Source organism: Arachis hypogaea, chromosome 9 (assembly GCF_003086295.3).
Source record: "Arachis hypogaea cultivar Tifrunner chromosome 9, arahy.Tifrunner.gnm2.J5K5, whole genome shotgun sequence".
Lineage (NCBI taxonomy): Eukaryota > Viridiplantae > Streptophyta > Magnoliopsida > Fabales > Fabaceae > Arachis > Arachis hypogaea.
The window spans coordinates 15,754,833-15,826,921 of record NC_092044.1 but is presented as its reverse complement, the minus strand read 5'-3'; the positions used below and the strand labels follow the sequence as shown (position 1 = coordinate 15,826,921).

At 31.5% G+C, this 72,089-nt stretch overlaps 4 protein-coding genes and 2 long non-coding RNA genes across 11 annotated transcripts; 3 read left to right on the top strand and 3 right to left on the bottom strand.

The window, feature by feature from the left end:
- The first annotated feature begins 34,714 nt into the window (after positions 1–34,714).
- Positions 34,715–45,114, top strand: LOC112710510 (phosphoinositide phosphatase SAC2). Of its 6 annotated transcripts, none has more exons than XM_025762757.3 (17): positions 34,752–35,395; positions 36,971–37,175; positions 37,297–37,462; positions 38,178–38,403; positions 38,769–38,845; positions 39,132–39,319; positions 39,414–39,511; positions 39,623–39,756; positions 39,839–39,967; positions 40,177–40,540; positions 41,736–41,857; positions 42,245–42,358; positions 42,625–42,789; positions 43,119–43,262; positions 43,519–43,617; positions 43,927–44,014; positions 44,641–45,114. In XM_025762757.3, exons 1-17 carry the CDS (start codon positions 35,288–35,290, stop codon positions 44,731–44,733), a joined length of 2,520 nt encoding a protein of 839 aa, XP_025618542.1. In that variant the 5' UTR covers positions 34,752–35,287; the 3' UTR covers positions 44,734–45,114. The 6 variants fall into 6 exon arrangements, with proteins under 6 accessions (XP_029144753.1, XP_025618542.1, XP_025618541.1 ...); XM_025762756.3 differs by having other exon boundaries at positions 39,836–39,967; XM_072202631.1 differs by having other exon boundaries at positions 34,842–36,633; positions 39,836–39,967.
- A 662-nt stretch (positions 45,115–45,776) lies between these two features.
- On the bottom strand, positions 45,777–52,260 carry LOC112710512 (uncharacterized). The gene is made up of 3 exons (XR_003811647.2): positions 51,588–52,260; positions 51,244–51,398; positions 45,777–46,308 (listed from the first exon to the last, which is right to left on the bottom strand). It is a non-coding gene; the product is annotated as an uncharacterized lncRNA (long non-coding RNA).
- LOC140175285 (uncharacterized) lies at positions 50,883–52,568 on the top strand. The gene is made up of 2 exons (XR_011865433.1): positions 50,883–51,065; positions 51,183–52,568. It is a non-coding gene; the product is annotated as an uncharacterized lncRNA (long non-coding RNA).
- A 3,785-nt stretch (positions 52,569–56,353) lies between these two features.
- LOC140175069 (protein MAIN-LIKE 1-like) lies at positions 56,354–56,929 on the top strand. Its single transcript, XM_072201978.1, has one exon. It carries the CDS (start codon positions 56,354–56,356, stop codon positions 56,927–56,929), a length of 576 nt encoding a protein of 191 aa, XP_072058079.1.
- A 1,703-nt stretch (positions 56,930–58,632) lies between these two features.
- On the bottom strand, positions 58,633–59,049 carry LOC114924429 (uncharacterized). The gene has a single exon (XM_029288983.1). It carries the CDS (start codon positions 59,047–59,049, stop codon positions 58,633–58,635), a length of 417 nt encoding a protein of 138 aa, XP_029144816.1.
- Positions 59,050–69,099: 10,050 nt separating this feature from the next.
- On the bottom strand, positions 69,100–69,860 carry LOC112708935 (protein ALP1-like). Its single transcript, XM_025760852.1, has 3 exons — positions 69,573–69,860; positions 69,264–69,486; positions 69,100–69,179 (listed from the first exon to the last, which is right to left on the bottom strand). Exons 1-3 carry the CDS (start codon positions 69,858–69,860, stop codon positions 69,100–69,102), a joined length of 591 nt encoding a protein of 196 aa, XP_025616637.1.
- Positions 69,861–72,089: the final 2,229 nt, after the last annotated feature.

Below are 72,089 nucleotides of genomic sequence, written 5' to 3'. Positions count from 1 at the left end.
GAGAATGGGGGTTGAATCTTAGCCCCTTTTTGCTGAATATTAGTTTCTGCTTTTTCAAAAAAATTTTAGAAGATATTTCTACTTTTGTCTCATAACAAGTCAAGAGACATTTTCTTTTTATCTCATAACGGGTTAGGAGATATTTTTCATTTTTGTCTCCAACGCAACAGAAATAGAATAGAAGTAGAAGAGAAAGTGAGAATCACACCCAGATGTATCCTGGTTCAGCAGTTAAGTGCAATACAGCCTACATCCAGTTTCCATCACAATAGTGACGGAATTTCACTATAATTATCAGATTACAAACACCAATTCTTTCTTAGGATCTACCCAATCCTATCTGGGACAAATCTAGATTCTATCCCCAAATTTGAACTTGACTTGGACTCCTACCAAGCTTTCAACCACAAAGTGCTAACCCAACTTGTAAGAGAATCCCCACAGGATCATTAAACACAACATACAGATGTACAAAGAAACTCTGAGACATCTATGACTTTTTCTCTAATATTGATCACTGCCTTTTTTCTCTCACTGGCTTTTTCTTACAAACCTCACCATGTTTGTCTTTTTCACCATGAGACTCAGACAGACAATACTAAGAAAAAGAAAACAAAATGAACATCTTTGAAGGAAAAGAACTCAAGAAGCTTGGGTAGCTATGAGAACTCTGTGCTTTCACTTTCTCTCCTTAATCTCAACCCTTGGTCGTTCACCCTTATTATAGAAGGGGAAGCTTCAAAAGTTGAAACCGGTTCAACCAAGCAACTTCTTCTCCAACCCAAAAATAGCTTCGGTTCGGACAGAGAGAAGAGAGAGGAAAAACCAAAAACCAACATGCATGCACCTCTCTCAACCCTTTTCATCAAGTTCCTTCACTCTGAGCCCTTGATGAATCTCTGACCCAGGAATGCTTCTTTCCTTCTATTTTTGCTTCTTCCTATCCGTAGCTTTAGAGGCTAGCTTCCTTCTCTGATAAACAAAAATGGAAATAAAATTTTACAACTGAGATCTTCCTCTCTAACAGAGGCGGATTGCTTCTATTTTTTGCTTCAAAAATCTTGAAGCCCTTCTTCAAATTTTGCCTTTAATGGCAAAGATCTTGCCATGCCTTGCTTCGGATTTTCCTTCTTCAAATGCTATCATCATCCTAGCATTTTCTTCTTATATAGGTTCTCTGTTTACTTTCTATGATAACTTGTATTTTTTCTTTTTTGATTGAAGTGACCGAATACAAAGAGAGATGAGAGAGAAGAGATAAGGAAGAAAGCTTCTTGTGGAAGCATTAAGTGGAATTAAATCAAATTGAATTCCCACTTCCATTTCCCAAGACATGTGAAGCTTTCAAAGCACATTAAACTCAATTGAATAGCTTTCAGTTACCAAGGCATCAAGTCACATGTCAGACTTTTGGTTACCAAGGAGTAAAGTTAATTGAGTTAAAAACAACCAAGGCATGGAGCAACGAAGCATGCTTTTGAAATCCTTGAGCCACTTTGAGTTTCTTTACCTTTTAGCCACATGAAGTGAACAATTAATATTAGCCTTTGAGAGTCTTGGGCTCCTTTGGTTTCCTTTCTCTTTTAATATTCGGTCACTTGAAGAGAACGACTATTATTGGGCTAAGCATATTTAGTAACCAAACTGGGCTTTCATCACTTGGACCAAGATAACAATTTTATTTTTCTTCCTGCACACTAACAAAAATATCAAACAATCCATTGGAAGCTATTAAATAAGACACTTAATAATAATTTTAATAATTTTCTAATTTATATTTTAATAATGTTTGATCATCATTTAATTAAATATAAGTTTTTCAAACTCATCAATAACATAAGAAACTCAAAAAATAACAAATAATTATAACAAATATGAGAAAAAATATGAATAACAAATAATTATAATAAATAATCCAAAACACTTAAAATAAGAATTTTAAGGAGGAACCAATTCATGTCACAATTAACACAAATATCTATCAATCCTAAACGTAATTCTAAAACTTTCGAAAACATAATTTGATTTTTCAATTTCAATCAAAATCTTACTCCCTTAAAATTTGATTTTTCTACCCTTTAAAGATTCTATCCAAACCAAATATCAATCCAAACCAACATACAAGGATTGAATAAAACCCTAAACCCTAACTTATTCAAACTAACCCACCAAACAAACCAATTATTCAAACCAATGAAATGTATGTCAAAAATTAAATAAAAAAATTTCTCATATCCCATAATTTTTCAATCTAACAAAAACAAGCAAAAACAAAATACAAATAATAATAATCAAACAAGTACAAATAAATCCTAAATTATTATATAATAACCAAGACATAAATTCTAAATTAACTTAACCCTAAATTAACATGACTAAAAATTAACATGACCCTAAATCATAAATTATAATCAAGGTTCTGAAAATCGAACTGGTCATCGAACCGCTTTAGTTACTAATTTACTGGTTTATAGGTTCAACCGGTTAAATCGTAGTTGAACCGTAAAAACCGTTTTATAATAAAATATAAATAAACAAAGTGATACTACATAGTGGTACTACATTTGTATCGGCCTTCTTGATAGTAAGACATACATGAACTTCAAATCTCTCTACATAGTGGTACTACATAGTTTTACATAATCATTTTGACTCTCATACAATGAAATTCTGGAATAGGATGAGTTATTAATGAAGGTAAAATTGGCACAAAAAAGTGTGTTGTACCTTTGATTTCTTTGATCTGCTTTGTTTTTATTTTCTTAATCGAATGATTGTCTTAAACCAATGGCTTGAACCCATGCTTGATGTGAAGTAAGTAACTTCTTTCAAATGGATATAACCCTGGTAGTAATTTTAGTTGAAAATATGATCACCATACAGAACAACAAAAAAAGCAATAACAAAACTGCTGACCAAAAATAAAAATACATATTAAGAACTTATTAATGAAAATATGAAACCAAATACATGTTGATCCAATAATTCTCAGAATTGAATTTAATTGATAATACCTGCTTTTTATCTATTTCTTTGATTTTTTATTTTTGATTCCTGAGAAGCAAGAAATTAGGGTTAGTTTCAAAATCCAACATTAAAACTAAAGGAAATAACATTAACTGGCAATCGATTTACCAGGACATGGACAGTAACTCGCACAGACTTGAAAGGTCTGTTTTTTATATCTGCTTCCTATTGAAACTACCGAGATTTACAATGGAACAAATATTATTAAACAGCAAGTTTATTTCTAACTTGTTGAATTACCCAAAAAAATCACACAGTACAGAAATTTTCATTCAAAAATAGTACACAAACACAGCAGAACATCTGGCGCTAATCAAGAATCAAATAATCATTCAACAAAAACACAAAACATTCAATAATCATTCAATAATTTCTGAATAAAGCATAAAAAACCAAATTTAGGGGAGGATTTGGTGCAGAAAAAGCTTTTTTCCCTCAATTTTTCGAAGTACTTTTTTTAACCCGGCAACAAGTAACCACAACAAAGTTCAGTTCAATAAATAAAGCAAAATCTGTTCAGTAATAAGTAAACAAGTAGGGACTACAATTTCAGAGTTCATCATGTCACACTTCAGTTCACAGTTTCACACTACACAGTTCAAAGAAAAATAAAATAGGGAGACAGAGTTCACATTTTCAAAGTTCACAGTTTCAGAGTTCATCATGTCACACTTCAGTGACTTCAATTCACAGAGCTTCACAAAATCAAACAACTACTCAATCAAGCTCATCGGAGAGACAAAGACATGCAAATGTTATTCAATCAAACAATCACATCTAAAAAAATTACCTGAAACTCTGGAGGCTCGACGGTGCCTTCAACAGAACATGCAATAGGGAGAGTGGGAGACAGCGACGCCAAGTGACCAAGCAGTGGTGGAGCACCTTCGAAGGAACGACGGCTACTACGCGATGAAGGAGGTTGTTCGAAGGAACGACTGCTACTGCACGACAGAGGTAACTGGTCGAAGGAACGACGGCTGCTGTGCGATTAGGTGGCTGTTCGAAGGAACGACGGCGGTGGCACGACGCGGTGGCTGGACGGAGGTGAGGGACGACCGGACGATGAGAACCCCTGGCCCCTGTCGTGTGAGAGTCAGAGAGGCATTCTTCTCACTTCTGAAGCTCGATGAGAAGGGGACTCAGGGATCAAGATCGAATTAGGGATTTAGGGCTCCAGAGGCTGAAACGGCAACGTTTTGCTGCCCAGCCAAAAAACTGACCGAGTCACGGTTCGGTTCGACCGATCGATTACCGGCCGGTTCACCGGTTCAATTTCGATTTTTAAATTCTACGATTTTGCTGTTTAACTGAATCGTTTTCCTGTGCGGTTCACAGTTCAACTGGTTCGACTGATCGGTCCGAACCGGTTTTCAAAACCTTGATTATAATTAAGTACTGTATGTTCTGATATTCTAATATAACAATTAACACACACAAATATACAAACTAAGCATGATTCTTGAACCAACATTCTCGGACATCATAATTCCTAAAAAAATGTATGACACTCTGATGAGCGGATAATTTGTATACTTTTTGGCATTGTTTTTAGTGTGTTTTTAGTATGATCTAGTTAGTTTTTAGTATATTTTTATTAGTTTTTAGTTAAAATTCACTTTTCTGGACTTTACTATGAGTTTGTGTGTTTTTCTGTGATTTCAGGTATTTTCTGGCTGAAATTGAGGGACCTGAGCAAAAATCTGATTCAGAGACTAAAAAGGACTGCAGATGCTGTTGGACTCTGACCTCCCTGCACTCGAAGTGGATTTTCTGGAGCTACAGAAGCCCAATTGGCGCGCTCTCAACGGCATTGGAAAGTAGACATCCTGGGCTTTCCAGCAATATATGATAGTCCATACTTTGTTCAAGATTTGATGGCCCAAACCGGCGTTCAAAGTCACCCTCAGAAATCCCAGCGTTAAACGCTGGAACTGGCACCAAAATGGGAGTTAAACGCCCAAACTGGCATAAAAGCTGGCGTTTAACTCCAAGAAGAGTCTCTACACGAAAATGCTTCATTGCTCAGCCCAAGCACACACCAAGTGGGTCCGGAAGTGGATTTTTATGTCATTTACTCATTTCTGTAAACCTTAGGCTACTAGTTTTCTATAAGTAGGACCTTTTACTATTGTATTGAGATATCGGGGTAGCTATCTTCATTTTTATGCTATCTTAGATCACTGGGAGGCTGGCCATTCGGCCATGCCTAGACCTTGTTCTTATGTATTTTCAACGGTGGAGTTTCTACACACCATAGATTAAGGTGTGGAGCTCTGCTGTACCTCGAGTATTAATGCAATTACTATTGTTCTTCCATTCAATTCCGCTTGTTCTTGTTCTAAGATATCACTTGTTCTTCAACTTGATGAATGTGATGATCCGTGACACTCATCATCATTCTCACCTATGAACGTGTGACTGACAACCACCTCCGTTCTACCTTCGATTGGGTGAATATCTCTTGGATTCCTGATTGCACGATGCATGGTTGATCGCCTGACAACCGAGTGCTCGTCTGACAAACGAGCCAACCATTCCGTGAGATCAGAGTCTTCGTGGTATAGGCTAGAACTGATGGCGGCATTCAAGAGAATCCGGAAGGTCTAACCTTGTCTGTGGTATTCTGAGTAGGACTCAATGATTGAATGACTGTGACGTGCTTCAAACTCCTAGCAGGTGGGGCGTTAGTGACAGACGCAAAAGAATCGATGGATTCTATTCCGGCCTGACCGAGAACCGACAGATGATTACCCATGCTGTGACAGAGCATAGGCAGCGTTTTCACTGAGAGGATGGGAGGTAGCCATTGACAACGGTGAAACCCTACATAAGCTTGCCATGGAAAGGAGTAAGAAGGATTGGATGAAGACAGTAGGAAAGCAGAGAGACGGAAGGGAAGGCATCTTCATGCGCTTATCTGAAGTTCCTACCAATGAATTACATAAGTACCTCTATCTTTATCTTTATGTTTTTATGCGTTCATCACCATATCCATTTGAGTTTGCCTGACTAAGATTTACAAGATGACCATAGCTTGCTTCATACTAACAATCTCTGTGGGATCGACCCTTACTCGCGTAAGGTTTATTACTTGGACGACCCAGTACACTTGCTGGTTAGTTGTGCGAAGTTGTGTTTATGCCATGGTATTGAACACCAAGTTTTTGGATTCATTACCGGGGATTATTTGAGTTGTGAAAAGTACTGATCACAATTTCGCGCACCACACTCCAACACTCCAACTAACTCAGAATCATTCAACAACCACAATCCTTACTAATCAAATTCCTAACACTAATAGAATAACAAACTAACAGGTAATACACTAACAATTAAAGAAATTATGTTTCTAATTTTGAAATAGATGTCATGGAAATGGAGAGTAATGAAGATGTACCTGAATATGGAGTGGCGACGAAGGGGCTAGGTAAAGAGAGAAACGGAGAAGCGGTAGCGAAGAGGGCTGGACTGAATAGAGAGAGAAACAGAAAAGAAGGTTTGAGAGAGAGAGGGGGTTTGTGCTTTTAATTTTAGACCTGATTACCGTGAGATTCATCCGGCAGAAACCCACTGTATGTCACCAAAGCGCAATGTTTAACTAAAACATGTTACCGTCGGAATAATCCGATGGCAAATCCAACGAAAAAGTTCTCATCTATTTCATACCTTTTTCCTCCAAATATTAGCTATAAATTTACCGTCAGATAAGTGAATTCGCCGATAGCAATTTGACGTAACGAATTTTACAACAAAACTCTTTATAAATCTGTCAACAAAACCGATGATAATTCGAGACGATAAATTTAACAGTATTTAACATTTTTCTTGTAATAGATATGATCAATTTGTTAAACGAGTCAATTTTCGGATATTTTTTATATCAACATATTAAAATTCTTTTCGGTTATAACGCATCCCAAATACATATATATTTATCTTGTATCTACTATATTCGAGATGTACTTCAAAATTTAAATTGATAAATATTTTAGAAAGTATGCATATTAGTAAATAAAAAAAAGTATTTATTTATAAAAAAAAACTCAAACATTAAGTCTTTTTTTTCATCCATAGTCACAAGAAGTATTATGAATTTTTGAAAGAAGTAATGGGAAGAGTTTTGTATTGGGTAAAGATGCATGGTAGGAGATCAAGTGGATCAAAGTAGGTGTCGTTACTCGTTAGCTAGATTCAAGGGATTTAGTTTGAATTGTTTAGGTCTATATATAGACTTGGTTGCTCTTCTGATCCTTGGTCGGAGGAGGCTTGGATTTTGCGGAACACTTATCTTTGATAACTTTGATCTCTCCATTTTGTGGATCAAAATGTAACTAAAATTTTTTAAAACTAAGAGACTGAAAATGAATATTTTGTATCCAACTACTCTCATACAGTCATAGTCATATACCACTTCAATTGACCAGCAAGTGCCAAATCTCACCTTATATGAATTGTTGAATTCAGGAATATTTTTATTAGCGAGATCTTTTCATGAATTATTTTTTCTATTGTGACGGTTGACGAAATTATGAACTTTTGAACTTAGTTAAAATTTTTTTACACAAGAAAGACTTGATTGAAAGCGTTTTAAGTTATATTTAATAAAACTTTAATAAAATTATAAGAAACTACAGAATAATTAAATTTAATCTAAATATATCTTTACTAATTTTTACTATAAACATGGAATATAAAACAAGCACCTTCATTAAAATTTAAAAAGTAAAACAAATGTAATTACTTTATAGAAAACAAAAGTAGGTATGGTTTCTATTGCTTCTAAATAATTTCCTTTTCTCAAAATTATCTTGGTTTTCAATTTTTTTAAAAAAATATTTTGATTAAACTTTTCGATCTTAAATTTTGTTGTTATGATTCTGACACTAACTTATCTCTTTTGTAGTAGAAGATTAAGAATTTAAAATTCTGATATCACTGTTAGGTACTAGAGTTAATAAAGATAAAATAATGCAACTAAAATTTATGAACGAAAAATAAATGGAACTGAACAAGAATTTAGATAATAGTAAAAATAATATAACAAAATAGTGAAATTACAATCTCTCATAATACATAAAGAAGTCTATAGTACTTTCTTACATATTATGGAAATTCATTCAAAGAGTTACACATATGAGAGATCTTATTACTTTTTTCTCTAAGTTTTACTTTCTAATTCTATGCAAAACATGGCATACATTAACAAATACCCTAACCACCTAAATATAGTATTTTGTGGAGATGTATTTAGTTTACAAGATGATCAAGTTGTGCACAAATTGCACAAATATGTATACTAGAGTCTTTTTTCACTTTCATCTTTATCAAGTTGCAATCTTTTAACTAGAATTTTTGACTATGCAAGTTGAACAACTTGTCAAGTAGTTTCATGAGTCTTCCAACTTGATAAGAACATACTTGATTCTAGACCAAGCTTAAGTTCTATAATGTTCTTTAATTTTCTTGAAATTTTATTATGCTCCACTTGTATCACTTGTAACCTCTAGCCATTTTTGTTGACTTCAAACTAAAAAAAATAATTTTGCTTCTTCTTTTTCCAATTTTTCACTCAAAATTATTATTTTAAAATATTCATACTGCTCATATTTTTAATAGGCCAGGAGAAGATCTGCACTAATCAAATTTATCTGTATTAATTGGTTTTGTCTTGATATATGTAAGATTGTCGTTGGTGTGGATTTTTTGCACATCCACTTTTCTTTCCTCCACTACTTCACAAACAAAATAATATTGAACGCCTATGTGCTTCATTTTTTAGTGAAAGGCTGAATTCTTTGCAATACACTCTAACTGTCACAAAATATTAGAATCATATCCTAATTATGTCCGAGTTCCTCCATTAACCTTTGCAACCAAATTGCTTCATTATAAGATTGTGTAACTGTCATATATTCAGCTTTTGTAGTTAATAGTGCTACAACTGTTTGTAATTTTGATAATCAGCTTACTGCACTTTCTGCAAGTATAAACACAGTCTTTAGTGGACTTTTTTTTGTCAAGATCTTCTGCAAAATCAAAGCCAACATAATCTTTGATAGTAAATTCAAATTCTCCAAAATATAAAGCAACATTAGAGATTCTTTTGATATTTCTCAAGATCCTCTTTACGGTACTCCAGTGCTCTTTTCTTAAATTTGCCATAAATCTGCTGACGATCCTAGCATATTGAACGATATCTGGTCTGGTGCAAATCATGGCGTACATAAGGCTTCCTACTGCAGATGCATATGGTACTCAAAACATTTTTTTCTTCTCTGTATCACTACTAGAACACATCTCAGAAGATAATTTAAAATTGATAAGAAGTGGGGTAAATATTGGCTTACACTCTTGCATTTTTGAAGCGCCACAAGACCTTCCTTAAGTAATTTTCTTGGGATAGTCAAATTTTTCTATCTTTTCTGACTCGAAAAATCTGCATCCCAAATTCTTATTTGTTGGTCCCAAATCCTTCATATCAAACTTCCTAGCCAACTGAGCCTTTAATTCCTAGACACGATCTTTGTTGGGGTCTATCACCAACATGTCATCCACATACAATAGCAGAATGATAAAATCACTAATACTAGACCTCTTGTAATAAGTACAATGGTCTGATTGAAGTCTGTTGTAATCAAGGCTAATAATAAAGGAATCAAAGCTCTTGTACCAATATCCTAGCGCCTGCTTTAAGCCATACAGAGATTTGGTTAACCTGCAAACTAAGTTTTTTTTTTGTTCTTCAAACCCTTCTGGTTGGAGCATATATATTTCTTCTTCAAATTCACTATGAAGAAAAACAGTCTTTACATCTAGTTGGTCTAGATATAAATCATACACAGCACATATAGTAAGAACTAATCTTATGGTAGAAATTCTAACTACTGGAAAAAATATTTTATTGAAATCAATACCTTCTTTCTAAGAAAATCCCTTTACCACCAATCTTGCATGATAATGTTCTATCTGGTCTTGATTGTCACGCTTGATTTTGTAAACTCATTTGTTACCAATGGCTTTCCTTCTGTCCGGGAGTGGGACAAACTCCCACGTCTTGTTTCTGCGTAGTACATTCATTTCTTTTTGCATAGCTATCATCCATAAAGAAGAACCTAAACTTTCAACAGCCCTTGAAAGGTTGATAGTTCTCCATTTTCAGTAACAAAATAATATGCATCATGGTAAGTCAAGACATACTCGGCATGCCATGATGGTCTTCTTAGTTCACCTGTTGTTCTCCGAGCTTCAGCTAGTCCTTATACGACTTGCTCAGATTTTGCATTAGAAGAGTCTTTTTTTCATATTTATCATCCATGTATATTGTAGTAGTTTTTTTCAGTGCTGTTATTCTTTTCTTACTTTCTTTGCAACTTATTGTCAGCAAATATAACATCTCTACTAATAATAATTTTGTGAAAAGTGGAATCCCACAAACGATACCTCTTTACATTGTCAACATAGCCCAAGAAGATACATTTTTTAATTTAGGATCAAGCTTTATTCTTTCTTGAGTACTAAACATCATATAAACAAGACATCCAAATATATGTAGACAAGAATAATCGGGGTGGCTTACCTTACCACATCTTCATTGGTTTTTTCAACCTAATTACTATTGATGGCGATCTATTAATCACGTAGCAAACTGTTTTTACTGCTTCTGCCTAGAAAGATTTGGCTAATCCTACAGTTCATATCATAGCTCAAGTTCTTTCTAAAAAAGTTTTATTCATCTGCTTTGTAACACCATTTTACTAAGGTGTATATGCAACTGTGAATTGTCTCTAAATACCCTCGTTCTTGCAAAATGAAATGAAATCACCATCAGCGTATTCTCTTCCATTGTCTGTCCTCAAAAACTTTATTTTTTTCCATTTTCAAGCTCTATTCGTGGTTTAAACTCTTTGAAAACTGAAAACACATCTGACTTCTTCTTGATAAAAAATACTCACACTTTTCGTGAGTAATCATATAAGAAGGAGACAAAATATTTTGCTCCTCCTAGTGATAATTGTCGTGATTCCCAACATCAAAATGAATCAAATTTAGTACATGCTTGCTTCTAGCAGTTGATATTTCAAACTTCAATTTATGCTGCTTGCTTGTCACACAGTGCTCATAAAAAGGTAGATTCATCATTTTGAACCCTAGAAAGAGATTACGTTTTGCAAGAACTTTTAGACCACGTTCTAATATGTGGCCTAATTTACGAAGTCACAATATCGTTGTGTCTTCTTGGTTTGGAGATGCAACTATCTGCGACTCAAACTGTATCTCCAGAAAGCAAGTATAGATTGGTTGTTAACTGTTTTGACTTCATGATCATACGAACACCATTAGTCACCTTTAACGATCCACTTTTAATATTAATCTTGTACCCTTGAGAATCCAACAACCCAACGGATAACAAATTTTTTTCTCAGGCCTCACATGTCTTACACCTTGAACTGTATGGATGAAACCATCAAACATCTTAATTTTGATGATACCGATTTTCACAGTTTATAAGGTATGATAATCTCCCATGAGTACAGATCCTTTTGAAACAAGTTCATAAGTACTAAACCACTCATGATGTGGAGTCATGTGATATGTTGTTGCACAATCTAATAGCCAGATATCAGCTAGTGGTTTATTGTCTTCATGACCAATTGCAACTTCAATGCACAAGACATCTTCATTATCAGAGGTATTTGCAACACAATCATGTGAGGTAGTTGCATCAACAGTTTTTCCTGTGCTCTTATTGTTGAACAATTAATCTTTCTTCAAGTACCATTTCTTACCACAATTATAACAAGTAAGGTTCTTCTTCCGAGACTTTGATCTACTACGACTTTGACTTCCACTAGAATTACGTTCTATTGATCTACCTCTCATCACCGACAAAGCTTTTATTTGCTTTGAACTCTCCGTTCGATCATCTTTTTTGCACTTGCTTTCTTCTTCAAGAATAGCAGTAGCAACATCATCAAATCAGAGTTGATCAACAATATTTTTATTTGTGATGTCGATGATGAGTTGATCATACGAGTCTGATAAATTTTGGAAAAAAAAATTAACACATTCATTTTCTACAATCTGGCATTCCATGGCTATCAGTTGTGAAAATATAGTATGAAGATTGTTGATGTGATCCATCACCGATGTGGATTCACTCATACGAAGAGTATAGAGCCTCCTTTTCATGAAGATTCTGTTGTGAAGCAACTTTGCCTCGTACAACTTAGTGAGTGCCTCTCAAATCTCCTTTGCTATCTATTTCTCCAAGATGCTTGATAATACGAAATCTACTATAGCCAAGTGTAAATTGGCAATGATATTTTCGTCCATCTCTTTTCACTTGTCATCAAGAATACCGGTAGACCTACCTTCTATTGCTTTTGAATAATTCTCCTTTCTCAAAATTGCCTTGATCGTCAGTTTTCAAAGAAAAAAGTTAATTTTATTGAATTTTTCGATCTTAAATTTTGTTGCCATATGGTTCTGATACCAACTTGTCTCTTTTATAGAGGCAGATTAATAACCTAAAATTCTGATACCACTATTACATACTAGAGTTAATAGGGACAAAATAATACAACTAAAATTTGCGAACGAGAAATAGATGAAACTGAACAAGAATTTAAATAACAATAGAAATAATATGATAAAGTGGTGAAGTTATAATCTCTCGCAATATATAGAGAAGTCTATAATACTCTCTTACATATTATAAAAATTCATATAAAGGAATTACACATACGAGAGACTTTACTACTTATCTCTCTAAGTTTCACTCATTAATTCTATGCAAAACATGACATACATTAGTAAATACACTAACCACCTATATAAGTATTTTGTGGAGGTGCATTTGATTTACAAGTTGATCAAGTTGTGCACAAATTGCACAAGTCTGTGTACTTGAATCCTTTTTTACATTTATCTTTATCAAGTTGCAATATTTGACTAGAACTTTTGACAATGCAAGTTGGACAAGTTGCGAAGTAGTTTCATGAGTCTTCCAACTTGATAACGACATATTTAATTCTAGACCAAATTTAAGTTTTATAATGTTCTTTAATTTTTTTAAAACTTCATTATATACTCCACTTGTATCACTTGTAACTTCTAATCATTTTTGTTGACTTTAAACAAAAAAAAAATTTATTTCTTCTTTTCACAAACTAAACCTAAATACTAGCTCACTACTATGTCTTTCTTCTTCTCTTTCTTTAGTTCAAAATCATATTTCACTATCTCTCTTTCTCTTGTCAATTCTACTTTTATTCTTCATATCACATTATGTCATTTTTTACGATGAATTTTTTTTTTATTCTTATAATTTTTTTTCTATTGATATTTGTTTTTTTATTGAATTCTTCTTGTTCTTAATAAATTTATAGATATTATTTAGAATTTAATTTTAATGTAATGTTAGTATAAAATTATTTTACATGTCCATCTAATTACATAATGTTATATTAACAAAAATAATTACTTTTATTTTTATATGTTCGTTCAATAACATAATGTATATTTTAATAGTTTGATTTTATTGATATGTATTTATTAATAAGTGTTTTTGTGAAAATGTAGATCTTTAATTAGTATGTTTGCTTTTTCAACGTAAAGAAATAAATTTAAAAAGTTATATATATATATATATATATATATATATATATAATTGTCTATTGCCATACAAACTTACATAATATATATAGAAATTAGAATTTTGGTTTTAAACTTTATTCAAATTCGATTTGTATCCAGTTTAAATTTAACTTTATTATTATCCAAAAATAACATAATTTCATCAGATAAAAATCTCCAAAATAAATTCGATCGATGAATATGCCAGACCAAATTTGGATCAAGCAAAAATCTAATTTCACTTGACCCATCTCAAGGGAATTTGGATAAAATATGATTTGAGTATAATTTGACGCCTATAAGCCGTACATGTTGGGTTGTGGGGTAACCTTTGTTGCCCTTACGATGCCTCTAAAATAATACATTAAATACATTATTAATTTGAAGTTTTATATTTTGCACAAAAAAAATATGATAAAAATTTTAATAAATAATTTTAAAATTCTTATTAATAAAAATAATTTATAATATTTTAATTGTAACCTCTTAAAGTAACTATATATTTTTAATAATATTATTTATATACTAAATATTTTTTAAATTTATATAAAAATAGATTTTTACAAATTAATTTTGTATTTAATTTTTTAATTATAAAATAAAATATATATGATTATTTAAAAATATTAATATCAGAACAATATCTACTATAAAAAAAATATATACACACAGCGAAATTGTATATTTTTATATATCTGAATACACCTAAACCAAATTCCCAATATTTTCTTTTGCTTATTTGGTTTATTGACGTAGCGATTTTGTTTTATAAATTTGTTTAATGATGTTTTTTCATTCGGATTTGACAGAGAGAGAAAAAGACACGTGGCGTGAATGGCGGATGAATGCAACATCACGTGGTTGGGATGGGATGTCCACGTCATCATGCCAGCTGTCGAAACCATCAGGTCACGTTTAAAACTTAAAAGGTCACTCTTAACGCCACGAGACTCTTGCGACTTGCCACTCTCTTCTTCAGCCGTTGGATCACCATCTTGCACCCCACCACTGCACCACATCCATCAATTTCGTCTTAACAATTATTTTTGTATTTATTTGATCTCAATAATTAAGTCATCAATAACAACGTTTTACTTCGTTTTGTTTTTTAAATTAAAATAATATATTATTGGCTCTCTTTTTTCTTTTGTGATGATTGGAGGGGAAGACTCTTTCGCTGGACAAATCATGTTATCCTCTTAAATAACTTCATGTGCTTATGTCACCTTGGCTTCACTATTCTCTAATTTTTGACCAGGTCCCTTTATTACTTTTTTATTGTTGGGAGCAGTATTCTTATTACTACTTCCAAGTTCCAAAACTAAATAAAAGTATATGTAATTATTTGGTTAAGTTTGTATGAACAAGATACTAGACAGATAAATGGAGACATAAATTTGTGTTTGACTGCAAAATATAATATGTTTTATACATTGTGACGAAGATTAATCAATCAATAGCATGATAATTTCACATAATTTTTAGCATTTATTTCTCTGAAGTCTTCCTTCTTCCTACATTGTTCATCACTTACTTAATTAATAAGCTTGATGCAGAACTTTTATACATACTTACATGTAAATATGAATCCAAAAATATTATTATAGGGGTTAATAATATATATAATATTAAAATAAATTTATGCAAATAAATTATGTGATGTAAAATATATTATAAAAATATATTAATAGTAATATATATTTTGAAGTACAAAAAATATGTATATATTTTTTATTAATAAAATGGTATATGTTAATTTTTTATATTATAAAATTTATTGATAATAAAATTTGTGTCAAATTTTTTAATAATTTTTTAATATAAATTAAAAAATAATTAGCAAAATTTTATCTTTTATTTTATTTTCGAGTCTATTCTGTACAATATTCATAATTGAAAAAGATCTCTTAGTTGTAGCAGTTAAAACAGAAAACATTAATATCAAGCAAATCAAACGATCAATTAAATGATATGTTAAAGACTTTCTCTTCCTTAACCATTGAAATAACAAATAAATTATGCACAAATTACTTAATTCAACATGATTAAGAATATTAAATTTATAATATTGAACTTGCATTTTAATGTAAAAATTTTTTTGTCACTAAACTCAGTTAAATAAAATCATTCTACTATTTTACTTAATTTTTTAGATATGAAAAATTATTAATATTTGAATTGAACTTTTATTTATACTAGACTAAATACTAAATATATTTTTAAACAAAATATAAAATTATATAATATATAATAATTTTTTATTATTATTATTATTATTATTATTATTATTATTTTAAAAAAATTGGAAACCAAGGACTCCACTCGTCCTCTCTTGCATAAATTGGATTTTTTTCTTAAATAAAATAACAAAATTTAATAATTCTCGAAACAAGATATTTCAACTTTATTTTTAGAAATATAATTTTTCATGCATGTTGGTGTGCAGATCAGAATAGCACCATTTCGTTATTTATTTATTTTTTTTACTGCTGACATTTTCTCTACGATGTCAAGAAATCAATTGTTATCTATTTATTATGATGGTGAAATAGTGTATGATGAAGAAGGTTCAATCGTGTGTAGATCGGGACAACCGATAATTACCTATATGACACCGGAAATCGACAGTTTAACAACTTTGAAAAATTTGATATTGTATTCTATCGGGCAACAAGAGACAAAAAGAGTGAAAAAATTTACTACGGATATTCGACCGAAGTAGATGTCACTTTGTTTTATAAAAGGTATGTTACAGTTGTATTATCTCTGTTGTTATTATATTTATCAAATCACGATTGTGAGAAATATTTTTATTTTCTTTAATTAGGTACCGTTTGCGCGATGACGATGACGTATGGCTTACGGCGTGGGTCAGCATATGGCGGCGGATCAGCATACGGCGTCCATTCTACCTGTTCACAACACGCATATAAACGACGACATTCAAATATCAAATGAAACAGTTATTCAAGTAAAATAAGCTTAAATATGTAAAACTTAAATATTTATCACTTACATTTAGGATCTCAATTCCGTTCAGGGTGCGCCTGTAATGCCTAAGCCTACTCTCGCCTCTGGCATTTGTCCAGCTGGTACTGAACCCACCTACAATGCCAACCACAATATTGATTATTGCTCAATTCAATTAACTAGGTAATAATAATATGAAAGGTATTTATAAGTATTTATAATACCTTTCCATCAAGAAAAATTGACGAGTATCAAAACCGTCGGGCCATAGCAACAGAATATGGTGATAAGCCTAGGACACCAGCAAGTTGACGCACCCACCCAAATTGCACTGATCATGCTCCGTGGCCCGGCACATCTGGCGGTACAGCCATGCTAGGACAGCTGAGTCCCACGATAACTGGCCACACGTATCAAGGTCCTCCAGGAGGGGGAGCCACCTGATGTGCACCCGAGAGTCAGATGCCTCTGGAAATAGGAAATCCCCTATCAACTGCATGATGTACCCTCTCGTGTACCTCATCAGGCGTTCCTGGCATCCTGCTCCAGCTCTCCACAAATCCTGTTGTGGAACCAAGCGAGCTTCACAGTCCACTTCGTCTGTGACTGTCTGTCATCTGGGTCGGGAACAACACCCAGAATCTGCTCACATAACTACTCAATGGTGCGTCCCTGATAGTGCTGCTCCCACCCACCAATGCATCCACTCACAGGATCACCATCGATCCTGAGTCCCAATTGATAAGCCACATCCTGCAGGGTGATTGTCATCTCCCCGCATGGTAGATGAAATGTATGGGACTCAGACCTTCACCTCTCTATCAAAGCCGAGGCAAGCGGCCAATCGTGCTCGAACTCGACTATATAGGCCGCATACTCAAACCCAGCTCGTCTGAGATATGGCCTAATATGCTCCGATGACCGGGTCATCAAATTCTTCCTGGTGCGCAAGATCCGAAGCGCCTACCAAATGGAAACAAAAAATAAAAAAATAAGGGGATAGTGAACACATAAAATATTACAAGTTCCCTACTTATTAATTAGAGTAAAATAAAAACCTAGTTAAAAATGTATACTACTCGATCAAGCCTGCCAGCAATGTGCTCTTCGCGATCCAATCTGTACATCTCACCCTCATAACCCAATAACTGCTCCTCCATCTAAACACAATTAGTAAAATGAAATCACACACACTGAACTCAGTTCCTTCTATGTTAACTAAATTATTTAAAAAATATATGTAAATCCAAAACAGCTTATAAACTTAGTAATTCTACTTCTGCCCCAACTAACTGACGCCACCAACTAACTAATTAATCAATATATCACTAATTAATTATTCCACCAACTACCATTCGATTCACAATTTAAACTAATTATTTTGACTAAACTAACTAACAATTTATTTTGTTATACTACTTAACATGTTATAAACAATAAACAATAACTATACTTAAAAATAATAACACAAAAAATTTAACTAACATAAAAATAGTTAGTCTAAAAAATTTATAACCGGTAAATCTGTAATCTTAACTAATATGCAATCTATAAGTAATAATTTTATCCAACATGTCAATAGTAACTCTAACTAAGCTAAAAAAATAACTCTAAGAAACCTAAAAAAAATTAACACTAACTAACCCATTATTTACTGACTTGGAATTGAGAATGTCGTCCCCAATGAACTTCACGAGGGTCGAAAAAACAAAAAGAAAAGAGGAACAGAATGAATTTGGAAGAGAGACCGAAAAAGAAAGGGACAAAGACATATGGCCCTATTGGTATATATAGTACGCTGAACTCATCATCTTCTCTAGAGTTTGGGGGTGGGTGCAGCGAACTTGCGCTAATTACAAAAAAAAATCGTATTCCTGAAAATAAAATTGAAATATCTTGTTTGGAGAATTATTAATTTTTTTATCTTATTTAAAAAAAATCCTGCATAAATTCGTCCCTACTTACATGAAGAATTGAATCTTAATTGTATCTATTAAACTTATTCTGTTTATATTTATTTTTAGTTTTCAATATTTTCAAGACTGTATTTGATTCTAAAAATAAGATAAAATAAGACATTGAGAACAAGACATAAAAAATAAAAACACAAAAATTAGTGTTTTGTATTTTATTTAGTAATAAACTAGAATAAATTATAAAAGTTCAATTTATTCTCATTTTTTTCATTTAAAAAATTTGAGAAAAGAATATAATAATAAAAGATATGATTATAAAATTAACAATAATAATAAAAAATAAATAAAAAATAAGTTGTGTCTCTTGTTAGTATTTCTGGGTCTTTCCTGTTAGGATGGACACAAAATACATTAGTTTAGTGTCTCTGAATACAATATCTTTGTCGATGTCTCATCTGGCAAACACGATTTTATGTTTGTGTCCCTGTCTCTAGGGATGACAAAAGGCCGAAACCTGCCGGTCCGATCCGTGTAACTCGCCAAAAAAGACGGATTAGACTATAAATTTGAAATCGCCAAATTTAAAAAGTCCGCCTAACCTACACTGCCTAATCCGTGGGATTTGGCAGGCATCGCCAGGGAGGGTAGGCTTCCCTGGCGGGTCAAGCGGTTTTTTTTTTGTCAGGGCCCTTTTTTTATAAATTTTGATAATGTTATTGATCTATAATAGGATGAAGATGATAATTGAAGATGTTTTAAATTATATTTTGGATTATGTTTTATGTTTGATTGATTATAAACTTGAAGATGTTTAATTATATGTTTTGGTCAATATTTGTTTTGCTTTGGACAATGTTAGTTTTATTATTTTATTTCAAAAATTTAGTTTATAATTATATTTATTACATATTTATAATTATAAAGACTTTAATGTTTGTGAATTTAGAAATTATAAATTTATTGAAATGGTTCTGAAATTATATATAGTTTAATATTAATGGTTTATATTAAAAAACCAAAAGAAATTTGGCGGGCGACCAACTCGTCAGTTTGCTGTTAGGCGGTGCAGGGTAGGACAGATTAGCCCGCCAAATGGCGTGCTTTTGACGGTGCAAGGCAGGACGGAACGGATTTTTCTGTTTACCATCCTTATCTGTCTCAGTGTTTCGTACCTATAAATAATGCAAACGCAGCCTAAATATACATTACTACTATAATCATTCGCATTAGCAACATATTTCTTTAACAAAATTTTCTTACTCATAGTTATCGATGAATGTAATCAAATTAGCGACGGAAGAATTGGTGAACAAATTTCTCCAAATCTTTTGAGATGGATATAGTGTTCTATTAAAAAATTTGGCACTATATACTCGCGCAATTCGTCCCTATCAGATTAATATCAAACAATGCATTTTACTAATATTAGCGATGAATTTTCAATTTTTGTCTCTAATAATCTGTTGCTAATTCAAAATAAATTACAACATCCCCATCACTTATCCAAACATTGAGGAAAAAAATTCACCCCCTTCTCCCAAACCCCATCCCTTTTGCTTGTGGGCATCAATTTAATTTAGATATATTGAACTTTATATATTTTTTATGAATTGAAGTTATTAACAATGCTAAATTGTAAATTATATTAAAATTATTGTATAATTAGGTCTTTTATTTGGATTTTATGGAGTTCGTCCAAAAAACAAGAGAAAAATGTTATAAAATTTTAACTATTACTACAAAATTTTAAAATAAAAATATATCGACGGAATAAATCTGTCACGTTCATCTTAAATTTTTTTTATAATTAGAATTAGCAACAAATATTATGTTTGTCGCAAAATTTGATCATTACTTAGGATCAGATATAAAATCTCATTGCTAATTGTTAGCGACGCCATTTTTATCGTCGAATATTATTCGTCATTAATTCCATCAATAACAATATAATAATATCTATTACTAATTCATGAAAACTCATCGAAAATATCCGTCGCAATGCAAAATATCCTAGTAGTGTATATTAGTATATAGCTTAGCTTGCTAGCATTTTCTGTCATCTAAATATATATTATTATAACTAGAAATATTTGATAACAAAAAATAATTAGTTAAAAATAATTAGAATTTAATTTATTTAGTATTTATTAATTATTATAATAATTAATAAATATTAAATAAAATAAATTCTAATTTTTTTTATCTCCCTAATATTACTTAAATATGGTGATAATTTTAGCCCCATTTGCCCGAATATAAGAAAAATTACCTCATGAATTTGTTAAAAATCATTAAGGATACTATAGGTAGCATAAATAGTATACTAGATTGTGATATTACTGGATAAATTATAAGAGTGCATGATATTTGAAAGTAATAACTAGCTAGGTTAAACTAGATTTGATGCCATCAATAGGGAGATCAAGCAATAGTAAGTGCTTTGATAATTTATTTAGATATTTCCAATTTGAACATCCGGAATAAAACATTCTTTTTGAGATGTCAGAGATTACTATTCATTTTATTAACCTTAATATACCTTATTTGAGTCACTACAACAATATAGATTATTTTTTAGAGTTATAATGTGTAAAAAAAAATTAAAATTTGTCAAAAAAACAAATTTTGACACTATTTTAACTATGAAAATATGTTAATAAAAGTTTTGTCAAAAATAGTATTTTTAACATATAAGCGATTGTGAAAAAAATTTAAATCTTATTTTGATAAATATTGGCTGTCAAAAATAATTTGTTAAAAAATTTTGAGAACATATTTTCTGTGATACTTATTAATTGTCAAAAATACTATTTATTTTGACACTTATTGACTATAAAATATTCTCAACAAAAAATTTTAACAAAGAATGAGATGTGATCTTGAAACTAAAGAATAAATTGAGATTTTGAAGATAAAGAATGAGTAGTATAATACTAAACTGAGAGCAGTGTGATGTCAAAATCAACAGAGCCCAAAGAAGAAAAAAATAGTAGAGTAAATTGAAAACAAATGAGTGTCAAAATTGAGGAGTAATTTTCTACGGTCAAATTTTTCGTCAAGAAAATATAGAAAATTTGACATTTATGATATTTGTCAAAAATATATATTAATTTTGACATTTAATTATAGTGTTAAAAAATAAAGTGTCAAAATAACTCTATTTTCTTGTAGCGAGTTAAGTTAATCAGATTGTTAATAATAATAATAATAATAATAATTTTTATTTTGATCAAAATAACTTGCATTGAGGGGAAAAAGGATGTACCTCAGAAGTGAGAACTGCCCAATAAATAAGGCAAGTAAGGGTTATCCGAAATTTCAACACAATTTTCCCCTGAATATTTATATATATAGGTCATGTCGATCGTGAAAATATTTTACTAGTACCATCAAGACAAGAAGCTACAGCTTAAGAGTTTTTTTCTCTTCACATAAAAGGGAAAAAAAAAAAGAAAAGAAAAAGCATAGATTTGAAATGTTAGTTGAATGTTCTAAGAAATAGAGAAATTATGGGACACATTTATTAGTCACGTTTGGCATGCTTATTATTATTATTAGCCTCTTGGTTGAACACACTGACCTCATCAAGTTATATGTATATCAACAATTGTTATTTTCACACTAAATTCAATTACTAAAATTAACTATTATGTGTTATTTAATTTATTTTTAATATATATTTTATATTTTAATGTATATTTTACAATAAAAAATATTAAATAATTAATAAAATTTATTATTTTTTATTAATAATTAATTAATAATATTTAAAATTATATTATTAAACTAAAAATATTAAATTAATAGTTAAAAATATTAATAAAAAAATAAATTCTATTAATTCTTATATTTTTTCTTTTATATGACTAATTTTGATAACTAATTTTATTTTACACGCAACATAGTTTTATATATATTATAAAAATCCTAAAATTAACTATAGTATAGTAGTTGAAGATTGTACATAAAATAATTTTAGAAGTCTAAAACTGATGAGTTCGATTTCATATTATAGCTATTTTAAAATTATTTAAAAATAATAATTAGTTATAATAATATATAAGTATAGATATGAAAAATAATTAATAGTTAAAAAATTGATAGCTACAAAGTTGGATTTGCATTATAATAAATTATATTTTACCCAACCATGCCAATTAATTAACTACGTGTGAAAAATGAGAAATAATTTAGCTTCGTTTATAATAACTTCAATCGTTCACACTTTTCTGACCGGCACAGTAAACATTCCAATGGGACCTTCGGGAAACAAACGAACCAAACCGCTATTATTTTCTTGTCTTTTTTTTTTTCCTATTTTTTTTTTCATGTTTAGTTTCCAAAGACAAAGGAAAATACGTCACTAGCGTGTTTAGACTTTAGACCTCCACATAAAAACCGTGTTAAGTTTCTTAATTTATTTTTTCCCGAAAAGTATTTAAATTATTATTTAGAGATGAGACTTGAAAGGTTTAATTAATTGTTGATGCTATAGCTTTATCAAATTTTTAACTATACAATCTTAATTTAGTGCTAGGGAGTCAATGGCTTAAGTGTACAATGTGTACAATGGGCTAAATCTTTGATTCATGAATAGAATGAATATCACCCATACTATCCAGAATAACCATCCGGATCACCCATACTATCCAGAATAACCATCCGAATACTAGGATAAATAAACATCTCATGTCATACAACCACTCATCCCAAAAACTTAAGCTGATTTTGGGGTTGACCAAGGATCGAACCCCTGACCTTTCGGATCTAGAACTCTAATGTCATATCCTAATAAAACAATATAACACTAATGATTATATTTCTAATACTTTCCCTTTATATTATTCGTACATCAAATACAAAAATGAATATTTTAAGAGTATTTCACATATTTTAGCAAAATATAGTTAGCAAGAATTGTCCAATTATCTTTTTTATCCTACTGGTACTTTGATATTTTTCTTAAACAGAGAAGAAAAACAAATTCTACTCTTTTTTTTATTTGAATTCAAAACTACCGAAATAAAAGAACTAATCACCTTGACTAGTCTTAAATTCCTAATATCTTCGTTGATCATTATTTTAAACATTAACAATAATATAAAGTGCAATGCTAGATGATAACACAATTTTAATATTTTTTTTATCAACAATCAATCAATAATATTTAAAAATATTAGCAAAAATTATAATATTAAAATATTGGACTAATGTAAATAAAAAGTGGATTAACACACACATTAATGTCTAGTAATTTACTGGTATTTTACTACAATAAAGACTGGAACAAAAAATTGTCATTTACACGTTACACCAGATTTTGCTAAATTCCAAATTAAAAATGTCCTTCTATATCCAATTTTAATAGATACCTTTTGGTATCTCTAAATTTTTTAATGTAATAAATTTTATGTTCCATTGATATTTAAATTAATATGTATACATAATCAATTAAATACATATAATAAATAAAAAATTTCACAAAAATTACCCATCAACTATCTCTAACAGATTTTTTGTTTTTCCTTTACTTAGCTTTTCTTTAAAATAAAAAATTAAACATGTATGTTGGATTAAGAATAAAAAATGTGAATACAAAAATAAATCAATTAATAATAGATTAATTTATTTGTATTATAAAAATGGGGACAAATTATATATCATTTTACATTATATTTAGAAAGATATATTGTCAATATTGACCATTCTTTAAATTTAAGAAACATAATATTAGCATCTCATTGTAAAATTTTGTGTATTACTCTTCATAGTTTTACTAAATTTTTAATTAAATCTCTATTTCTTTAATTAGATTTATGTACTATTTTTCATTTTATAATTAAGTTCTTTTTAATATAAAAAATGTTAAAATTAACTGAATATTTCTTTGCAAATTAAAGACATTTATAATTAAAATCCTAATTAAATCTTTAATCACATGTATTTTGAAAAAAATATTCTATTAATTTTAATATTTTTTATATGAAAAGAATCTAATTAAAACATAAAAATAATATAAAATCTAATTAAAAAATATAAATATTTAATTAAAAATTGTCATAAAACTACTTATTCCAAAAACTTAAGCTCATAGGAAAAAATAACACTAATGGTTATATATCTAACATTTTCCTTCAAACAAGAGCCTTTCTTTTGGATTTGCTTGATTTGCTATCTTTTTTATTTTTTTAGGATTCACCAAGAATCGAACTCTTGACCTTTTGGACATAAAACTTTAATACCATATTATGAAAGACAAAAATTTAGTAAAACTATACAAACTAAGTAATGAAACCTAAATTTTAACAAATTTTAAGAATTGAGCTTGGTATGTTTTAATCCAATAGATTTTATATTTCTAACGTTCTATACCATGAATTTCATATTGAAATGTTTTTTTAATGCAATTTTTTGTAAAAGAAATATGTAAAAATATCCTACAAAGTCACTCGAATAAAAAAGATGTGAGAAATTGAGGGCAGACGTGGCAACATGCCAAATTATTGATGGTTGGTTGGGTGGGTTCTAATAACTTCTAAGCCATCCGAAGAGAACAATAGAATATTCCTAATTCCTCCTTCTTGCGTCGATGGCTTTTCTCTCTTACAATAATTATTTTAATATTCCTTTCTATTATTGAAGTAAACGCTTTGTTTATTGACAATAATAGTTTTAGTGGGTGTTTTAAATAACAATTTTTGTTACCATCTATTTTCAAGGATCATACATTGAGAAAGAAGCATCATTCATCATAGTCACTTATAATATTAAACACAATATTTTACTTTTACATCATTTTTTTCTTTTTATTTTGTAAAAGAATGTTCATATTGAATTCATTGTGTCATTTGTATGGAGCTTTAACGTTCAATAGTGAGAGGTAAAAGTAATAATTAATTTCAGATGTAAACTACCTAGTATACGAATATTTTTATATTGCTAACAAAAATAATAATTTTAAAAATTACGAATAATAAGTTTAAAATTTTAAAAATGATAAAAATAATAAATATATATTCAAAAAGATTCTAGAGTTTAAATTTTGATATAATTTTTTATAATTATAATTAAAAAACGAGATTTTTTAAATTTAAAATTTAATAATTTTATGTTAACTGATTTTTGTATTTTTGCGAATAACTAATTTTTCTTAAAAAAGAAGGGATAAAAGAGGTCAAGACATTAAATTTTATACTAACGTTTTGATTGCACTTTTTAAATATATATTTAAATATTTTTACAAAAATTTGTATTTAACACATAAATCATTTTTTGAATATAAAAATTATTTTTTATTTTTTAAAAAATAAATGTTTTTTTATTATTCTTGTGACACTACTTTTATATATTTTCATTCTTGAGAAAATCATAAACATTGATTAAAATTGTCTAATAAATGAATCACTCATCTTTATACTTAGTGCAAATGATCAACATAGTGATAAATTAAATTACGGTAATGTTAGAAAAATAAAAAAAAAAGTTAAAATTTATTTTATAAATAAGACAAATTTTAGATATTATTAACTAATTTCTTTTAATTATCAAATATTTTCGATTAAACTAATACTACTATGATATATATTGATTATGATAGCTGCTATAAATTTCAAAATTAAAAAGATTTAAATTGTTACGTACTTGCCTTATTTTTCAAAAATGTTATTATTATAATTCCAATAGGATAGTTGTAATAATTTTAATGTGAAATACAAAAATATTTGATCATTTTAGTATTTTATAAAATTGTGGTAACGTTTTGTAATAAAAAATTTTAATTATAAAAGAATAAAATATTACTGATGTTTTATAATAAAAAATATTATTTTAATTATTAAAATATAAAACATCATTAACGTTTTATAAAAAAATATTATTTTAATTGAAAAAATACAAAATATCACTGACATTTTATACATAATCATAATAGTATTTAATACACCATTTGATTCATCATCAAAGATTTCACCCCTAATATATAATACAATATTAAAAAAAATTCTAATTTTTCTTTCTCCTCAGATGTACCCAAAATGATATATATATATATATATATATATATATATATATATATATATATATATATATCTTACTTACTAAGATTCAAACTTCAAACTTTAGAATTATATTTCCCTCTAATTAAGTAGCATGCTGACCTTATTAGGCTGAGATCACTTTGACAAAATAATATTGATTATAAGCTTGAAAACCAAACTTATAGTTTATATAAACAACTTAAACTTTTTACATATTTGTTTGTGTACAAAAAATTGTACTTGCATATTTAAAATAATTATTATCCTACCATATTTAATAAATATTATATTTTACAAAAAGAATGATTTTTATGTATTATTAACTTATAAATAAATTTATACTATTAGTTTTTTAGTTGACAGAAGCATACATTATTTAAGAATTTATCAATAATTGCATGCAAATCCTTAAATTTCTCTCGGTGAATATCAGTATAATTGTCGCCAATAATACTTAGAATCTATTCAGAGGTAATTAACCTAGAATGATGGAATTTGTCACCTCACGAAGTTGACGAACTTCACTACTTCTGGTTCTTTTGAGTGAATAGTGAGAATTTGTAAACACACTTTAATATTTAAGTTAAAATAAGTTTTAGAAGTAAGATTTTGAGAATAAGATAAAATAAAATATTGAAAATAAGATATAAAAGATATAAATATAAAATTTAGTATTTTTGTATTTTATTTAGTGATAAAGTAGAATAAATTATGAAAATTTAATTTATTTATTTTTATTTAAAAAATAAAAAAATTATAAAAAATTGATAAGAATAATAAACGAAAAATAAAAAATAAATTATGTTCTCTGTTAGTGTTTTTGTGTTTTTCTTATCAGAATGAATACAAAATATAATAATTCAGTGTCTCTAGAAATAATATCTCTGTACATATTTCATATGTCAAATACGATTTTGTATCTCAGTGTTCCTATTTCAGTGTCTTGTTCCTATAAATAAACACAGTCTTAAGAATTGTGTGTGTCATACCGGGAGGAGTCTGAGCTCCCTTTTATAAATGTTTTTTCTTCCTCCAATCTTCTAAATGAAAAAAGATCATATGCGATTTGTATCCGAATTTAAATGCTGGCGAGGGATTTGAGGTGATCCAGAAAATTTCGGGTACTTGGTTCAAAGAAGACGAATTCGACTTGAGGGCCAAATCGTTGTTGGACTGCTAAGGCCGGAATCCCGAATCCGTAATAAAATCTAATTAAAACTTTTTTATTCAAAAGTTTATCGCCTTTAGTTTGTCTCTTATACATTTCATTTGAAATCGAATTTAGAGTTCTATATTTAATTTTCACATGCTCTCCAAATACTATGTAAGGTTGATCGGATAAATTTAATAAATCCAACTAGAGGCAGAACTAGACTAATTATTTAAGAGGGTAATATTTTAAGTGGCAAAATAAATTTCTATTATTAAAAATGTATTTAGTAAAAAGTGTAAGTTACATTCTATAATTTTTATGAAATATAAAAATTATATTTCAATTTAAAATAAGATATTTAAAATTTAGAACAATAATACTAATATTACAATATTAATAATACAAAATTATAATTAAATAGTTAAATAATAAAAATAATTACATAAACAAAATAACATATAATTATATGCAAATATATTAAAAAATAAAAATAATAAAAAATTAAATAAATAATCAAATATATAAAAATATAAAAAAACAATCAAACAAGACTAGTAGAAAAATAAAATTAATTTATTTAAATTAAAATATACTTTATCTATTCTGTTATTTATCTATATACAATATATGATTATGTGTCTTAGTTGTTAGTTTAAATAGTTTTTTTTTATAATAGAAAGAACAGTAAAAATAGAATTGTTTTTTGGTAAAAAAAAATGGAGGACCACTTGTTAAATTAGAATTTTTTTTAATCTACAAAGAAAAATAAGAGTTAAAGTCTCAAAGAGTAAAAGATAAAAAAGTTAAAGAGATTAAAAAAAAATAAAAATGTGCCACAAAAGTAAAAGTATTTTTTTGAGTAGACGAGTACATTGAAAAGATAATAAATTTATATTTTATTTTTTAAATAAATTAGATTACAATATTTTCTTAACACAAAATAAAGATGTTTAAATTTTTTCTTTTATGGATTTACACTATATTAGTAATGGATTGTATTTATAATTTAAAAATAAAACTGATTTTTTTTTTGAAAAGGGATGGTATAATATAATTTAGGAGACTATTTCTATAAAAAATTATTTTTTATTAACAAAACTATAATTTAAAGGATCATTGTCTTTGAGAGTCTCCGTCTCTGTATCTAACGAGTTTTTTTTAAACATGACAAAAATCTTCATTGGAGTAGATACTTGCGAAAATTTACCTGTTGGGAGCAGGTATGAGGGGTGTTTTTTACCGCGGAGACGGGACATGGAGTCACGTATAATAAACGGGGAGGGGCGCGGGTAGAGGTCCCCGTCCTATGGAGATCCGTTTAACCCCATTTATATAAAAAGACCAAAATACCCTCGTATATATATAATATATATGACTCATAAGAATCCTAGCCGTAAAAAATTCATAACTTCAATGCTTCAACTTCACTGCTTCAGAGAGTTTCCTTTCTTCTCCTCTCCTTGTCAAACCCTCAGCCTCTCCTCTCCTGAACATCCCCGACCGCCACCTTCCACCCCCTCAGTGGCTCAGTCACTCACCGCACTGTCAGTTTGTCACGCTCCCACCCCTCCCGAGCTCACTGTCAGTCCATCATGCTCACCGTCAAGCTCACCTCGTCTTCTTCTCCTCGTTGCGTCATCGTCGGTCGGCGTCTTCTCCTCGTCGGTCACCGCAGCAGGGAGTGCGTCTTCGCGTCAGAGCCTCTTCGCATCAGAGCCTTGCCAGGTCTTCTCGTCGTTTGCCACCTCCTACCCCTCACCACCAAAATCCTCTCCTTTCACTCTCGAGGTCACTGGTCACCGAGGCAACAACATCGCGCCAGAGCGTTTTCGCCATCTTCGCATTTCGTCGTCTTCGCGTCAGGGTCTTCCTGCCGTTAGAGCCTATTCGTCATCAAGCAAGATCGTCAGTTTTTTCGCTGTCTTCGCGTCAGAGACTCCTTAAAGTGATTTTGATTCTGTTAGCCCTAATTTATATTTCTGATTCTGATTTTTGTGATTTTGATTATGTTCTGATTGCTGTGGTACTTATTATGTTAATTATTTGCTGTGATTTTGATTCTGTTAACCTTAATTTATACTTCTGATTCTGATTGTTGTGATACTGATTATGTTAATTATTTGCTGTGATTTTGATTCTGTTAACCCTAATTATATTTCTAATTCTGATTGCTATGATTTTAATTATATTTCTCAATTTTTTTTCTGTTTTTTCAATTTTTTCTTTTTTTTTTTAAATCTGTGGATACCCAGATCCCTGACAGATATAGAGTCCCCGTTATCCGTTGCGGGGATGGGGCAGAGACGGGGACAGGTAATGGAGGTGGGGGGTAGGGGGGCATATCCTCGCCTCGTGGGAACTCGTTGTCATCTCTAGTTTTTTTTTGAACTAATGCAATATTATTGGCATTAACTTAGCTATATTCTAAGGCTTTGTTTGGATATAGGAATAAAATGAAAGGAACAAAATAAGAAGAAAGAAAATTAAAAAAAAAATAAAATTATTTGTATGTTATTTGGATGAAGAGAAAATGGATGAAAAGAAAATAAAGAGAAATTTTTTTTTGTTTGGATAGAATAAAAAGTGAGAAGAAAGAAAATCATAATAATATAAAATTACATTAATATCATTATCTATATTATATGTAAATTATAATTTATTAATAATAAGAGATAAATGTGTAATTTTATTCACATTTACCACATTTTTCTTCATTTTCATCTCATTTGTGGGAAAAAAATATTTTAGTGAGTCTATACTATTTTTTTCTTTTCACTCTATTTTCTCTTTTCATCCAAACAATAAAAAATTTACTTTTTCATCTATTTTTTTTCTTTTATTTTTTTTCCTTCAAATTTTCTCAATCCAAATAATGTATAAAAGAGAAAAGACAAAAAAATAATTTTTAGTCAATTAATATTTGCTAATTTTAGGATTTAAAATATATAATTTAAAATAAAAAATAAAAAATTTATGATTTAGTTTTTAGTACCTAAAATAAATAAAATAATTTTTAAAAAATTAATTAATAATGATTGAAAGAATTAGTTATCTAGCATAATTTATATTAAAAATATAAGACAATTACATGCTCTTCTTTTATTAGTGTTTACATTTCTCATGTTGTTTTAAAAAATTATTGTTATATCCATTGAATTCTTGAAGGTTGATATTTTAATTATCGGATTAATAATTTCGTATCATGGTATTAAAACTAAAATTGACATTAAACTTAAGCTAAAATGTTTAAGCTTTAGTGTTTGGATTGAAAATCAAAATTGTTGGCTCTTTTTTTTTTATCTAAATAATATTAATTTTTTTAAAATACGTATGATTTAAAGAAGAATCAAAATGTAGAAGATGAATTTTGCGTAGACAAGGCGTATATAGTGAAGGAAATAAGAGACTTGTAATAAATGAGCAACTACAAAATTAATTAATTAATTTAGTAATTTAGAGCATTTGTATATTTATAAAGTTAACATTAAAGGGGTGTGCTACACATTCATGTAATTATGTAACCAAATTGGCCCAACTTCAAACAGAGTGACGCGCATTAATGACGAGTGAAAATACGCGTCTGAAAATCCTTCGTTACTTCACGCTCATTATGAAAAAACGTTACTTCTTCCTTAACACGAAACCGTTACACGAAACCGCTCATTCTCTTCGAATCTCTCTCAAAATCACTCAAACTTCAGTCACGTTCTCTACGAAAACCACTACTAGAGAAGAATCGCGAGAAGATTTGGCAAGGAACAACTAGAAACAAACGAAAACAGCAACAGAGATTCGCCTTCCTCCTCCTCCTCCTCATTCTCCTCCTTCTTTTTCGCGTTCCTTCTTCTTCATGTGTTTTCTCCTTATCTTCATTCGTTTGTTGTTATTGCTGTTGTATTTTTTTGTCTTTTCCTCTTTTTCTTCCTGGTGAAGAAGCAGTAGAAGGTGAGGAGGAAGAGTTTTGAATTGTGTAGAGCAGAAATAAACTGAAATGGCCAACTCCACTGAACCGAACATCATTCATATGCTAAATAAAATGTCATAAACATTTAATCATCAAGAAAAATATTTCTACATGCACAAGGACTCAATTGAACACACTAACAATCAAGTAAATCAAAATGAGCAACTCCACTGAACCGAGCAACATTCATGTGCTGAATAAAACGGCATAAACATTCAATCATCAAGAATAGCAATTTTCCATGCAAAAGAAGTTAAGTGAACATGTAACAATCAGGTAAACCGAAATGATCAACACCACTGAACCGAACACCAATCATGTACTGAATAAAATGTGAGAAGAAGAGGAAGAGGAAAAGGAAAAGGAAGAGGAAGAGGAAGAGGAAGAGGAAGAAGAAGAAGAACCTACGTGCGCGAATTTGAAAGAAGAAGGAGGAGGAGGAAGAGGAGGAGAAATACTATTCTTATTGATTGAAAGTTGATCATCATTTATTCACCACATGAACATTGTTCGGTTCGGTGGCCTTTGTGATTTTGATTCACCAGATGAATGCTGTTCGGTTCGGTGGCCTCCTTTTACGTTGTTCAGTGTTTAAGATTATTGTGATAGCATGCAACAATCATTTCCTAGATGTCTCAACGTAATAACCTCATTCAACTGATTTGAAGTTGAATCATTTATTGTTTCCATTTAGAAGTGTAGATCGAAGAAGAAAACGAAGAAGAAGATGAACGACGGAGCTTATTACGTTAAATTCAATGCAGATCAATAATGAAGAATGCGAGCAGAGAAGAAAAATACGAACAGAGGAGAACGACGAATTTTATTAGGTTGAAGAAGAAGAAGAACGAAAACGCGAGAAGAGAACAAGGTTTACATTGAGAAAGGTTTACGTTGAGAAAGGTTTATCACGCAACAGAAGGTATACGTTATATACGTTATATGAGGCGTGTGTATAATAAACGCGTAAGGGGGTTGAGGAGGCGTGTCTGATTGAAGTTACTTGGATAGCTTGGATGAAAAAATTACATGGATGTAGAGCTTTACTCAACATTAAATAAAATTTGATATTTTTATGGGTAGGATAAAGTAGAGTAAAATTTAGAATTTTAGAGTGTGAGCAGGGTTAAAAAACTTAGAGTTGAGAGATTTTCAACCCGCAAATAAAATACGATAGAATTTTAATGAAATTTTTAACTTACGAGTAGGATTAGGAAAAGATCTACTCTACTCTACTCATTGCTAGCCCTAACTTTGAGTGGCTAACAACAACAATAAAAACTCTAATTTTTGAACAAATAAATTTATATAAATAAATAAAAAAATTATGTACACAAAAAATTAATTCTTTTATATATATATATATAGAATTTAATTTTAATGTATTAATAATGTAAAATATTTTATTGATACTGTTAAAATAAAAAATAATTATTTTTGCTGACATAATATTATATATAAAATATATATATAAAATTATTTTATATTTTTAATATATTAAAATCAAATTCATAAATATATATTTTATATATATATATATATTTTAAATTACTAACTAATTTAGCGATTGATTTTTTAATATATGTCACGTAATGATAAATTTTTTACGTATACGTAATGTAGTGATAATTTAACAGTAACATTAGAAAGGTAATATTTTAAAATTACATAGGTATTCTAGTAATAATTAATAATCATCAAATAAAATAATTTTAGAATATGTAAATTATTTTTTTTATTATTTTTCAAATATGAACGTAAATAAAATAGTGATTTTAGAATCGAGATGAAAGATCACGTTCTTAGAGGCGAATAAAATTAATGAAGTGTGAGATGGTACACAAAATAACAATTATTATTACAAGACTACGGAACCCCAATACCAGGGGATTCAAATTTTAGAACACATTGAAACGTGGTAATTCACGTGACATGAGCGAAATCAAGCATGGTAATTTGGTAACTGATTGCTAATAAGGAAATTAAGATACCATTACTGCATGCTGACAAAAAACTGCTACCACATACAGAGAGAGAATGTGGGTACCCATCTCAAAGGGAGCCGAAATTGTGCTGTCCTTTTAATTTCATATTTATTATTTAATATAACTCATTAAAATTTATTTCTTACCAAATATTAGGGGAACGATTTAAAAATTATTAATCAATATTTAACTAATTTTTTATTTTTATACTATTAAATTTTAAAATTTAAAATTTAAAATTTAAAATTTAATATTTAAAATTTAAAATATTAATCAAATATTTATTAAAAATAATAAATTTTGTTAGCGATGTAATGTAACAATAAATATAGCCATTTTTATTTATGTGATATCTTTTTTTTAAAAAAAATTTATGCAAATATACAATCTGAAAAAATCAAGTATAATTATATGTAGAACAATATTATGAAAAATAAGAGTGACAATAATATGTTTCAAAATAGTTTATATATACTTGTGAATACTAAAATGAATACTAATACAACTATTCTATTTAAAGAAAAATAATAATGTCATTTTCTTTTTTATAATATCAATTTATACATGACTCTTGCATTGTATATTTATATAAATTAATAAAAATATAATATTATTAAAGTAATAATATTAGAAAGAAAAAATAGTTTATATTTATTTTATTTAGTATTTATTTATAAAAATAAATATTAAATAAAATAAATTTAGACTATTTTAACTGACTTTTTATTTATTGTATCCTAAATATTAAAATGAGAGTGAGAATATTGATTTCTTATATATTATTATTATTAGAGTTTAACTATTATATATCTTTAAAATACATGTTAAGGTTATTATTAGTAAAAATATTATTAGTCTTATTTGACAAAATAAATTCTCATCTTCGTTTGATAAAATGGCCAAATTATTAATATATTACTATAGATGTTAGGTCATTTTATCAAACAAGACTAATATTTGAAAATTTATTTTGACAAAAACAAAAAACTAAAATCTATTTTATCAAAATTAAAATTTTTTCAGGTGTGTGACGATAAATTAATATTATTATTATTATTATTTGAAATTTCTATTTTTCTCTTTCACATCGTGTGGATGCATTGTTGTGGCAAAGCTGTGACCTTTTCTTCTGTTTTCTTCGCTGACAATCTCATTCATTCATTCATTTTTCACTTTCTTTTCTTCTCTGCGCCCTCTGCAACCCAAAAAGCTGCTTCTGATTCTCTTTCCGCTTCTCCATTCCCCAAAACCAAACACCTTCTTCTCGATTCATCAGCTTTTCTATTTCTTTCCCTGCTTCCTTTTCCCCTTTTTTTATTTTGTTTTCTTTTCTTCTCTGTCTCATTGTGTATCTAAACAGAACTTCATGTTATTCTCCCATTGATGTAAAATTTTGAGCTTTGTAATTTCCTTTCGTTTTCTCTTTTGGCTGCGCTTTTGTTAAAGAGCTTCTGTTTAATTTGATTAAACAGAAGCTCTTTTGTTGTGTTTTTAATTTTATTCTTGTATTTTGTTTGTGTTGATCTCTCTTCGGAGAGTAATTTAAGAGAAAAAAGAAAAACAAGGAGCTTAGGTTGAAGCTCTGGATCTGAATTGTGATGGCGGAAGAAAAGGAGAAGATTCAAAACCGTGTTGTTGTTGTTGACGATGCAGTTGAGTTGAAGTGCAGCTACATGCAGAAGTTCAGGCTCTATGAAACTCGCTCGGTATATGATGATTCTCTATAACCTTTCAATATTTCAATTCGTATATGCATTTTTCTTACTTCGTCTTTTGACCATGATCTACCTATGGCGTTGTTTTTCTTTTTCTTTTCTTTTCTATAACCGTGTTTCTCTCTGTTTGTTTCTTAAAGATGCTGTAATCTCTCTCTCTCTCTCTCTCTCTCTCCAAATTCATGTTTTCATAATCAAATGGATTTGTATTTTCTTTCTCTATGAGCAGTTTTGTTTTTGTGTTTTTTGAATTGGGATTTTGATGCTTCCTGTTTATTAAGGTGTGATTCATGAGTTGTTGTGTATGTGAAATCTGAGAATTTTCACAAGATGACATTGATCTGGATTTTTATGCTTCTGATTGGTTTCCATAATTGTGATTTGTTTTTTCATTTATAATTTTCATGATGTATGTCATTGATGCTATATGATTGTCAAATGATTCTGTAGCAAATAGCTTATGGCTTGTGAATTCGTGTATTCTATTTGACCTTGTTCGCTAGCTTCGTGTTCATTTTCGCTGAATATGTCCTTTTCAATTTTGTGTGATGGATGATTAAATATATTAACATAATTGTCACTTTGATTTTATTAGCACTAAATTCAATTGGCTTCGCAGTGAAAGCTGCCTGTGATATCTAGTGATTGTGTTTATGCCAATACTTGACTTTTTTACTATGCTCTTCTTAAAAGGGAAACTAGGGCTCTTTCTTTCTGTTCTTTCATCAATTGCATGAATCTGGTCCTATATAGTAATGTTTTCTTGCTAATCAAAATAGTAATTTTTGCTAATTTTGGAATTTTATATTGCTGACCTTTGTTATTAGAAGGATTGCCACTACTTGTCCTTTTCAGGAAAAAATTGAGTAGTCATGCGAATATTATCTGGAAATTTTGATGAAGTTGGGGCAAAATCCAAAAGAAGGCCCAAAACAGTTGAATTAAACCCACACATCATTCCTTCTTTAGAAAGTGAAACCTAAAAGGCAAAAATTGATAGTCACATCCTTAAATTTGACTTTACCTTAATCTTCAGCATTTGTCACCTTCATCTATCTCTCTCACTTTTTATGTTTGTTTTTTCCTCACCTATTCTATGCTTAGGGGCAGAATTCATAGTGTCCTAGATAGATATCAAGCATTCTTTCTCTCATCAGCTAACATAATGATAAGCTGTTGGTTTGTTTCTTGCAAGACAAGCAATTGTAGCTTCTTTACAAAATCATCTGGTATAATTTTGTACTTATATGTTTAAATTCTTAGAAAAGTTGGTGGACTGCAACAATTATTGTTGTAATCTGAAGTTTGTTTCAACTTTTTTACTGTTACTTTTAACGCTATTCATTCACATTAGAAAAACCACTTGTAATCTAAAGTTTTGCGTTAATATGGAGTGATATTTATAGCAAAGCTACATCTTTCCATTTCTTTAATACATTAATAGCTGTGATGTACTTTTTCCTTTTAAGAATATCATCCTTCTTAATTTGTCTATGACTCTATGCACATTATACATGTATAGGGCAATGTTGCAGTGTTCTTATTATTATTCTTTTTTACATGCAGAACTTTTATATGATCGGAAGAGACAAAAGCAGAACCTCATGGAGGGTCTTGAAGATTGACAGATTGGATCCAACAGAACTAAACATCACTGAAGATTTGACAGTGTACTCAGAAATTGAGTGTTGTGACCTTCTAAGGCGCATACACGAAGGAAACAAGTCAACAGGGGGACTGAAGTTTGTTACAACTTGTTATGGAATCATTGGTAATTGAATCTTCTATCATCTTCTTCATATGAACAAAATTGTTATTATGGTCTTGTGTCCCAAAATACTGGCTATAATAATTAAGGTTTCCGTCATCTTATTATATTTTTTTTTATCTAGGATTTGTCAAATTTCTTGAGCCATACTACATGCTTCTCATAACAAAGCGAAGGAAAATTGGCACAATATGTGGGCACACTATATATGGTATCGCAAAGAGCGAAATGGTTCCAATCCCACATCCCACTGTGCGATCCAAAATGGCATATTCTAAGGATGAAAACAGGTCTTTAGTCAATTTTGCATGTAATTGTAATACGTCTATAGCACATATAAAGAGACATCTGAGTGTAGCATTGAGAACTATACCCTGTGGTTTGTACATAGTTGAGAGTTATGTTATAAATTGTGGGTTTTCATTTGTGTTCATTATGTTGTGTAGTGAAAACATTCTGTTAGAACATCATATTTTAGCTTTGTTGAATTCTACAGTTTGGTTTCCTTTATCTGTTCCTTAGTTTTTGTTTTTGTTTTATTTTTTTATTGTACCATATATGTTGATTGTCTCTCTTCAGTGTGTATGCACAATGTGGGCTTCCTCAGGTCAACCCTATCATCTTTCTGTGGTACTCTCTAATTGTCTCTTTTGAAGTAGAAATGATAATACTTCTTCAAGATTTCCAAGTCGTGTAGTTTGTTTAGTGTATACCTCCATCATCCGTTTCATGTTATACATTTATTGTCAGTTCATTTCCTGCAAATGTACAGGGGCAATCTTCATTGCTGTTATGATGTAAATGTAACTTTTTGAGTGAGACAAGGTATTGCCAGGGTTTCACTCAGGAGATGGCTTTCGTTTCCTTTTGTATCTTTTTTCAATACTGTTGGTTATAGTTAATTGCTTAACAATTTTATTTTATAACTATTTGTTTTCATTTTTATTTAGTCATATAATAATCCATCTTATTAATGGGCTTTACTTTTCTTCTCTTGTGACTTAGATACAAGAAGCTTCTGTGCAGTGTGGATCTTACGAAGGACTTCTTTTTCAGCTACTCATACAATGTCATGTTTAGTCTTCAAAGGAACTTAACCGATCATAATACAACAGGACAGTCACTTTATGAAACACTGTTTGTTTGGAATGAGTTTTTGACTCGTGGAGTCAGGAATAATCTCCAGAATGCTTCCTGGACAGTTGCCTTAGTTTATGGCTTTTTTAAACAGGTACATAACAGATTCCCCTTTTGGCTAATGGATATGTTTAGTTTTTATCTTCTATAGATTAATTTTGTTGTACTTTATCAGCAATATTAATTTCATTTGAAATGTCTAGTTTTTACCATATGTAACTTTGTATATGCTATTGCTGGCATTTTATGTGATAAGAGTTAATGCTGCAATCATTAAACCATGGATTAGTAGTATTCACACAAAATGATAATTTAATGTAGGCAGTATTTTTTATCGCTGTATTGGTGTCATCAAGCCTCTCCTATAAGTGCTAGAAAGAAATGCTAGAAATATCTATTCCTCATAAAAGGTTATGCATTTTCTTGTTGACAGTTGTTCATTTATGGCATGCTGTGTAGGTCAAACTTTCTATTTCTGGCAGGGATTTTCACTTGACTATCATTGCTAGGCGCTCGCGGCACTATGCTGGGACAAGGTTTGTACTTTTCCAATCCTTTATATGAGTTTGTCACATGATAAAGCTACATTCTGTTTCAATTCTTTACACTTGCAATCCTTGAAGATATACATCTGCTTTTGTTTATATTTTAATTTTTCTAATTGAGGTTTTTTTACTGGTTTCTGCCAAGTACTTCAATCCATGAAATTCATGTAAACGGGTGATTTATCACCCAGAAACTTGGCATTTTCCTGCAAATTTTGGCATTTTTATCTTACTTATTTCTTGACATATTCCTTGCTTGCTGTATCTTGTGATGCAGATATCTGAAACGAGGAGTGAATGAAAAGGGAAGAGTTGCTAATGATGTTGAGACAGAGCAAATAGTTTTTGCAGATGCCCGTGATGGAAGCCCGATGAAAATAAGTTCCGTGGTGCAGATCCGGGGTTCAATCCCTCTGTTCTGGTCTCAAGAAGCCTCGCCATTGAACATAAAACCTGACATTATATGTATGATATGGAAGCAACTATTCTCTGCTTGTTATGGCTTGATTGTTGTGTAATTTTTTCTGAGAGCTTTTTTGCTTCTTTTTTCTTTTTCTAGTATCAAAGAAGGACAACACCTTTGAAGCCACAAGGCTTCATTTTGAAAATCTTGTTAAGAGATATGGAAATCCAATTATCATATTGAACTTGATTAAGGTAGGCAGCTTCCCATTTCTAATGAACAGTTAGGAATATTGAATTTCTCGGTTGTGTCTAACCTCTAAACTAGAATGTTTTCTGATTTTCATTTTTTTTTTTTTGTTCAAGACACATGAGAAGAAGCCACGAGAAACTATTCTGCGAGCCGAGTTTGCTAATGCTGTTAGGTCTATCAACAAAAATATGAAAGGGGAAAATCGACTGAGGTTCCTCCATTGGGATTTGCATCGACACTCAAGACGGTAACTTGCTCTTCTCTCCAACCGTTTCAGTTTTTTATTCTTGGGTGTTATTTTGACTTTATTGGATCAATTACTTCAGCAGCAAAGCTACTAATGTGTTGACCCAACTGGGGAAAGTGGCTGCATATGCGTTGAAGCTGACTGGTGTCTTCTACTGTTCCCTGACACCAAACTTGACACCAGAGGGACTGTTCCAATATTCCTTCACAGGGTATGTTCTATAACAGCACTTTGGATGCTGTTTGCTGATGTATTTTCCCATTGAATTACTTTTTATATATTTTGATGATTTATTAGATGATCTTTGTATTAAGCAATAACCAGGAATTTTTCTGCTTGTCTCTGCAGCAGTTAATAATTGCTTTTTGTTTGAAGTACTAGTTAATAATTTTATTGGTGATTTTATTTAATATAATGCAGGAATAAGAATTCCATTGGTAACTCTCTGACAAAACAAGCTAGCATGGACAAGGATGTTGATAGGGAAGCAGAAGTTAATAATTGTTACTATAGTGGTGATGAGAACAAAGAGTACAGTGTCAGACCCGAGATGCTTCAAGCTGGGGTCTTAAGAACGAATTGCATAGACTGCTTGGATCGTACTAATGTTGCTCAATATGCTTATGGACTAACTGCACTTGGACGCCAGCTGCAAGTTTTAGAATTCAGTGAATCCCCATATATTGATCTTGATAACTCTTTGGCGAAGGAATTAATGGCAGTCTATGAGTCCATGGGTGACACATTAGCTTTTCAATATGGGGGCTCTGCAGCGCATAATAAGGTAACCTTTCCAACCTTTGGGCTTCATGAATTATGAAGTCCAGTATGGGATCAAAAGTCGTGTGCATGATGACAGGATCTACTGTCAAGGATCAACTATTCGAAAAGCTTAAGCTGTTAAGTGAAGACCTGCGAATGATTCTTAAATCTAACATTCTGCTTCATGCAAGAGCCAAATGGCCCTGAAGCATGGACAATGCACAGGATCACCTTCCTTGTGCTGAAATCTAACTTTTATATAGGGGTGAGGACAACCAAATTCATGAGTCACGACCATCTGTTCATAAAGACCAACTTTCCAAAGGCTTAAGTTTTTAGGTGAAGGTTCATGAATGACTTCTCTATCTAACATCTACATCTTACTTTTTACATAAATTTAAAATGACATATGTTAACCTATTGTTGAAAGCATGTTGCTTTTATTATGTTCCTAGGAAGGGTCCATGTTCTGATGAAAGCATGCCTTATCTTGCTAGGGCATGTATTTCATTCACAAGCTTCTGATGTAGGGTTTTATTTGTTGCATGTCTTGGTAGTTTATGGATGTAGTTATTGCTCTCACAATTAGTAGAATTTCTCATGCATCTTTTTCATCAAGATATAAAAACATATATCCCTAACTCTTTTTTTACCATAATAAATTTGAAAATGCAAGTATTCAGTGTCAAAATGGTATTTCATATCTTAGGAAAATGAGTTATTGGCAATAAGACCCCTAATAATAATAATATCTTTCGAGTAGAGTTGGTGATAGTCATGGGTCCTGTTGTTTAATTGTCATTTGATTGTTGTGGGCCTTGTGGCATTTGGTTGGGGCCACCTTTTAGTCAATGCAATGCATAGTGGTGCATGGTATTTGGTGCTTCACTCTTAAGTAGCCACGAATGTTGTGCATAGTACATCCTGTCTTCTCAATGTATGGCCTTTCTTCTCAGCATCTGACTCAAGAAGTGGAGATCTTAATTATTGGTATTTCTGCAAGGTTTCCACTACATCATGTGCACCCTAAACGACCTATTCGTATTCGCATTGTCTCGAATTGTGTAGGAGGGGGTTGGGTGGAAAATGACCTCATTAGCTTGACTCTAGGATTGTTCCTAGCGCTTGATGCAATGCATGATAGTTGTAGCGATCTGCACCTTATGTAATGAACTTGCCTCTTACTCTTCCTATTTTCTCTTGATCTTTCTGTACAGATATTTTCTGAGAGAAGAGGTCAATGGAAGGCGGCAACACAATCCCAAGAATTTCTTCGAACTCTGCAGCGCTATTACAACAACACATATGCCGATGGTGATAAACAAAAAGCAATCAACATGTGAGTCAAATTAGAGCCCATCTTTTAAAAGTATATTTACATAACCATTTCCTTAATAAATTTGGTGTAACATTAGTTATTTATATATTTATGGAGAAAACAATCAATTTGGTCCTTAAGTTTTCACCTGCTAATCAATTTGATTCATGAGTTTTATAATCGTTAGTATACCATGTCAATATGCCACACGAAACTTGATGGTCAATCCCGCTAACTTGATTCTCAGTTATAAAACTTGGGAACAAATTGATAAGTTTTCAAACTCTGCGATGAAATTGATTAGCAGGCGAAAACTACAGGACCAAATTGATTGTTATATCGATATGCATGCTATTTACATTGGGATGAATTAACTTATGTCGTATTTGATACTGTTTTTCTTGTCAGATTTTTGGGGCATTTTCAGCCACACCAGGGAAAACCGGCATTGTGGGAGCTAGATTCAGATCAACATCTCACTGTTGGAAAGCGTGGTGCATTCCCGGAAGATGAAAATGTCAGGTATATAATGGGTTGTTTAGTTACACGATTTTTTTGGTGTTATCATGATTAGGGAAGCATCTGAAGGAGAAGTGTGTATCATCTGTATTTTTTTCATCCCATTAGAGGTGAAGGATTTCACATGACCTTGTAAATATTTCATTTCAAAGAAGCTACCCAAGTACATGAGAATACACTTTATCTGTCCCTCAAGGATTTATTAAATAAAAATATATTAAACCTTGCCTGGGCAGGGGGTCTATAATGCTATTCTTTTATTATGGTAGGCCAACTATTAGACGATCACTTTCCGATGGTAACATTAAGGACAGCACAATTAGGGACTTGAATGTCACAAATTGTCAGCAGTCGTCTAACATACCTGACAAGCATCGTCATTCAGAGTCCACCCCAGACATCTTTACCTGTGGAAGTGCTATATGTCATTGCAGGTATCATAATTGACCTTTTTCATAATGCAAAAATCTCATAGCCATGTTTAGACACTGGGGGTTTATACTGAATAGCTGTCTGTTTGCCAAATATTTGAGTTTCTAAATTCTAATAGAAGTTTCCATTTGTAACTTCTTTAGTTCAAATTGCATTTAAACAATTATCTTCCTTCTTGATTGTTTGGTGAAAAACTGAATTATTGAGAAGCTTTTCGGGATTTCCCATATAATATTGATAAGGTTGTCTAATGCAGTCATTGATTGATCCTATTGTGATTTATGCAAGACATCAAAATCTTCTAACTGTTGTGTTTATCAATATCATACAGGCTTATATATGGGGGAATGGTCAAGGACCAGTATTGCGACACTGATCACATTTGTTATGATGAACACGGAGACTGCTCCAACTTCGTAGATTTGGACTGGCTTTCATCTTCTGGAAACTCTTGTGAAGAGGAATTACTTGAAAGGTAGTTCTAAAACTTTGATCAGTGCTTGCTGATATACATATGTCATATTCTTGCCACTTTTCTTTCACTTAACGATTCAAAATGTGGTCATCAAATCTTGATCAATCATAGAGGGGTTCTGAGAACGAGGAGATACTTTTGTCATAGCATAACTAAATTTCAATTCCTTTGGGAGGTTCATCTATGAATTGAAAATAAAATAAATAACCAGTGAGGAACTAAAGTCCTGTCAGCTTTTTGTTTATGCAATACTCAGATCTCATGCAATTATGGGGAGGAATATTTTGACCTTGGAAGAGAAAATAAAGAGGGAGGGAAGACATTTATTAGCAAACGTTAAGGTTTCCAGCCAGTGGTATATATAGAAAACTTCACTCATCTCCTGCTATTAGCATTTTAATGAAACAAATTTATTTGTCATGAGAAAGTTACTGAATTCTAGTTTATTATCTTTCAGCTTTATGCTGGAGGAATTCTCAGGAGGATATTGATTTATTTATTTATTTTTCTATAACTGAATTTGGGGATTGGTTTGGACTTTCCATGTCTAGTGTCAATTGACGCGGTTATAGTGGATCGTCATTAAAATTGACCCTATCTTCGAATAATAATTTGTTTGATTGTGATGATTGACCAACTACCTTTTTTTTTATTATGACTACAGGTCAACCAGCATCTCATCAGAGAATATTGTTAATGAGCTAAGAACTGAGATAAATACATCTGCTAGTGACTCTGGATCCAGCATGAAGGTTAGCATGCATTGTTATGTCGAGATTTATCACACAATATCATAATTTCCTTTAATTCATGAAATATTTATATTAACGAGTTATTGTCGATTAAAAGAAAAAGAAATAATTTTCATAGCATTTCATTCCCTAGTTATTAATACTCACCAGTCACCAATGAGTTTTTCCTAAAATTGTAGTTCGAACATCAACTAGATACTGCACATTTATTATCACAGTTTGTGCTGGACTAAGAAGTTCAAGGTCTTTGTTTTGTTGTATATTCATCTTTTTTCCTAGCTTTATTTGATCTTCATCCACCATCTGTGTTAAACTCGCTTCTCATAATCTAGCCATGGTTTTTACCATCAAGGGTTTGCTGGGGATGATAATAGAGAAAAAAAAATTTCATTGACAGGTTTTTATGTGTAAATATACACCAACCAAGCTCATCTATAAAAAGTTTCACCCCATTTTAACCACCAACCCAGTTTGACCTCTCAGTTTTTTTTTCTTGGACTGTAACCTAAGAAGTATTTTGTTATTAATATCAAAGTAAAATTCTTCTAACGATGTGAGAACCTGATTCATGTGCATAAAGTTGACACTGAAAATAGGAATTAAATTATGTTTTTAACGTGTTTCAGGGGAGGCAGAGTGTGGAAGAGCTCCATAAACAAGGCAAATATTCTGAAAGCTTTGAACGATGGGTAAATTATGGAGAGATGCTTTTTGTTTGAGACCACTGATGTCATTAGTCATGACCTCCATCATCCCCATCCGAAGGATGTGGGTTCTTGACTTTGCTGTACAGAAAAAAAAAAAATAAAGGGTAAGATATCATCCTAAAGAATAATATATAATATAGAAGTGACAACAGCTGAGAGAAGCTGATTTTTTTGAAAGGGCACTTTGGTAGCAATTTCTATAATTTTTAGTTTTTTACCTAAAATGGAGCGTCTATGTGGGAGGTAAATGTAGATGTCAATAGGTAAATTCATTTTTCTACCTTCCATCAAGTCCTGTTAGGTGCATATTCCTGGGATAATCATGGAACCGTGTATATAAATTTTCATTTTTCAAAATTAAAGAGAGAAACATGATAGATTATGCTCGGATTATTATCAGTGGTTTTACGGGTGAATTTTCTTTATTTAAGTAGAAACAAGATGATTATAAGAAAATATTTTTGGTGAACTAACTAATTTTCTGAATATTTGTAGAAATAAAATAATTAAATCTTTAAAGTACTTTCAGAAATACTAGTAGATGCACTGGCGACTCTTCCAGCATAACATGTCTTCAAAGGATACTATTTTCCTTCCATTCGAATTTTAAAATTAAAAATACGAAAGATTAGTTTGAGTTGGCTAATAATGTAGTTGGCTTCCTAGACTTTTTCTTTAACAAAATTATAATCCCACTATAGGAATAATATTTTGATATCAAACATCAGCCAATTTTCATACGGGATCTCAATCAATTAGTTATAAAATTTTTGTGCTTGCTCAATAATTTTGAAATACATGTCTTTCTTTGAATTTTCGATTTTTTTTCTAGGAATGCAAATTATAAAATAAAAACAAAAAACATTCTTCATGGAATCATTTCAACGGTATCAATAATCAAATCAATTGAATTTGGATCGTTTCTTAATCAAAATAATCAATTATTATTCACATAACCTTTCACTATGATCATCACGTTAAAAAGACTGCTTGCATGACTTTCGAATGTTTCTTTTATAGTTTTATCAGAATGTTTCATTTATTGGAGTTTTGGATTTTTAATACTAGATATTTCATATGTTTCTTTTATTGTTTTAGCCCAAGTTTACAATTGGTACATTTTTCTTTGGCCCAGTACAAAAAAAACTTATTACATGATTTTTTTAATAATAAAATAAATATCGACAGTTGCTAAAAAAAGCAGTGATGACCACCTTATCTCTCTCAAGGAGAATCTTCCTCTCTTAAGGAGTGTCTTTAGTTCATCTTTCATTCTCTACGGCAATTTGTTTTCTTTACTCTCAAGAAGGCGATCAGTCTATCGAGGGTGAAGCTGTTCGTCTTAATCCAAATTATGATGATAGCTTTGTTGAAGGAAATCTAAATATGGTGGGTAAGATTATCTCCGACAAAGAAGTTAGCTTCAAGACGTGTAAAGCAGCGTTTTTGGGAATCTAGGGGAATCTGGAAGGAGTAGCGATCTTAGACATCGGCAGAAACAAGGTTCTCATCAGCTTCAAGGATACTAGCAAGGGTATTCAGATACGCAAAAGAGGACATTGGAGCATCAGAGGAAATCTTGTTAACCTGTAGATATGAAATGACAGACAGTCAGTTTATGATGTCGACCACAAATATATGGAATTATGGGTACAAATACATGGGCTTCCACTTGATTACATAACGATGAAAACAACTGAGATTATTGGTAAGAGATTAGGTGTTGTGATGGAAACGGAAAATCCAAGATGGAACAATGTCCTTCAGAGAACCTTTTTGAGGGTGAAGGTAACTTCAGAGAACCTTTTTGTGGGTTGATCTAAAATATGAAAGGATTCAGGATAGCTATTGTCTAAACTGTGGAATCCTTGGTCGTAATAAGAAGGAGTGCAAAAATTCAATGGCAACGGCATGTTGGAACCCTTTGAAACCAATGTAAGCATTTCAGCCAGGGATGCAAAGCAGCGGGAAGATGAGAAAAATAGGGAGTCGAAGGATGATAAACAAGCGTGTGACGGAGAGTGTGAGAGAATGGAGACTTCGAAGGAGAAATGGCCAGATGAAAGTTGTACGAGGAACAGAGCAGGAGAAGGTTTTAAATAATTTTTAAGCGTAACCTAGAGCAAACAAAAGTCAGTCATAGAGAGAGCCAGGGATCAAGGGAGCAGATTGACCTCGAATCAGTAAGTCTATCAACTAGGCGTGTTATTTATGAAGAGAATCATTCAGGTTTGGGTGAGAAGCCAGCAGACTTCATAAACAGGATGAGAAAAGGGAAGGATATGCTTCAAGAGGCAGAAGAAGATAATTGAGATGTTAGGCAGAATGGTGAGGGGCGTCAGCACCTTGCGCAAGTCGAGGTAAAGGAAGGAGGCAACGACAATAACAGGTGTTTAACAATTAGAGAAGAGTTGAATAAGCTCTTTGGCAAGAAGGGGACTCAGTAAAACCATCAACTCAATGACGAAATGCTGGAACCAACAGTGAGGGGGACAGATTGTATCAGTCAAAATGCATATGAGCTGTAGAGTTACAGGAAAAAAACAAAAATAAAAAGAATTGTCACTGCAGGTACCAGAACCATGATTCAAAGGATGGAAAATGGGGAGAAATATTTCGTTGAACTAGCAGAGGATCAGCAAGATATGGAAGAGGATAGCATTGCAAAGCCTCAACTGAGGAATAATTTCATGTGGGCTTTGGAGCTGGCTTACAACTTAGGAATACATCTAAACCTCAAAAAGAAAAGAGATGTAGGTATCAATGTAGATTATGAAGAGGAAATGAAGGAATCTAAGGAAATGAGTATGCAACAACCAGGTAAGAAGTACAAAAATGATACTGAAACACACATGGCTAAGGATGCGGGCCTTGACATGCCCCACCATCAGCCATGATTGTTGTCAGCTGGAACTGTTGAGGAATGGTGGCCCCTTCGACAGTGCATGAATTAAAAAGCATCTGTAAATCTCTCAGGCCATCCATTTTGTTCTTTATGGAGACTAAAGCTAGTAAATCGAGTTGTGATAGAATTAGAAGAAAGTTATGTTTTGACAACATGTTTTGTGTAGAGTCCCGGGGGCTATCCAGGGGATTTTTGTATTTTTTGGAAAAGTAATGTAAATATTCATGTTTATACTTGGTGTGATAATTTTATTAAAACTAAAGTTAATAGTGACAATGATAAGGAGTGGGAGTGGGAGGCTACTTTTGTTTGTGGGCATCCAGATTACAAGAAAAGGAAGGAGTTATGGAAGGAATTAACTTTTGTAAGTAGTAATTTGGCACAACCAAGAATGTTGATAGGGGACTTTAACGATGTAATTTCATAAGATGAGAAAGTAAGTTTGCACTCTAAACTGAGTAGTCAGATTGAATCTTTTAGGAAGTTTGTACGTGAGAATGCTATCTTGGATTTGGAACTACAAGGGATGAAATACACGTGGTTTAGTAATCCAAGGAATGGTTGTGTTACTAAGGAAAGGCTAGATAGGGTTTTTGTCAATTGGGAATGGAGAAGAGCTTTTCAACATGCCACGCTCTCAGCCTTACCACCTATTAGTTCGGATCATACTCCTCTAGTACTCAATGTTAATCCTAGAGGTAGAAGGAGTAAAAATTTTAAATTTGAGACATTTTGGGTGGACCATGCCGACTGTGACACTGTCATAAGGAGAGGTTGGAGCCGTTCTGGCAATACTGAGGCTGATCACTGGACAAATCTCATTCGAAGAATATAAAATTGTAAGAAGGAATTGGTCAAATGGAGTAGAGTCAGTTTTAAGAGGGCAGATGTTGAAATAGAAAAGTTAAAGTTTCGTCTCAAACAATTGCAGGAAGCTGATTATAAAGAGACTCAGCAAGAGGAGATCATCAGAATTAAATTGGAGATAACTAGATTATGGAGACAAGAGGCGAAATACTAGGGTCAGAGGTCGAGGGTGAAATGGTTAAAATTTGGGGACAAGAATACTTCCTTCTTCCACGCCTCCACCATCCAAAGAAGAGATAGAAATAGGATAGAGAGATTAGAGGATTCTACAGGACATTGGGTGTGTGGGAAAAAGGATATTCTCAAGCTAGCAGTAGGTCACTTTCAGAATCTTTTTAAGGTTTCAAGCAATTTAGATATGATTACTTGCATATGCCATATTCTTGTTAGAGTGAATGAGGATATGAATGGGGTGCTCATGGAGGAGGTTACTAATCAGAAAATCAAAGAGGCTACTTTCAGTCTGGAAAGTCTTAAGGCACCAAGACCAGATGGTCTAAATGGTCTCTTCTATCAAAAGTACTGGTCAATTGTTGGTAAAGAGGTCTGTGATGTAGTTAAGAATTTTTTTCATGATGAAAATTTTTCAAGCAGTGTTAGGGAAACCTTTATAGTTTTGGTTCCTAAGACTAATCACCCGGAAACCCTTAACAAGCTTAGGCCGATTAGTTGCTGCAACTTTATCTATAATATTACTTCTAGAGTGTTTGTTATTAGGCTTAGGAAAATAATTGATAAGATCATATCCCTTATCCAGAGTGCTTTTGTGGGAGGACACCTGAGTCAAGATAACTTGGTTATAGTGTAGGAAATGTTCCATGATTTGAATAGAAAAGGGATGAATGCTTCCAGAAACTTAGCCATTAAGATTGATATGAATAAAGCTTATGATAGGATAGAGTGGTCATTCTTAGAAGCAACTCTAAGGGCCTTTGGGTTTAACCCGCATTGAACGAAGATGTTGATGAAGAGTGTAAGCCAAGTAAGTTATAAGATTAAGATTAATGGACTTTTGTCGACGACCATTGAGTCGCTGAGGGGTCTTAGGTAGGGGGTTCCCCTATCGCCATACCTTTTTATCATAGCGGCTGAGGTTTTCACTATTCTTATGGATAAGGCTAAAGAAGAGGGCATAATTTTGGGAGTTAAATTCGCCCCTACTGCACCAGTTATTTCACACCTCCTTTTTGCGGATGATTGTATACTATTCTCAAAAGATAGTGAGGAGAAAATTTATCAGCTCATTACTATTTTGAACATGTACACCGAAACCTCAGGGTAGAGAGTCAATTTGGACAAGTCTGGGATCACATTTGGAAACCAGAATAGAGTAGAAATAGAAGAGATTTTGGATCTGTCAGCTTGGGATAAACCAAGTAAGTATCTTGGGCTTCTAGCGCACTAGAAAAGATCAAAGAATAGTGCTCTCAGTTGGATTGAGGACAGAGTGGTGGATATGCTAGCAGGTTGGAAATAAAAACTCCTTAATCAATCTGGGAAGGAGGTCCTCATCAATTCAATAGTTCAAGCAATACCTGCCTATACTATGAATGTGGTTCTTTTTTCTAACGGTTTTTGTGAATGACTTAATAAGAAAATTGCCAAATTTTGGTGGGCGTCTTCAGGTAAGGAAAGAGGTATTCATTGGAAGAGTTGGGATAAGATATGTGCCACTAAAAAGGATGGAGCTATTGGGTTTAAGGATTTATATAGTCAGAATATAGCTCATTTGGTAAAACAAGCATGGATAATTTTGGAAAATCCTAAAGCTATTTGGGTTCAGGTACTAAAAACTTTTTACTTTCCAGAGGAGGATTTTAAAGATGCTATGGCAGGAAGGGCAGCATCATGGATGTGAAAAAGTATTGTTCATGGCAGAGATTTTCTTTTGAAAAATGGAAGATAGTTGATAGGGAAAGGAGAGCGGGTGAGAATCCTGGAAGATAAGTGGATAATGAACATGGATAAGGATCTTGTGGTTAGAAACCTTGATATTAAGTTTGTAAAGGATCTGATTCTTGAGGGAGAGTGGTGAAATGTGAATAAGTTAAAGGTGTATTTTGATGGAGCCTCGATTGATAAAATCATTAGAACCCTAGTAAGTTTTTTTGGAAGGGAAGATAGGTTTAGCTGGCCTTTCAGAATGGATGGAAAGTACACTATCAAGACGGGATATCATGTTGCTAGGAGTGAAAGGAGCTTCGGTAATAATAATAACCCCTATACCAGTGAAGAGTTAAAGTATTTATGGCAGGAGATTTGAAAATTAAGAGTTTCTCAAAAAATCATAACCTTCTTATGGCGGGCATCGCATAACATATTACCTGTTTTTGGAAATCTATTTAATAAAAGAATAACTAACACCCCTATCTATCCTATTTGGTTGCAGGAACTAGAGACCACTGAGCATGCAGTGCTGCTATGTCCTTGGACAAGGGCAGCTTGGTTTGGAGCCCAAATTCAATGCTGCCCTACGACCCTAGCAATTTCTTCCTTTGGGATGTAGATGATGGATCTTCTAGGGAAAATGAGGCTGAATGCAGGGGCTAATTATGATCTTCGTAGCAGTAAGGTTGGTTTTCTGGTTTGGGAGGTGTGGAAAACGAGAAATCTAGCAGTATATCAGAAGACTATCCTAATCCTATAACGGTGATTCACAAAGCTAAACTAATGGAACTAGAATTTGCAGAAACGGCAGAGGAACCAGCAAAGGAATTAACTAAAGCAACAAGAACAAGCAGCAGGTTTACTTGGAGACTGCCACCAGTAGGTTGGATCAAATGCAATGTTGATGCAGCGTTTGTTGAAGCACAATCTATGGGAGCTACGGCAGCGGTATTCAGAGACCATAACGAAACCTTCCTTTCTAGAATTAACTCCACCATAGCCGCCATTTCATCATTAGCTACGGAGGCATTAGTGGTTAGGGCAGCTTTAATTATGTCACAAAATTTCCAAATGCAGAAAGTTATCATAGAATCATATAATCAGATACTCATTCAGGCACTAAAATCACTTGCATCAATTGCAGAAATTCAAGTTGTACTAGAAGCATACTACATCTAGTAAGAGGCATTCCATATTGTGGTTTTACCTGGGTGCCCAGAAAAGCAAACTTATTAGTACATGAAGTGGCGAAGCTCACAAGTCAGGGTTCTCTCCACCAGAATTGGATTTTGTATAAGCCACTGTCCATTAGGAACATTCTTCGAAAGGATAATTTTGTTGTCTTAGGATTGGCAAACAGATCTTGACTGATGGCAGGAACTATTTGGGAGCTGAGAGTTCTAATTAGGATGCTGTGCCGGACAACTCGATGCTCTAGGTGACAACACGGGAGCAAAGGCAGAGTTTGGAGATGAGACAGAGGGGGCTAGGTGGGTTGTTGCATTGACGGAGGAATTCGCTAAGGTGGGCTCACTGTCATTGATCTAGGGTTTTCAGGTTCTGTTGTTGGTACATTGGCGAGGTTCTGTCTGTTGCATGTGAGGACAACTATACTGAAGGGGATGAATGCAAATAGAAGGATGTGAGGAGGCGTGGAAGACGAAAACTCTATGCGATTAACAAGATGGTGAATCAACAACACGTCGACTGCCACTACTGGAGGACGGGGTGTTAGCGTCGGCGCCATTGTCGTTGTAGTCTGGCTGATGCTTACAAGACAACATGGCTTGGTTAAGGACTAGACCTTCAACGATGTCACAAGTGCTTCAAGTATCGTTAATTTCGTTTGATGTTGGAGTTTGAAGTTGCTGTGTTGCCCAATAAGACTCTCGTGCAAAGGGGATAGGGAGAGTAGGGGGTGGGGATCGTGGGTGGGTCTCGGGTCTCTTTGGGGATTGATTATTCTGCTCCACGGATCCGGGCTGGGCTGTTGGTTCGGATCCCTATCCAAAAAAAATTAATGAAATAAATGAAATGTAGTTGAGGCAAGGTGTGAATGGCAAATTAGTTTGCCTCGATTCCCACTCCTAGCCTAGCACTAGCTAAATTTAGTGTGTTTGAGTGTGTATATCCAAAAAGAAGAAAAGTTCAAAACAATTTTGTTGAAATAATTAAAAAATTTAATCTATTGCTGTTTTGAGATTGGTCAGAAAAATTGAACAATTTAAAATAATTTATAACTTTTATAATTTAACAATTTAAAAAGAATTCAAAATTTAAAAATGTGGGTTGTTGGATTAAGGATAGCAATATTTTTTCCTACGATGAGATCTTTCTGTTTGTGAGATTTACTGAACAAAGCTAGAAAGAGCTCAAAGCTCCCGAACAGAGTCGCAGCAAGGTAAGTACAAAACGGAGAATAGAAAGTATGAATTAATGAAAAGAACACTTATGCTTGATTGAATGAAATCACAGTATACAGACCAGAGCCACACGCCAATATATATTCACACAGTGACTCAAGACTAGAGCTCCAGAGTTCAACACTCACTCCAAGATTCATAACCGATAGTAATCAGTGACGGATCCAAAAAATTTTAGGAGTAAGGAAAAAAATATATACATTAAAAAAAATTTTATTGGATGTTATTAATTAGATGAAGATGTAAAAATTAAAAAAAATTAGTGAATACTTTTATTCTTAAAACATATTGTGTATTATATATAATTTATAAAAAATATTTTTTTATTTCTAAAACTTGAATTTAAAATATTTTAATTAAATTATAGATAACTTGTTATCTCTACTAATTTTTTTGTACATATTTAATAATAAAAAACTGAATAGTTGGCACATTAATGCCTAATGATATACTAATATTTATAATTTGAAACTAAAGTTATATATAAATATTAGAAAATTTAAATCTGTACATAAAAAATATGTTTATATAAAATAATAGAAACTTAATTTATAATTTTTTTCTTTTTTCTTTTTAAAATAATTAAATTTGTTATATATTTTTTAATTGAATTTTAATATAATATTAGATGAAATATTTTTTGTATTTATTTAATTATGTATTATAATTAAAATACTTTTATATTATTATTTTTAAAAATAAAAAATATATTCTAAATTAGTAAATTAATAAATTCATTTTAAAATTTTATATGCAACATAGGTACATATAATACAACAAAAAATAAAAAATAAAGTAATAAGGATGAATAAATTAAGAATAAAATAAAATATATAAAGTTATGAAGAGAATAAAATATTAGATTAATACCTAAACTATAATTGTTTGAATTAAAATTTAGAATTGAAAATATCAAAAAGAGAAACAATGAAATTGAAAGATATATAGAGTCATAGAGAACTATATAAAAAAGTACGGAGAATTTAAAATTTATCTTTTGATGAAGATAAGATGACTATTAGAAAATAATTAGTAAAAGAAGGTTGAAAATATAAAAATAAGAAGAGAGTTTAAATGAATAAAAGAGTGATGGGACAAAAACTAAATTTAATTATGTTAAATAATAGTCAAAATAATGAAAAAATAAAAAAAGTAAATTTGGCCAATTAAATTTAGTTTATTTATAGTAGAGTCATTTAAAATTATTTAAAATAGTTTATTTTTCTTATGGATGCAGGGGTGGTGTATTGGCTGGATATTGGCCAAGGAAGGGTATTGCCGAAGTATGGAACTCACGGTCAACACGCTGGGGGTGTGGTGCCTGAGCAGGTGGCGACGTGGCGACACTCCTTTAACACACCGGGGGCGTGCTTCCTGCGATGTGGCGGCACTCCTTCAACACGCCAGGGGCGTGCTGACTCACCACGCAGGGGGCGTGGTGCCTGGAGACCCGTGAAGCACAACAGAGATTCGCGCGGAGTTCCAATGCTGCTGCTGCACCACGCGGGGGGCGTGTTGCAGGCTGTCTGCATGCAGGGGACAGCCCCCCTCCGGGAACCAGCGAGCTCTTCTCCTTCTTTTATATATATGCATTTTTCTTGGCCATTGTTAATGAAATAGCTGCTGAAGCAAAGAAATTTGAGAGAAGGAAAGAAGTGTGAACTGTTTCGGTGTATAGGTTTAGGGTGAGAAGAGTGTAGTGAGTAGTAGTGAGTAATAGTGAGTTAAAAGTTTATACGATGAAAAAATTTTTTAGTTTAAAGGATTAAAAAAAATGGTACGTAATTATATGGCGCTCAAAGAACATAGGTTAAATTATACAGTTGGTCCCTACACTTTTAGTGAAATTGCAAATTGGTCCCGACACTTTAAAAGTTTATAATGGGTCCCTAAAGAAAATTAAAATTTGCAATTTAGTCCCCGCCGTTCAAAAAGTGTTTAATTTAACAGAATATTCTCAGCATATTCCTATTTTAAACATGTGAGCTGCACATGTTTGACAATAGAGACCAATTTGCAAATTCAGTAAAAGTATAGGGACCAACCGTATAGTTTAACTATTTGAAAATGACCAAAAACTCGCTAGGCTATCTGAACCCACCCCGCCCCTCCCCAGCTCTCTCACTCTCACTTTCTTACTTTACAAAATGGTACCATAATCCCAGCGCTCTTTATTACCTCGGCTCACCATTGCCGTACCTTTCGCCTCCGTCGCTGCGCATCGAATTCACCGATAAATTGAGTTACTCTTTTTATGTTGATTTGTTGCTATTTTTTTCTTAGACATTGAATTGTTCGCTTTGAGCATGTTTTGGATTGGAATTGTTCTCTTTCATTTATCGGTGTTCAATATCAAAATTGGAAGAGAAGAAAAAGTCATTGGATGAGAGAGGTGAGTTGGAGGAAGGAAGCGAGACCCGACCTGTGAGCACAAATGCGGTGGATCCGGCATGACGACGGTGAATCGAGGTGAGAGATAGAGCGCTGGAGTTGGGGTATCGATTTGGAAAGTGAGAAAGTGAAAGTGAGAGAGCTGGAGAGGGGTGAGGTGGGTTCAGATAGCCTAGAGAATTTTTTGTCATTTTCAAATAGTTAAATTACACGGTTGGTCCCCATACTTTCACTAAAATTGCAAATTTGTCCCTGTTATCAAACATGTGCAGCTCACATGTTTAAAACAGAGAATATGCTGAGAATATTCTATTAAATCAAATACTTTTTGAATGGTAGGGACTAAATTACAAATTTTAATTCTCTTTAGGGACTCAATTATAAACTTTTAAAGTGTAGGGACTAATTTACAATTTCACTGAAAGTGTAGGGACTAACTGTGTAATTTAACCAAGAACATATTATCAATTATTTGGATCATCCTATTTATGTAAGTTGGTAAATTTTAATTTTTTTCTGTATTTAAAATTTATTTTTTATGTATTTATATTCTTTATGTATATATATTTTGTAATTAGAATATTATTTTGTGTATTTTATAAATATTTTAATAATATAATAATAGCTTTTATAAAATAAACGTTAATAATAATAAGAATATGTGTAATTTTTTAATAATTTTTTTTAATTTTTGTTAGTATGAATATATTCAAGAATAAAAAAATATTTTGACTTTTTAAACATAAATATGTTGCGTATATTAATAAATAAATATTATAATAAATTAAATATGTAAAATGTATAAAATATATATTTTTATTAAAAAATTAAAAAAATAAATAATTTGATAAATAAAGATTATTAAATAATACGTGATAAATGTTATTAAATATTGTTATAGCAAATTTTTTTTCGTAAGGATTAAATATTTTATTTGATAAATAAATAAAGAAATTAATTTTTTAATAAATAAATAAATAAATAGATAAGCTATGTTAAATAATTTAATAAATAAGATATTAAAATAAATATGTGATGAATGTTTATTAAAATATTTATAAGGATTATTATTTAATTAATGTAACATATATCTTTGTTGATGCAGCTTAACAGGAATTTGTTGGTGCGTAAACTGGATCCGCCACAGACGTGAAATCCGATGGTGGAGAACTACTTATGCGCCACGGGATTCTATCACGTCTCTAGAATTGGAGTCATAAGAGGATTTTACCTCATGTTAGCTGCTCTGGTTGAAAGGTGGAGGCCAGAAACCCACACCTTTGTATTGCCGGTCGGTGAGGTTATAGTGACATTAGAGGATGTCGCTCATATATTCGGTCTACCCATTGATGGAGAGCCTGTCAGTGGATGGACAGATAGTAGTGGCGACTTCCTTCAAAGTCAGAGCATAGTGATATTTGGTCGTGAGCCATCAGTCAGTCATTCTTCGAAGTCCTATATAAAGCTGGGTTGGGTTCGACGTATCAGAGACATAGAGCCGTTAGACACTAAGGAGTCCATCAGAAGATACGTCAGATGTCAGATCTTGTGTTTGTTAGAGTCGACCCTATTCACGGACAAGTCAACCGTATATGCCCATGCGAAATATCTACCATTGCTTTGCGATTTCAAGCGGATCCATACTTATAGTTGGGGGCAGCGTGTCTTGCACATCTTTACAGAGCACTATGTCGTGCATCACGATATGATACAAAGGAGTTGGATGGCCCTCTGAACTTGTTGTTTGTTTGGACATGGGAGCGAATGCCGTGTCTTGCTCCCGTACCGAGACAAACCCTTCCACCAGCCGAGATACCAGTTGCCAGGAGGTAATAAGTCTTATTTTAGTCATGTGTTATATTCATGATGCATGTTTGACTTATGGTGAGTTATTTAAATATTTTCAATTAATAATGTTTCAAGTGGAGTCATTCGGAACGGACCACAGCGTGGTTATCGAAGACCGTAGACACATTCAAGCATGATATAGACTACGTGCAGGAGGTAAATAATTATGGTTCTTATCCATTTTTCCAATCATTATTGTTAGGGTTCTAATATACCAATAATACTGTGGCAGTTTGAGTGGCGGCCGTACGACGGATTGATCGTCCCAGACGAGTTGCATCCTCATCTTGAGGTGTGTAACATCGTTGCTCCATTGTTGTCGTTCGAGTGTGTCGAGTGGTACCCTACGGACGAGTGATGCATCAGTTTGGATATATACAACCTCCTCTGCAGGCAGCAAGGGATATTCCACTTGACCAACATTGCATCGTTCTACGCGGAGTGCAGCTTCATGACTGGACAGTTTTGCATGGGCCTTGGATAGCGGAGTGGGCCAACAGGCGACACAGTCGATTGCGAGATCTGCACCCCCTTCCGACCAGGGATTTTTTTCCGACGGTTGAGTACCGGAATTGGTACGTACGCTCCTACGAACATCTGTTGAGATTGACGGGGTACGCTCCTCATCATACATAGGCACCTGCCCTACAGCCACTACCCTTCAGCCACCTCAGCATGCAGTGTTTAAGCCATTTCCTTATTATATACCACAGCCACCGGCCTACAGTCATGGTAGCCATCACACTCAGGACAGCTACCACTCTCATCACAGCCACTACTCTCAGTACAGTGACAAGGGTCAGTCCGGCCAGCATCATGATCCCATAGTTACTGTTCCTTTCGGTTATGATTGGTTTGACTTCTCCAGTGACGGACACGGAGATCAGCAACTACAGCATTGGACCAACGCTGGTTTGGGTGGCTGGTCAGATTTTAGTGGTATCCCTTCATCGTCAGTGTCGGCTGATCCATATAGGGCATCAGTAGATATGGCCCATGGTTTGCGGGGTCGTACTTCCGACCACACGTTTGGGAGTGCGTCATGTGATAGTAGTTTTATCCAGCGCCAGCGGGTATACGCAGTTGTTGACACGTTCAACCCCGGTCGATCTGCTCCAGCAGAGGCAGGCGGGTCAGCCGCTTTGACAGATGCAGGTGGGTCGGCCGCTTCTACAGAGGTAGGTGGTTCGGGACCTCCGGGGATGAATGACTCAGTTCGAGGTCACCCATATGACCTATGGACGGAGCGAAATTCACCTGATAGGTATACTCCATCGCAGTTCGATCTGGGCATTATGGGTAAGGGACTGAACTACTTAGTTGGAAAGAAGTGAGCTTCGGTTTAGGTTTTTTATATTTTATTTTCAGAATTAAGTTAATGTAAATCGTGTTTAATGTTTGGTTTGTTAACTTATGTAATCCGTAGTTCTTTTTTTGTATATTTACTTAAGGAAATCAGTTAATGACAATATTAAGCGGACATTAAAATATCAATGGATAGACTTCAATTGAAAAATACAAACACGTCTAATTTCAAAAGCATCAACTGACAAAATGCAAATTAAAAAATACAAACATGACCGTATTAAACTACGAACCAGCACCACTCGGTCCATCACGCTGAGGACACCTACTCCGACTATGACCCTGATCACCACAGAGACGGCATATCCGAGGACCACGCATGTCGTGTGAGTCCATTTCATTCAAGTATTGGGTCAGTTTGGGCCTGCCTTTAGACGTTCGCCTCAGGGCGGGATTAGCGACCAATGTGGGTCCCTCATAAGCAGGCCATGTCTTGGGATCACCTAATGGTGTGAACTCAAATCTATATACCTTACGAACCTCCGTCATCTTGTACACATCATGCACATACAACTGCCAATTGAGACACTGGTTAGCACAGCAAGCAATAACATGGCGACATGGTAGTCGTTCAACCTGAAAGTGCCCACAGTCACACATCCGTCGCGCAAGATCAACAACTAACACCTTTTCAGTAGTCATTTCGCGCACCTATACACCTCATTTCCCAGCCTATTTCATATTTGCTTCTATCCGCTGTTGCACAAATACGGAGTACGTAAATCCAGCATGCTTGTGTTCGTGAGTCTCGGCACTCTTCCACGTAAAAAGTTTATTTAACCTATAATATGTTGCTCGAACCAGCGCCAACACAGGTAGATTACGGGCACCCTTCAACACTGAGTTAATGCACTCGATAAGGTTCATTGTCTTATGGCCCCATCGATGTCCCTCGTCGAATGCCAATACCTAATGTCTGAGTCCAAGGGCATCGTACCACTTAGCATATGCCTCGGCTCGCTCTTCCAACCTCTTATAGTTGATATTGTACTCCTCCACCGTTCTTGAATACCCTATGTTGACAACAAGCTTTTGCAAGTGAGGAACTTTGAATGCCCTTAAGAAGTTACTGCCGATGTGTCTTATACAAAACATCCACCATGCTCTTGGAGGTTGCCAGTCACCACCGGAACGATTAACTGCTGCCCGTATTGACTCATGCCGGTCTGAGATCATACCCACACCGTCTTTTCTAACAACATACATTTGCAGATTCCTGAAAAAGAAGTGCCATGCATCAGCTGTCTCCCCTTCCACCAAGGCAAAGGTGATAGGCACAATGTTTTGGTTCCCATCTTGTGAAACAGCGACTAGAAGTGTACCTTTGTATTTTTCGTATAGGTGTGTGCTGTCAACCTGAACCAGGGGCTTGCAATGCCTGAATGCCCTAATGCATGGATTGAAACTCCAAATTACACGATGAAGTATTTTTACACCTTGCACCTCGTCATTCCCGTTGTACAGTGGTCGTGTTTCTATTTGGACAACCGAACCAGGCATCTTCTGCACCATGACCGAGAGCCACCATGGCAAGGCTTGGTAAGAATCCTCGTAACCATCGAAATCTTTGGCTATGGACTTCTGCTTTGCCAACCAAGCCTTTCGGTAACTGATAGTATAGTTGAAACTTGACTAGACTTTCGAATTTATAGATTTCACCTTGATGGACGGGTCCGTCTCGACCAATGGCCTTATAGCCTCCGCAACTGTATCCGAGTCCAACTTGGAATGATCTTGTGAATTGTTCCGATCGTGCACGTGTGCCTACCGTTGTATCTGTGTATCTCCCAACAACATTTTTTTCGTATCAAGCTGGCTCGGATAAGCCAGTCACATCCACGCCCGTACATCTTGCATTTTGCCTAGGACGTCTGTGGCTCAGACTCATACACATCATAGTCAACTCCTCTAGATATAGTGAAACTTTTAATTGCTGCGACGACCGACTTTCTAGAACTGTATTCCATTCCAATCCGAAACTCTCCGTCCTCAGGATCAGCAACGCCTACAGAAATCCGAAATCATCGTTTATTGATCAATCCAAAGTATAAACTAACAAAAACTTATTATTTAGTCAACACATACCTATGTTTGCATAATCCGGAAACTCGGGGCATGCATGGCATCGAGATCCAACTCACGCATAAAAGGTGGTACGTACATCGGTTGACTACTCGAGGGATGAACCACTACATTCTTTGCTGTTGCCTCAACTCCCACATCACCATCCTCATCTTTGTCGCCAGCTTCATAGGTGGCTTCGAAGTCCTCTTCACTGTCACTATTCATTCCTTCGTACACTGCAGCTCTATCATCATCTATATCTATATCATTTTGGACCACTACTGCCTCTACAGCTTCAAACTCAACGTACAACTCAATCTGTGGGTGTCGCATCTGAGTCTGCCGGTGAATTTGAAATATATTCTGCATACTCGCTTCATCAGTGATCGGCATGGTATCAAATTGTATTAGACCACCAAAAACTACAACCGGATTCCAGTACAAAATTTTGCTCACTCTCATTAACGTACCGTTCTCCATGCTTTGACAGAGGCCGTTCTGCAGCTCCATTAACGTCATCGTGCATGGAACCACAAACAAAAATAGATTCTGGGACACAAACCTCACTCCCTCATGAGTATTATGTATTATTTCACCGTTGCGATACACCACCAAATTTGCGGTGCTCTCCATTACATTAACAACAGCCTCAAAGAACACTCACAACACACTCAAATCTTACTCAATATGCAAAACACTATCGAGCTCTGCCTTATATAGAGAGAGGTGCACTTAATACGCCCCCATGTGCTGCTTGGCTCAGCCAATCACGATTTGACACGTGTCAGAACGCCCCTTGCGTGCTGACTCAACACGCCCCACGTGTTTCATATACGTCAGCACGCCCCCTGTGTGCTGCCCCTCCAAGCCAACCCGCCTTTGCCACGTCAGCATGCCCTCTACGTGTTGACTAAGCATGCCCCCTGCGTGTTGCCTAGTTGGCTGAACCACACCATGCCACCTACCTTCCACGCCCCCACGTGATTCAGGCACCACGCCCCCTGTGTGTTGTGCCTTCATCTGACATGTCCACCTGTGTGTAATACACACAGTATCTCCATTTTCAGCCAATACACCACAATGTTTTCCATATCTAAATTATTCAGCCACACATTATATATAACTATTTTTTTTGAAAAAAAGTTAAAAATACAGTGGAAGCAAGTACCCCTCGTTATTATTACTGGGTCCGTGCCTGATTATAGTTTCAGTTCCTAACTAACCATCCTAGACACCACTTTGCTCATTGTCCTTAATACTCCCTCACGTTGGTGGGTTTTTATTTCCGACCTAAGCTTAGACTTAAACCTATCAAGTAATAACTATGCTATGTGTATATTAAAATTAGCTACTAAAATTAGTCATTAGTATAAAATATATATTAAAATATAAATACATATTAAAAATAAATTAACACGTGTATTTATATATAAATATATTAGTGACTATTTTTAGTATCTAATTTTAGTATACAAATAGTATTTTCTATCGAATAAAGTGATGGAGAGTAGTTTAGTTAGTCCCAAATGAAATGTAAGTCTGTTTCCAAGTGTTTGGAGCTGTGTAGCACTGGAATGTCAGTCAAGTGGCATGTGCTCAGATTATCACAATAACTCATTGGACGAATACTAAGGAACTTGTAACTTTTTCAACAATTGCTGAATTGACATAATCTTTTCCTGCGCAATGATTTGATTTGAACATTCAAATCTATATTTTTGAACACTTAATTTTCAATGTCCAACTTCATTATTTACAAACATTCAAATTTTTTAGTTTTGCATATGCATCCAAAATCACAAATACAAATTTATCATTATACAACAAAACAAATGAACAGAAATGTATAGACAATTTGTATGCAATAATAGTAATAGACTCAAATGGAAGCGAGGGGAAAGGAAGCCAGGATGAGCTTCCTCTACAGGTGTAGCGATTGTTGAGTTTCTTACGTCGAAGATGTAGTGTCAGGGATAGAAATTTATTATCTATATATTATACATTACTAATTTTATAATCAAAATATATCATGTATTATTTTTTATTATAATTAAAATTAAATATTTTCTTTTAAAATTAAAAAGTTTTATTTATTTTTTTATTAATTTTACAACTAAAATGTGTTACATGTCATTCTCTCATTACAATTAAAATTAAATCTTTCTCTCCAAAATTGAAGAGTTCTTCCCTCCTTTCCACTAATTTTACAACCAAAATGTGTCATATGTGACTCTTTTATTGTAATTGAAATTAAATATTTTTCTCCAAAATTAAAAAATTCTCCCCTCCTCCCTCTTTATTTATCTATCCCTCTTATTCTTTTAACCACTCTATCTCTTTTATATATCATTATCAATATCAATGACTAATTACAAATTTGACATTCAAAATGTATAACATGACATTCTTTAATTACATTGAAATTGAAATTAAAATTGAAATATAGCTATATTATATATATAGTGAGTTCTACCATGTAGAATAAAGATTCTTTCTACACCTATAGAAAGACACATGTCAACATTAGAAGAGGATAAGAAACTATGCACGTAAAACTAGACAGCATAATCTACAAAGTTGGATCCCACTAATTTATAGGTTTGCAGTTTAGTTAGTCCTACAATAAAATGTTCTATGTACTAAGTAGATGCTGATCCATATTAATTACCATATTAATTATTCAATTGTATTTATCAATTTATTTATGCATTTTTTTCTTAATAGGTGTAGATATTTATTATATATTTTTTAAGTCATAAAAAAAGAGAAATATTTTGAAAAAGCCATTAAAAAAATACAAGAATAATACGACAGGTTTAATGCACATTCACATGAATATTAGTTATTGAATAGCCCTTGTTAATTTTTATTAGATCAAAATCACTTAAATATTTTCAACACTCAACATAAATGTATCTTAAATTCAACAAAAATATGAAGCTTATATCTATTCGGCTATTCCTTTCACAAAATTAAAAATTAAAAATTAAAAGTAACAAATGCCTCCTAAACAAGGAGTAAATAAAATAGGAACTTATCACAGTCATGCTTTCATGTACTTGTAGATAAATTTAAATCATCGAACATCAAAATTTAAATAACTTAATGCATTTAAATTATGATTTTTTAAATATAAATGTCATGGGAATGTAAATTTTTTTTTTATTTTTTTTGTACATGACAAAATAAAAGTATGTATTTTCTGTCATAGTCCTATAAACAGTGACGGACCCATAAAACTTTAAGAGTGAGGACAAAAATATATATCTTAAAATAAATTTTTTTGAACATTATTAATTATATTAAAAATATAATAGAGATATAAAATTTAAAAAGAGTTAGTAAACACTTTTATTTTTAAAATACTATTTATTATATATAATTTATAAAAAAATATTTTTTTATTTCTAAAATTTAAACTTAAAACATGTCTGTTCCTCACTAACTCTTTTTAAATTTTATATCTCTATTATATTTTTAATATAATTAACAATGTTTAACAAAATTTATTTTAAGATATATATTTTTGCCCTCGCTCTTAAAATTTTCTGGGTCTGTCACTGTTTGCAGGACTATAACAGAAAATGCATACTTTTATTTTGTCATGTACAAAAAAATAAAAAAGAATTTACATTCCCATGACATTCATATTTAAAAAAATCATAATTTAAATGCATTAAGTTATTTAAATTTTGATGTTTGATGATTTAAATTTATCTACAAGTACATAAAAGCATGACTATAATAAGTTTCTATTTTACTCCTTACTTAGGATGTATTTGTTACTTTTAATTTTTAATTTTGTGAAAGGAATAGTCGAATAGGTATAAGCTTCATATTTTTGTTGAATTTAAGATATATTTATGTTGAGTGTTAAAAATATTTAAATAATTTTGATCTAATAAAAATTAATAAGGGCTATTCAAAATTAATATGTATGTGAATGTGCATTGAATTTGTGTATTATTCTTGTATTTTTTTAATGACTTTTTTAAAATATTTTTTTTATGACTTAAAAAAGATATAATAAATATCTACACCTACTAAAAAAATACATAAATAAATTGATAAATATAATTGAATAATTAATATGGTAATTAATATGGATAGCATCTACTTAGCACATAGAACATTTTATTGTAGGACTAACTAAACTGCAAATCTATAAATTAGTGGGACTCAACTTTATAAAATATGTTGTCTAGTTTTGCGTGCATAGTTCCTTACCCTCTTCTAATGTCGACATGTGTCTTTCTATAGGTGTAGAAAGAATCTTTATTCTACATGGTAGAACTCACTTATATATTATTATCTAATTTAATAAAAAAATGTGACACATGACACTCTTATTAAACTTGAGAAAAAATATTTTCCTCTAAAATTAATAAACTCTTCCTAAATTCTCTCATCCAACTCTCTCTCTCTTTTCTATTTCTCTCTACACTTCTCACTCTATATATAATTTATTATACATTTATATATCTATTATATCTATTATATCTATCATATATCTCTAATTTTACAACCAAAATATACCACATGTCACTTTCTCATTGTAATTGGAATCAAATCTTTCCCTCCAAAATTAAGGAATTCACCTCTTCTCCTTACTAATTTTACAACCAAAATGTGTCACATATTACTCTCTCATTATAATTAAAATTAAATCTTTCCCTCCAAAATTAAAGAATTCTTTCTCCCTCCTTACTAATTTTACAACCAAAATGTGGCACATGTCACTCCCTCATTGCAATTGAAATCAAATATTTTCCTCCAAAATTAAAGAGTTCTCCCCTCCTCCCTCTTTCTTTCTCCTATTTCTCTCATTCATTCAATCGCTCTACCTATTTTATATATCATTATCAGTATCAATGACTAATTACTAATTTGACAATCAAAATATGCAACATGACATTCTTTAATTGCATTAAAATTAAAATTTTAATTGAAATATATCTATATTATGTATCATATATCACTATCTAATTTAATAATCAAATGTGTCACATGACATTCTTATTAAAATTGAGAGAAAATATTTTTTTAAAAATTAATAAACTCCCTTCCTAAATTCTCTCGTCTACCTCTCTCCATTTTTCTATTTCTCTCTACTATTTTTACTCGATATATAATTTATATTTTATATTAGTAATGTAACAAATCAAAATATGTCATCTGATATTTTTTTACAATTAAAATAAAATTTTTTCTTCCAAAATTAACAAATTCTCACTCTCACTCTCATTCTTCATCTTTATCTTTCTCTCTCTTTTCTCTCACTCTATTTTTTCTATCTTTCTCTTCTACAGAACAAAATTAACAAAATAATATAATTTAAATAAAAAATATTATTATTGTTATTATATATAGTTTTTAGTTTTTTATTTAGTTTTAAATTTTTACCGTTTGTCTTTTTAATTTATATTTTTATTTCTCTTTTTAAATATTTATTACATATAATTTAGAGAGAATATTAATGTTATAATTAAAAGTTAGAATCAAGATTTAATTATTTAAAAAAAAATTAATTTTACATTAATTTTATAACTATCAGTATAATTTTTTTATGCTAATATCTAATTATAATTTTATATACATAGAAAAAAATATTATTTTTAAATAACAAGTATACAAATTAATTATTTCTATTTGTGCAACAGACTTAATAGTTAACACCTAATTAAATGTAAAAGTATATACGTAAAATTATTTTAAATTTTAGATAATGAATGCTAAAATTAATTATTAATAAAAAATTAGATTTTTTATATAAAAATAATAACTAAAAATCTTATTATTTGATTTTTTATCTATAAATACTTTGGTCTTCTTAGCCAGAGACTTTTGTCAACCTACGACTTTTTTTTTTTGTAAAAGTAGTTTGATTTTATAAATCTTTTGTACCATGCATAATCTATACTGTTAGAATAAAGTGAGTCGTAATTTTAAAAAAATTATATTTCCATAATGTTATTACAGGTACTAGTTATTATCTAATTTCATTACCAAATGTGTCACATGATATTCTCTTATTAAAATTGAGAAGAAATATAATTGTTGCAAAAATATAAGTTAAACAAATCATATAGTGAGCATTATATTTTTGCCACTAAAATTGTCACTAAAAATATTTTTGTTGTAGTGACGAAAATAGAATATAAAAATGAATTTGTATCTTATCATAAAATTGAATCAAAAGTCAAAGGTAATAATGTTAAATAGACAAAAAATATATTTTTATCTTTTTAAAAAAACAAAAATATTTTAAAATATAAAAAGTTAGTCACGAAAATAAAATAATTAATTCTCAAAATATTTAAATCTGTTTTAATAGAATAATTAAATTTACTATAGTCAAATAATTAAACTTTCTATGATAATACAATCAAAATCGTTATAGATACCAAATATATATGTATTCTTATATATTAGTTGTTGATGGTCGATTTTTTTTATAACATATAATAGTATAATTATTTACAAAATATACATTTTATTATATAACATTTCTATATCTCGGTATGCATGAATCAATTAAAAAGTATCTTATTTAATTTAACATTCATAATATTATGCATATAAAATTTATATAATTACATACTTATTACATATAATATTACTTAAATAACTTTAGACTGCTTTGGATTAATTTTCTATTGTTTTTCAAACATTTTCTTATTTGCCTCAACATTACTGAACGCACATTCTCTCATTGTTTTATAATTTCAACTTGAAAGAACAATAAACCAAAAATTATCAACCGAAGCAACTTATTCAACCACATTTCACTATTTTTTCCCCTTAGAAAAGAAAATTATCTACTCTGCATTCAATTTCTTTGTCACCTAAAGTGTTTTATCTCTATTCTTTAAATTTATGAAAAAATTTAAAAATATAATTTATTCATTTATTTTCTGAATTAAATTAATTTATATTTTAAGAACACATAATAAAATTATAAATTAAAAATATAAATATAAATTTTCAATCTATTTATTTTATAATTATTAAAAATTTAAAAATTTTCATTAATAATAATCTTATTACGTGGATATGCATACTAATTAAACTCCTATGTTTTTTTCCAACATCAACATACCTCTTTAGGTGTGTGTAGTTTAAAGATTAAATTTTATTACCAGAAATGTCATTTTTAGGAATATAATGTCTAGGAATAAGATTACTTAAAATATAAGATACTTATATTTGTTTATAAAATTTAATGTCTTAAAATGTTATGTAATAATCTTAGGAATGAATAAATTTTTGTTTGGTTGAGTTTAAATTTCTTGGTCATATTATGTAATATGTCAAAATTACCCTTACTCATTCAAATTAAAATATTAATGAGTAAGGGTAATTTACACAATATCTCTAATAATAAATTTACTAAAATACCCCTAATAATAAATATGTGTAGCTAAAATTATTATTAATTTTATTTTTTTAAAATTTACTAAAATACCCCTGATATCAAATATCTTTAGCTAAATTGTTTATTGATTCTAATTCTTTTTAAATTTACTATAATACCCTTAATATTAAATATGTTCAAATAAAATTATTCTTGATTTTATTTTTTTAAAATTTACTTAAATACCCCCAATATCAAATATGTTTAACTAAAATTATTATTGGTTCTAAATTTTTTTAAATTACTAAAATATTCTTAATATTAAATAATTATTAGTAAAATAATTATTACTAATATATTCCTAATATTCCTATTATTATTGATTCTAATTTTTTTAAAATTTACTTAAATACCCCAATATTAAATATGTTTAACTAAAATTATTATTGATTTTAATTTTTTTAAATTTACTAAAATACCCCCAATATCAAATATCTTTAGTTAAATTATTATTTATTCTAAATTTCACTTAATAACAATATGTTTAATTAAAATTATTACTTTTTTACATTTTGAATTTACAAAAATACTTCTAATAAAAAATTTACTAAAATACCCTTAATAAAAATATGTTTAATTAAAATTATTATCGATTCTAATCTTTTCAAATTTACTAAAATACCCTTAATAACAAATATCTTTAATTAAAATTAACATTATCATAATTAAATTTACTAAAAAAGCATTACTATTATCCAAATGAAAGTTACAAAAAATTCTTAAAAGTAAAAAATTACTTGCACTAATAAGCATACATGCACAACTCTTATAAAAAAACATAAACACATCAACAAAATGAAATCAATGTTACGACAGACAGCCTCATACATAGAAAAATTATTACAATTATCGAGCGTGATGTCTTCTCCTCCATTGGTTCCACATTTCTTGTGCAAGTTGATATTTCCATCTACCCCAAGCATCACTTGTCTCAATATGGTGGATCGTCTCACCATCTACTCCAAGTATATTTTGATCTTCTATCTCATCAATAGGATCCATAACCATCACTTTTCTAATATGATTATGCAAAAGGCAACAAGAAGTTATAATTCTTCCTTGAGTCTTAATAGGATAAAATGATCTTCCCCTTAAAATTCTCCATCTTGCTTTCAATACTCCAAATGCCCTTTCAATGACATTCCTAACTTGTGAGTGTTTCATATTAAAGAACTCTTGAGCTGTACTGGGTCGATTATGTGGATTAAACTCACTCAAATGATATTTTTGTCCTCTATAAGGTGCCAAAATCCTTCACAATTTATGTATCCAGCATCACATAAGTAGTAATGACCTAGTGTAACATATAAAATTGAACAAAATTAATGAAAGATCAAATAGTTACTTTAATAACATACTAAAGTCTCAATAAAAATACCTTGGGAAACACTAAACCCATTGCGAAATAGTGCATCTCGCAATACCCTAGAATCCGCAGCTGAACCCTCCCAACCCGCCAGTACGTAGATAAATTGCATATCAGGAGCAACCACTCCAAGCACATTGGTTGTTATGTCACATTTTCTGTTTCGATATCTAGGCTTATCAGCCTCAAGGACATTGATTTTGATATGAGTACCATCTAAGACTCCTAGACAATTCTAAAGTCCAAAAAAAGAGATCAATTTACTCAATTCTAAAGTACACCAAGCATATTAAGTTTAATAACATTAGCAAGATAAATTACCTTGAACCATTTCCATCGTTCATCCATTCTATCCTGGCTAAATGGTTGAGGTTTCTTCAGCAAGAGATTATGACATCTCAAAATAGCAAGCAATACATCATTAAACCGCCTACTAATTATTTCTTCAGATCTCACAAATTGTCTCTTTATTACTCTAATTTTGACGTCATGTGCTATAATATGTAAAAATATGGCAACCATTTCTTCCACACCCATATTCCTACTTGGTTCTAACCTTCCAACCCTTTTAAGCATGTTACATAATGCACGAAAGGCACATCTATCCATTCTTGTATTTTCTATACATGCTAGATCACTAAAATAAATAATCCTATCGACACTAACATCCCTTATTACTTGCCTACTGTAACTATCATTCTATTTTCTTTTCTTTTTTTTTTTAATTGCAATATAATCAAAACATAGCAAATCATCAACAACTTAACTATAAGGTCATTCATTAATTCAAAATATAAAATCAAGCAGGCAATAACTCTCATCTTCTATTGGGATCCATTCTGTAAAAAAAAAAAATATTAAAATATTTAGTTAGAAGACTTTACTATTTATTTATTCTATGTAAACTTTTTCTTATCATTTAAAAAATAAAATTAATAGCCAAAAGAACATCTCACAACACATGATATATATCTTAGCCAAAAGGATAATTTTTCCCCCTTCAATTTTCTTTGTGCTATGTTAGATTTCTTTACATCTCTGATCAGTAATCACTATACCTTAGCTTATTACATAAATCATACTTCAAAGCTAAGTAATGAGATCAGACCATAGAAATATACATACATCACTTAACTTTCCTTTAATTTGATTTTAGAATTTCAACTTCATGAAGGAATAAGGACACACACATATATAGATATAGAAGCAGTTTGGCAGTTTCAAGGAGACTAAAATAATAAAATAGTTCTGTCTAAGGCATATTAATGGTTCTCTCCATAGTGTTGTTGATCAAACCATAAATAGATGAACTACTTACTACTGGAATTCAAGAAAATCAATTAAACACAAGAGGATTACTTCAAGGAACACATCTTGAAAATGTTATTATGAATAATCATCCAAAGGTTTACAATATCATCTTCATTAGTGTTTATAGAAATAGTCACCTTAGCACAAACACAACAAAATGAGTCATTGACACATTAACTATTGTTGATGCTTCTAGGAAGCTGACAAGATTGAACTGGCTAAGTCAACAGGGCTAGATCAGAAGCAAATTAACAATTGGTTTATTAATCAAAGAAAGCGTCACTGGAAGCCATATGAGAATATGCAATTTTCTATGATGGAAAATCTTGGTAGCCGATTCCTTTTTGATGAATGATTATTGTATACATTATTCCCGGCCCCTCTAATATTTGTATATCCTGATTAATTAATTGCTGCTTATAATTTTCTCTTGTAAATTCTGAAATTAAATTAAAGCAGGTTACCGACTGTAAAAATGCTTAATTACTCCCGGAAAGAGAATGGGAAGTGATAATATATTAATGATTAATTTGCGTCTCTTATATATAATATATATTATGAGGAATGTTAGGAGCCAATATAGAAAGTTAGATAGTATTGACTTAGATACATGGAAAGAAAAATTGATGATCTAATATTCGAAAAGTAGTTATCTACATTGTGAATGAATGCATGCTTATTTGCTTTTTTTGGTTCATTATCATACATACTTCACTTGTTGCTGCAACGTTGCATAGTCATTTTACGTCCTCAATTCAAATCAAACTTTTTTACTCTCAAAGTTACTCAATCACTTCTAGTGGCTTCATTCTGGCCCTATGGGTGTGTGTTGGTGATATATAAATAGGTTTAATTGGAGGTGGACTAGAGCTAGTTGTATAAAGATAAAGTTTCTACCTCTGCCCTTCTTTTATTTGTTCATGCTTTCTCTTTTTCTCTTCTAAATAGATGAAGGATGAATCACAATATTAGTCAAACAGCATAAAAATTTAATACAAAGGTTTAAAGCGAAAAAAGCTTACTTACTTCTAGGGGTGCACAGACCCGGCCCGGTCCGAAGGCCCGGCCCGGGCCCGAACACTTTAGGGGCTAATTTGATGTGATTTCATCGGGTTTAGGGCCGGGTTAGGGTCTCAAAAATAGACCCGGTCATTATTTCGGGTCGGGTCCGGGCCATAGCTCGGGTCACCCGAAGTCGGCCCGATGGCCCGGTCATCATACATAATTAATATTTTGTGTTATTAGTGATGGATCATGACTATTTTTATGTAGAATTTAAGTATTGTAAACCTTAATATTTTGTGTTATTAGTCATTATAAGACTATAAGTTAATGTTTTATGTTTAGAATGCGTAAGACTTTAGACTAATGCATAATATTGTGTTATTTGTATTGATTTAAATATTTGATATTGTTAGACAATATTAGTATTGATTGTGATTTTGCTTTAGTATTGATTGTGGTTATGCTTTAATTTTAAAGAAGGATTGATTCTTGTTATATTTTTCTAAGTAAATTTTACCATGT

Bases quoted from the DNA above. Each gene is read 5' to 3' on its own strand.
- LOC112710510 (XM_025762756.3), top strand. From the start codon at position 35,288: ATGGCGGAAGAAAAGGAGAAGATTCAAAACCGTGTTGTTGTTGTTGAC. The intron at 35,396-36,970 runs GTATATGATGAT...TTTTACATGCAG, and splicing joins GGCTCTATGAAACTCGCTCG to AACTTTTATATGATCGGAAG. The intron at 42,790-43,118 runs GTATCATAATTG...AATATCATACAG, and splicing joins AGTGCTATATGTCATTGCAG to GCTTATATATGGGGGAATGG.
- LOC114924429 (XM_029288983.1), bottom strand. From the start codon at position 59,049: ATGACTACTGAAAAGGTGTTAGTTGTTGATCTTGCGCGACGGATGTGT.
- LOC140175069 (XM_072201978.1), top strand. From the start codon at position 56,354: ATGGTGGAGAACTACTTATGCGCCACGGGATTCTATCACGTCTCTAGA.
- LOC112708935 (XM_025760852.1), bottom strand. From the start codon at position 69,860: ATGGATAGATGTGCCTTTCGTGCATTATGTAACATGCTTAAAAGGGTT. The intron at 69,487-69,572 runs GTAATTTATCTT...TTTGGACTTTAG, and splicing joins AACGATGGAAATGGTTCAAG to AATTGTCTAGGAGTCTTAGA. The intron at 69,180-69,263 runs GTATTTTTATTG...ATGTTACACTAG, and splicing joins TGGGTTTAGTGTTTCCCAAG to GTCATTACTACTTATGTGAT.